Consider the following 72,089-nt stretch of genomic DNA (forward strand, 5'->3'; position numbering starts at 1 on the left):
GTAAGCAAATTGACCAATCAGAACTCAGCAATGCCTTGTAGGCCTAAACTGATCCCACACAGAAGAAATGCCAATTTTTGGAGCCTGATATCTGTAAAAGTTCCCGATACCAGAACTTTTAAACAAACAAAAACGATCAGTTGGAAAGGTGAATGATTCCCTCATAGTTATTAGCTAATAAAAAGATGTTCATGACTATCATAATTGCAAAACATCTTGGAGAACGTAAGATGATGAGTTAGGCTGGAAATGGAAACAGGTTATATATTTAAAAAGGCAAAAATGAGTAACTTTGGGAAAAGGTGACATGTTTTATTGTGTAGCTCTCATTTAGGGTTCAAAAGCTACCTCTAGAGTTTTTCTCAGAACTAGCAGGAAGAGGCTTATCATTTCAGGGCACCTGGGTGGCTCAGTTGGTTAAATATCTGTCTTCAGCTCAGGTCATGATCTCATGGTTCATGAGTTTGAGCCTGGCATTGGGCTCTCTGCTCTCTGCACAGAGCCAGCTTTGGATCCTGTCTCCCACTCTCTCTGTCCCTCCCCTTCCTCTCAAAAATAAATAAATAAACTTAAAAAAAAAGAGAGGGGGGTTTATTATTTCCTTTCCAGAGTTCCCTAGCTGAACATGTAATAGACTTGACACCCACAGGTTATAGAAGCTCTCCTCACTTAAAGGTCTGAAGACAGTCTTTGTGATCCACCTGGGCGGGGGGGTGGTCTCAAAATCAGCATTTCGTCTCAGTTAATGTGTTGTGTGAGGATTGAGGGGGGGGGTACAAGTGAGTGAGGGGCAGAGAGAGAGAGAGAGAGAGAGAGAGAAGCTTGGCTCATCCAAAGCCGGTCTTGTGCTCACCCAATGTGGGAATTGAACTCACAAATTGTGAGATCATGACCTGAGTCAAAGTCAGATGCTTAACAACTGAACCAACCAGACACCTTAGGTTGTGCCTTCTTAAAGAAGATATTGAAAAACAAAAGCTGAAAAGATAATCTCATTCATTATTAGGCTCTACAATCAGCTGGATTACACTTTGTATTCCTAAGTTTGTAAGTGTGATCTCTAAATACACCACTTAGTTTTATTCCACGAATTCTTGTCGATCTTCACCAGCACCATGATCTCAGTCCAGCACAGGTCCAGCTGGCAAATGCCACTGTTTCAAGGAGATGAACGCATTGTCTAAAGAAATTGTGGGTGGAACCATGTGCATCATTTACATGTGTCCAGCTAAATGTGAGTCAGTGAAACCATCTTGAGATATAGAGGGAAGAATGTATTATTACCTAAGTAAATGGACTGTCTTGAAATAAAAACACAATTTGAAGAATAAATGTGTTTCTCCATTGCTAGCGATTTCCCTGCAAATATTTTTAATGTACACAATTATCTATAAGAATGGACAGAATGGGATCACAACATTCTAGATAGTCTAAAAACCATTTCTCTTTGACTTTGGAATACAATGTTCACCTGCACAGCCCCATCTTCCCTATTATATTTTCCCAAACCTGCACTTACTAGAGAAAGTCATTGGGCGGCAATGGGCATAAACCTTTATGTCAATTTGCATCTATTACTTTCCTCTGGATATTTTTTCTAGTCTCTTCATCTTTTCTTCCCCCCATGCATAAATCAGGCAGAAACTCAGACCATTAAATTTCCTGGAATTGAGTGCAGCTTAGAACCAGAGAAAGGCATTCATTTCTTTACATGGCTCTTTCCCCTTATTAGGGGAACACTTGGAAGACCAACATCATGATTATTCATCTTCGTATTCCCAAAATGTAGTAGGTCCACAATTAATGTGTATTCAATGAATTAAGTACAAAATATGTAACAACCTATTAAAATATTTTGCCAGTCAATTCTACAATTTTTTAAATGGTGGGCTTAGCATAATGTGTTCCATGGCTCTGGGCAAGCAGGTAAGTGGCTATTTACAAGGCAGATTTATATATAATTGGGAATAATGTATTCTAATGATTTGAATTGATTTGGTTAGTCTAATTTAGATGAGAGACACTCAGTCCATTCGTGTTATTTATTTCCTTGGTGGTAATAAATGAGATTCCTTCTAAAACCTTGTTGATGGCAATTTGTGTGTCAGAGGAACAGTTGGAGCCTTTCACATTGGCAACAATGGTTTAGGGGCAAACAATAGGACCCTTAAAAACCCATCTAATCCAGCTTTATTGTTTCATAAACAGTGAGACTCTTGATTTTCTTTGTCAGGATGGGACGACACGAAAGGATATAAAAAGAGCAGAGAGAGGACCAAGGGGCTTAACGAGCTTTGGGTCTTTGACATAATGTAAATAATAAAATTGATATGTTGAGAAACCGCTTTCCTTCTAATCTCTTTCTCACTTTTGTTTTCGGAAACATGTAGTGCATAGAACAAGATCAATGACAAAAGTAAAAATTCTTAATTACTTTGTGAAGAGCAAGACTGGAACAATGACATAATGTCATAACCAATTTGTAGAAACAGGAAGAAGGCTATTTTACTAATGCAGGAAAAATAGGGTGGCAGACTATGCCAAAATTAGCAAGTTTAGTGAACCGAAAGCCAAAGGTGGTTCACAGTTAAAAGCTCTTATTTGGGAACACAAAAATTAAATTCCAGGTCAAAGAGTTTTAAATGTTCATCAGGGAAATACAATTCAAAACCACACTGAGATACCACCTCACGTCGGTCAGAGTGGCTAAAATGAACAAATCAGGAAACTCTAGATGCTGGCGAGGATGTGGAGAAACAGGCACCCTCCTACACTGTTGGTGAGAATGTAAACTGGTGCAGCCCCTCTGGAAAACAGTGTGGAGGTTCCTCAAATAATTAACAATAGAACTTCCCTATTACCCAGCAGTAGCACTGCTACGAATTTACCCATGGATACAGGAGTTCTGATGCATGGGGGCACAAGTACCCCAATGTTCATAGCAGCACTCTCAACAATTGCCAAAACATGGAAAGAGCCTAAGTGTTCATCAACTAATGAATGGATCAAGAAGATGTGGTTTATCTATACAATGGAATACTACATGGCAATGAGAAAGAATGAAACCTAGCCATTTGTAGCTAACATGGATGGAACTTGAGGGTGTTATGCTGAGCAAAATAAGTCAGGAAGAGAAGGACAGATACCATATGTTTGCACATATGTGGATTAGGAGGAACATAACGGAGGACCATGGGGAAGAAGAAGGGGAAAAATAGTTGGGGAAAGGGAGGGAGGCAAACCATGAGAGACTCTTGCATACTGAGAACAAACTGAGGGCTGATAGGGGTGGGGGAGAGGGGAAGGGGGTGGTGGGCATGGGGGAGGGCACTTGTTGGGATGAGCACTGGGTTTTATATGGAAACCAACTTGACAATAAACTATTTTTTAAAAAAAGTTCTAAATGTTCATGTTGAGTACAACTCTTTGAATTAGGCTTGGTTCATATATGAACAGCCAGTGACAATGTTTACTCAAAATTAAGCAATTTTCTAATTTTTTTGACAGTGTATTAACAGATCAAAAAGGTATCTTGAATCTGCGAGCTGGATTTTAGATTTTAAGAGTTAAACAAATCCTTCATGAATTCAAATAGAGCTGTGACCTAGGAATCTGGAAAGCTGAGTTCAAGTCTTGTCTTACATATCTTCATAGTAATTGCTCAATATCTTTTCCCTCAAATGACTCCTTTGCCAAAATGAGATAAGAACGCATGGATATTATGCAGACAAACAAGATAACATATGAGAAAGTACAGCTCCAACCTTTTGGGAGAAATCCATCATCAGAATAAAAGGGGTTGTTATTTTTATTATGTCAGAATCAGCTAGAGTCTGCATCCAGTTCTCGCCATCCAGCAAAACATGGATTTGGAAATAAAGAAGAGCCACTTGATAATTAAAATTTCTAGAAGTAGATATTACTAAGGAAGATTAAAGGAACTGGTATTATTTATCCCATTAGAGAAATGGTGGAAGGAGATTGAAATAATGGTTTAGGATGAGAGCAGTGGGACTAAAAGGAGAAGTAACACCTGAAAACTTGATAGAATTGCAAGTCGTAGGTCTCTACCCTAGACCTACAGAGTCAGAAACTCCAGGGAGGGGGCCAAGCAATCTGTGGTTCAACAGTTCTTCGAGATGATTCTGATACACATTGCAGTGTAAATACCGTTTAGAGAACAGGAGTAGTAGTCTCAAAGAGAGTAATGAATATGAGTGATGGTAGCCATTGGAACAGAAAAGAAGGGATGAGTGGATCCTTCCCCTGGTCAAAGCTATCAAATAGTGATAGATGAAAATAAGGAAGTAACTCGGGGGAAAGATAGCACAAGAAACGGTTCAGAGAGGGCTCCTTTCTTTTCTTTCTTTCTCTTTTTTTCTTTCAAGAAAAGTTCAGACCCCTGACAATTACATGTGATAGTATTTTCAGATTAAATTGAACATAAGTTTATTCAAAGATAGAGTCCCAAGAGAATAGTAGTATGAGAAATAAAGCCACATACACACACCAAACTCAAGTAGTACTGATTCTTAAATAGTCCATAATTAGTGGAAAAAGCCATAAGTTTTTAGAAAATCAGTTTGAGAGAGAGACAGAAATGGCAACAAAAAAAACCCAGGAAAGATAAAGACAAAGAGAAGAGAGATGGAAGAGGAAGGAATGGGAAAAGAAAAAAGGAAACAGTGAAAGAAAATGGAGTACAGAGAAAGGATTGCCAGTCTCAGCACAGAAGGCATGAGAAAAAGAATGAAGAGGACTTTCAATGTTTCTGGATAACATTACCATCCGATAGCACAGTACACGGGAGCCTTGCTAGGATTTCTGTCCTCTGGGGCCAGATTGTGGAACTGCTTTATCATGAATTTTAATTCATGTTAACGCTTTGAATTGAGTTGAAATGCCTTGTTATGGATCTTTAGGCACGTTGGTAACCAAACTCCTGAATAAGTACCAGACAGTACTCCCCTTATATAATTCCCTCTTGTCTTACAGAGAATTGTTACTATAATAAGAAACCAAGCATTTTTTGTCACAGTTACTTTTACTTTATTATGTGGAATACATAAGCGCAAAGATGAATTGACATATTTATATCTTTATATACTATGGACAAAAGATTTCCAACTCCTTTTACCTGAAAGCTCGTCTCTTAAGAAAGGTTATTTACCAACCCAGAGAGCAAGAAAGAAGAAAATCCAATTATTTAAAACATGCATCACCACATGCATTAGTGAGCTCAATTTTTCACATATGAAATGTCTCTCTTTTGACTACCTGATGCAAAATATTGATCCCAAATCAACCTTCCCTTTCCCTTTCATCATTTTTCTAGATAGCTACTTCCCAGCATCAGTAGATGTTAAGAAAAAAGTGTAAATGTAATAATGTAAATATGAGACCAAACAAAAAAATGTTTAAAGTGTGCCAGATTAACTCCACTTCTGTCTTTGACACTTATTAGACTGGTAGTTTTGGGAGATGACATTTGGGATCCTAACTTCCACAGGTCACTCAACAAGGCTTCCTGAGATCTCCTTTGGGGAAGTTTGAGTCAAATATGTGAGTAAGATGGCTTTCAGAGAAATATCTAACATAGCAGATATCTTAATTGAGATTAAAAAAAAGATACTAGGAGACAGAATAATGGGCTGAATCTAAGGATGAGAAAAATGGTGTTTGACAGCGGCATGTACAAAATAGACATAAGTGTTTTAATAGAGAGTAAAATGATATGGGTCAACACTGCTAAATGGTTGCCAGGAAGATTAATATGAAGTTTTATTCAGAGAGATCTAGTACTTGGGGAAAAAATCCTTTTTTAAAAAGTGATCACCACATTTTGCTCTCCACTGGTCAGTGCATGTCTAGAAAATTGCATCCAATTCTGTCTTTATAAGGTGGATAGACAAACGGATGTGGAGACTAACAAGAATGATGAAGATATTTGAAATAATGCCATGGGAAAGCTAATAGAAGGTGCTAGGGCCATGTAGCCTGGGGAAAAGGAGATTCTAGAAAGAACAGGATTTTGGGGCACCTGGGTGGCTCAGGTGGTTAAACATCCAGCTTCGGCTGAGATCATGATCTTGCATTTCATGAGTTTGAGCCCCGCATCAAGCTCTGTGCTGACAACTCAGAGCCTGGAGTCTGCTTTGGATTCTGTGTCTCCCTCTTTCTCTGCCTCTTCCCTACTCTCTCTCTGTCTTTGTCTCAAAAATAAATAAACATTAAAAAATTAGAAAGCACTTGATTTCTTACTTTAGGAATCTGTAGAAGAAGATACCTGGAAGAATCAGGTAGAAGAGAACCGGATTCACAGTTTATGATCCATGGGCCCAAGAAGGATGGAAGAGCATCCTGTGGTTCCATGTAAAAAAAAAAAAAAAAAGTACCTAAATGATCTGAGTTGTCCAAAGGTGGAATTGCTGATCCACAAAGTAGTCCATTACAGACTAGCAGAGATAATTTAAGCAAAAGATGGACTAGAAGGTCCTTATAGCTTCTTTATCATTGAAAGTATATAGAGCTCAATTCCAAAAGGAAATTTGGCCAAAGAAAACATCAAAAGTGCATCGTATAAAACCATATTACTTTTTAAATAACATGTGCATCCCTGCTCTTCTCTGTTAACCTGGGTAGTTAAAAGCCAGTGGAATGTAATCTTGATTGCCTGGTGCTGGTGGCCAAGGGGATTTGCATCCCTAGGTCCCACAGGACTGTGGCAGTCAGAGAGATGGTTCTTGACAGAATGCCATCCCCAGGTACTGTGCAGACAGCAGACTAAAGTGGACCACCCCTCTCTCCCCTCAGTCTTTCTGTAAAGGAGACCTCTGGAACTATTAAAAATAAAATGGGCTCCTGGACAAACACAAAGTTTTGAGAGACAACAAAGAGCCGGGCAGGGTTGAACAACAAGGCTTACCTCCTACACAAGGCCACTCCTTCAAGAATGGGAGCTGGTTGTTTCATTTATGGCAGAGAAACCAGTATGGAGAGTCAAGCAAAATAAAGAAATAGAAATGTGTTCTAAATGAAAGAACAAGATAAAACTGCAGGAAAAAAAATGAAATGGAGATAAGTAATTTACCTGATAAAGAGTTCAAAGTATTGGTCATAAAAATGCCCACTGAGCTGAGGGGAAGAAGGGATGAATGCAATGAAAACTTCAACAAGAGATGAAAAATATAAAGACAGATCAAATAGAAGTTACAGAGCTGAAAATACAATAACTGAACTGACTCGAGGGTGTTTAACCATATAATGGACATAGCAGAAAAAAGAATCAGTCAACTCAAAGACAAGACAGTGGGATTCATCCAATCAGAGCAGCAAAAAGAAAAAAGAATGAAAAACAGTGAAGAGAGTTTAAGGGGCCAATGGGACAACATCAAATGGACTAAGATTCACATTAGAGGGGTCCCAGAGGAGAAGAGAGGAAGAAAGGGACAGAAATCATGTTTGAAGAAATAATAGCTAAAAAGGTCCCTAAGTTCGAGAGGAAACCAACATCCAGGTCCAAGAATCCCAGAGAGTTCCAAATAAGATGAAACCAAAGGGTCCCTCACCAAGACACATTATAATTACAGTAACAAAAGTTAAAGAGGAAGAGAGAATATTAAAAGTAGAAAGGACTTCTCAGGCAGAGAAGGACAAATATCATATGTTTGCACGTATAGGAGGATTAGGAGGAACTTGACAGAGGAACAAGGGGGAGAAGAAGGGCGGAAATGGTGGGGGAAAGGGAGAGAGGCAAACCATGAGAGACTCTTGAATGCTGACAAAAACTGAAGACTGATATATGTGGGGGGGAGGGAGGATGGGCATGGAGGAGGGCACTTGTGGGGATGAGCACTGGGTGTTATATGGAAACCAACTTGACAATAAACTATTTGTAAAAAAAAAAAAAAAAAAAGTAGAAAGGACTTCTTAAAACATTTTGCCACATTTATTTCCAAGATTTTTGAAAGCAAGAACAAGTACAACTACCATATTTCTCATTTTATAGAAGAGCTAACTCATCTCCAGATATTTTAAAGGAAATAATTATTGATTGAGTTAGATCTAGAACAGGGACCCTTATTCTGATTTCACAGCTCGTGAGTTCGAGCCCCACAACGGACTCTGTACTGACTTCTCAGAGCCTGGAGTCTGCTTGGGATTCTGTGTCTCCCTCTCTCTCTGCCCCTCCCCCACTTGCACTCTGTTTCTCTCTCTCTTAAAAATAAATGTTAAAAAAAAAAAGAAGCTAAACACTGATCAGATTTACCTAATGTCAGAAAATAACCCTGGTCCTTTGGCAACTAATAACCCAAGGTATATAATCCGAAGTTTGAGAGAAGCCTCACACAAGAGTTTTGTGATATGCTAACTTAAGTAACTGAGGGAATTAGGTGCAAAGGGAAAAACCAGAGCTGAATTTTAGCCTTGTATCCCATGTGATTCTTTACTAGTCTGGAATAATCTGAGAAGTCTCATCCTTGAAGAACCCTCCTCTCCAGGCAAATACCTATATAGGGATTCCCAATATGCTGAGACCCCCTCTACTATCATTATAGCTCTGCCACATTGTAAAATTCAGGGGGCTCTGTCAAACCAGGATAATAAATCTCTCAAAGTGTTGAAACAGTCAGTGATCAATGTATGTAGGGGATAAGTTATAGACAATAATACTAATCATGCCCCCCTCACAATCTTTTTCAGGACTTGTTTGCCTCAAGTCTTAGAATTGTGGAATGTCAAGTGACTTTAAAATGTGATTGAGCCTCCTGAATGGAGAGACAGTGACCTGGAGAAAAATAGGCATAAGATGATGATTTAACATTCCACATTTTGCGGGCGATATAGTGTCACCCTCGTGGTTAACAGATGCCCACATTCCTGGATCAATTAAGTACAGCACCCTCTCCCTACAGCTTCCTTTATGAAAAGCGAACGTACTAACAGAATGTTGATAATAGCAAGAATTTTGCTAAATACCCATCTTTTATTTTTAAGAATATCCCTATTTAAAATGTCGGAACCTAAAAATATACACAAACCAAATGTTGATACACTTCAGGACTTGCATGTTATGATTTCCTCATTGCATCTGGTAACTGCATGCTATTAGCTACACTTGGTATGACTCGATACAGCTTGACATATTCTGGAATTTATTAAAATGTAAATGACAAAGCAGAAAAGAATGTTCAGACAATTGGATTACTCCATTGACTGAATGTTCCAATACTGTATCTATTTTTGTCAAAGCAATGGCGGCTCCTGCTGTGGACTGCTGAATGGAATATTCCATTGCAGGGCACGGGGAGAACTTGCATAAAAGAAATTGAAACCGAATCATCGAATGTTTAATTCACCTCTCCAAAAGCAACAGATTGCCAATACTTCCTAAAAGAAATTACGATCATTTGGACCCATAATTATTGGAAGATTATCATTCACAGCTATGTATTCAGTATCTATTATTAGATCTGTAACTTCATTCATGAAAACAATGATACATTTGCTTGTTTTTGCTCTTGGCCTTGGCTTGTTTTGGTTATGAACATTATGTGAGGAGCAAGAATATATGTGATATGGCGGTCAATATGCACAATCCAAGAGAGACGTTTTCCTGGGAACTGTTATTATTTATTCCAGAGAAGAGAAGCCTGGGAGGTAGATATCTTTAAGGACTTGAAGGGATTGAGTTGAGAGAGAGAATGGAGACAGCTGTTCTCTCTCTCCACAGGGAACAACAGAAAATGGGATTAAACTATAGCGTGAGGGATTTGTGATCGAAATAAAACAGAATTTCCCAACTGTGGAGGCTCTCAAACACTGAAATATGTTTCAAAGGACATATGTGAACATGAGTGTTATTTTGACGCCCTTAAAAAATGGAAAGGCACATTGTTCACTATGTGGTCTTACACGGATGAAGAGTGGACTCTGATTCCTGTGGACTCTTGATCTAGGAGCTGAATCTAAAAATGGGATGTGGCGGTGGCTTAAGAAGGGTAACTTTTGTTTTTAAATTTTAATGTTTTTATTTATTTCTGAAAGAGAGAGAGAGAGACAGCATGAGCAGGGGACGGTCAGGGACAGAGGGAGACACAGAATCCAAAGAGACTCCAGGCTCTGAGCTAGCTGTCAGCACAGAGCCCGACGAGGGGCTCGAACCCACAAACCGTGAGATCATGACCTGAGCTGAAGTCGGATGCTTAACTGACTGAGCCACCCAGGCGCCCCAATTTTTTTTTTTTAATGGTACTTATTTCTCAAAGTCAGCTTTTCTCATGGGGACAGACTGGAAATTTTTACCTGTGCTGTGAAACGTTAAACTCAATGGAATGTCCTGTAACAAGGTGGGTGGAGACAGAGAATGTGGGAGCACAATGCACTCTATTTTTCTCCTCCTCCTACCATTTTTGCTAGTAAGTAGTTCAAGTTTAAAGGCAAAATGTCCTTCCTAGTTACATGTGGAGTTGTAAGACTGGGTATGGCCCCTGGGAACCTGAACTCTCTCTTTACAATTATATATGGAATGTTGTGTGTTTTCCCTAAAAAAGATGTTGTGCTCTAACAAAACAAATCCATGGGGCTGACTTTTGATTAGTGGAAGACTGTGAGTACATGGGATTCAAACTGGCCGAAATTCAATTCTTGCTTTAAAAAATCATGACCACAGTGGATGTCGGTTGTCTCTTGACTTGAAGATAATTATAATTTCTGATTCCCTGAGACATCTCAGTGGATCAGAAAGAGTATGGTGTTAGAGTCAGAAACCTGAGGTCAGATCGTATCTAAGTCATGAACTGGCTGTTTGAGCTGGACAACTTAGTGACTCCTAAGTACCAGCTTATATTCTGAGGAATAAAAGGTAGAATGTAGATATGTTAGACAGAAGACTTTAAAGTTTCCTTTTTTGATTTGAATAGGCTATCAATTATCAATACTGAAAACTTTTAATCTCCAAGCTCACTCCAAGATTATGTCCTGATGAATTAATAGTTCTCAACTTGGTTGCATGTAACAGTCACCCGGGAGGCTTTAAGAAAATCTTAAACTGCTGCCCCACACCAGTTAAATCAGAACCTTTTGGGGAAAGACCCCCGGTATCGTTATTCTTTAAACTCCACAGGTCGTTACAGTATGCAGTCAATCAATGTTGAGAACTCCTGCTTTGGGTACAAGGCAGGGAGAGGAATTGAAGTAACATTAATGTTTCACTATGAGCACAGGGATTGTGTCTGTCTTGTCACTTTCTTGTATACCCAGGACCTAACAAAATGTCTTGGACATAGTAGTTGCTCAGGAAATGATCAACATTTTTAGTGCACATTGGCCAATCTCTAAGAGAAATGGGGCTTATCAAATCTGGTATCTACTTTGATCGTTTTCACTTTGATCTTATTCACTGAATAGGAACTCAGTTCTTTACTAATGGTTGCCAGTGTAAACAATGAAGGGAAGTGAAATAGCGGGTAATCCCATTGCACTGCTACAATTCAACTATCCTTGAGATGAAAGTGAGGAACTCATCTATCACCACATCCTCTTGAAAAGAGGCCTTCTGGAATCTAAAGACATGTCTCTTACATGACTCTACACATCTAGGTGGAAATGAATAAAACAAAATGTCTAAGAATCCAGATGCATCATTCATTCATTCAGCAGGTATTTATGAAGTACTTACATTGCACCACATACTAGGATAGCCCATTGTCAACTTTCTCAATGAGGGTTTTATGTTACAATGAAACCTTTATTATTCTGGGCATCTTAATATGTCATGAATTAATTTCCTTTGTATGCATATAGTATCGTTTTAGTTAGATATCATTCTTAGGAAAACTGGGAAAAAAATAGTTACTCAATTTTTTGCTCTGTGATTCAGGTGAATTTTAAACAAATCCAAGTTTATTTTTTTAATGTTTATTTGTGTATGTGTGTGTGTGAGAGAGAGAGACAAAGAGAGACAGATAGAGATAGAAAGAGAGGAGGGAGGAGGGGCAGAGAGAGAGAGGGAGACATAGAATCTGAAGCAGGCTACAGGCCCTGAGCTGTCAGCACAGAGCCTGACATGGGGCTGCAACTCACAAACCGTGATATCATGACCTGAGCCAAAGTCGGATGTTTAACTGACTGAGCCACCCAGGTGCCCCTCACCAAATACAAGTTTAAAAAGGCTGCAAGTCTAGGGGCTGAAATGACAAGCAAAACCCATTACTTGTCTTTCAGAACTGTATTGTCCAATAGAATTTTATCAGTGATAGAATTGTGCTATATGTGCAGCTCAGCAGGGGAGTCACTTGTCATATCTGACTATTGAGCACTTGAGAGACGGCCAGTGCAACTGAGAAACTGAATTTTTAATTTTCTTCAATATTACTTGATTTAAATTGATGTAGTCACATGTGGCAAGTGGCTATCGTATCCAGCTAAGGTCCAACAAGGCAGGTCTAGAATTTTACATTCAAATGGAGGAGACTGGCACATAAATGATCATAATCTGGGTGATAAGTGCTAATATGAAGTGAGCACAGAATACTATGAAAGCTTCTATATGAGGAAACTCATCTTGTGTAGGGGTAGTGAATGACGGTGGAAACTTCCAAGAAGAAATGACTTCCAGAACGAGACCAGAAGGACAAGAGATGGATCTGGAAAGGGTATCAGAAAGAGTACTAAGCAGAGGTTTAGGTGTGTGAGAAAGCCCAGAAGATAAAGAGAACATTAAGAAATGGCAAAGTGGTATGGCAAGAACCTAGAACAGCAGTGGGAAACAGTCCCTCAATGAGTCCAGAGAGGAATGTTTGGACCAGGATCTAGGATATGAAGGGTTTTAGGTATCACACTATTCCAAGGGCAATGGGAAATCAGTGAAAAGTATGGAACTGTGGAATGATATGACCATATCTGTGGTTTAGAGAGAGTTCCCTGGTGGCTGCTTGATGGTATGGAGGGAAACACTGGAGGAATGCTGCCGTAGTCCAGGTGAGAAATGATGGCTGTCTTAACTACAGCTGCACAGAAGATGAAGAGAAGCAGATGTATTTGAAAACACAAGAAGGGAAAATGTAAATGTCTTTCCTGACTGATTGGTCATGACAGTTGAAAGGAGGAAAAGACAAGGGCCACACCTTGCTTTCTGACCTGGGTAGATGACAGTGCTATTTACTGAAAGGCAATATGGGATTGTTAGCAATGGTCTCTGAATTTACGTTTTCCCTTCACTTCAGGTTAATTGCTCCTCGTGGATCCTGAAACTAGCTTTGATATACACTAGTGGAAACAAGCAAATTATGAGAGCATGCTCTTCCAAGAAATCAACACAAGTTCACAGTTGATGCAACATTGCTTTTATTTGGGGATTCAAGGGCATACGACAAAGTCTCAGAAAATGTAACAGTCACATTTTGTGCTTGACTACTCATTTAATGAGAACTGTGCAAGATATGGCCAATAGTCATCATTTTGAAAGCAGATTGGCCTGAGCCACAAGGAGGTCTAGGTCTGACAATGCCAGATTTTGAAGTGGAAATTTACAATAGTCACATATTCAGGTGCTTCCAAATATCTCGATGTTTGTCTGTAAGTAGACACAGATTTAACTGACACTTTCAAGACAGAATTGCATCTTGGAACTGTGTTATCCAGCTGACCACTTTATTAATCATTACTAAATGCCAACTAAACACGAAAGAGCTGGTAAAAAAGAGCGAGATTTCCTCACTTTTAGCTTTTTATGGCTGAAGTATTCTTGAGTCAGTACCTGGATAAGTGAGGATTAGAATAGCAAATAACCATTGATATTTTCAAAAACATAAGGACTATTGAAACAGCCGTGTGTAAACATTCATGCAGAAGCACTAACAAATACATACTGTGCATAAAATTGGGTAAGGAAATGCTCATTAGAAGATCTGATTTGTTTAGGTGAGCCAAGAATTCCAAATAACCTAAGAATATCATTGAAGACATTGTACATGTGATTTGAGCCATTACGTGTTCTTCAGGGATGGACCATGACAATGGTCTATCTGTGTCAGAAGATGTTAGTTCATAACTGGCTATTTCTCACATTGAGGTGGGAAGCCAAAAAGGTGCAAATTTGAAACAATCTGTTAGGTGTACTGCTCCCTGATCACCAGAGATAATGCTTTCCTTGATCAGATTCAAGTTCCGACTTCACTTAGGCAGGGTGGAGTAGTTCAAGAGCCTCTGAGAAGAGACTGGACAGCCTGATTTCTGGACCTAGCTCTGCCACATTCAAATGTATGAGTTCTTTATAAGTCACTCCAACTTTGATTTGTCCTCTGTAGAAATGCATATTGCAACAGATGACCTTAGAGTTCCCCCTCTTTTTATTAATTCTCAAGAATTTCAGATTTCATGCAGAATAAGGTGAACAATTTCCTCAACATCTGGCAAAACAAACAAACAAACAAACAAACAAAAAAACAAAGAAAAGCCTAAAATGCTGATAAGCTCTATTCCCCAATTCCATCAGTTTTCTCCCATGAAAAAGTTTTCCGATCATTCTACCCTGAATGCCCCTGATCTCGTCTGATCATTCTAATGTAATGTAAGCAGAAAATTGAAAAATTTGAGGAGATAACTGAAGGTCATAGCTATTTGTTTACCATAAAAAAACTATTGGGGAATACAGAAGTGGTGATATTGCAACACTGATCACAATATTGTGACTATGTTATCATGAGATTTACAATCACAATTCTTGAATGTGAATCCTGAGCATGGCAGTTGCAAGTTACTTAATCTCATTAAATGTTAGCTTCAAAACAGGGATAATAATACTTATTTTGCAGGGCTTTTCTGAGTTGCAGGCTTAAGTGAGTTCATATGTAAAATGCTTAACATACAGTTAAGAGCTCGATGAATACTAACTATTATTAACTTCAAGAAAAATCATAAGTTCTCATATTACCACCAGTCACTCCCACTTGCTTTGGTGGAAAATAAGATGATAATTCTAGATGAAACCCAAGGTGGGAGAGGGGATGTGTGTGTGAAGTCCTTACCATATATGCTGGCATTGAGTGTCAACCAGACATGTATACTCATAATTCTCTATATTCACCACATAGATTCCCTCCTCCATGGCTGTGCTCACAACATTACATTCATTTAAAGGAATCTATTCTCTCATTCCTTTCCATTCATCTAAATCTTTAATGCCTCTCCTTTTTTTTTTTTTTTTTTTGTAAGTAGACTCTATGCCCCACGTGAGACTTGAACTCACAATGTTGAGATTAACAGTCTCATGCCCTACCAACTGAGCCAACCAGGTGTCCCTAATTCTTACTATCCTTTAAGATTCATCTTGTATTTTCCTCCTTTGGGAACTTTCTTCCCTAAATAGGTCAGGCTTGCCCAGATTATGGTGACCTCCTCTAAACTCTTTAGCTTTGTTGTGATCTTAACATCCATGGACCTGATTTGCTCCTATCTTTTCAAAAGTTTATGTATCCCTGTCTAATTAAATTTAAACTCTTTAGAGGCAGTGACCATGTCTCAGCAAACCTATCTTGCTTGATTAAAAGAATGGTTGACTAGTTGGTGTCGGGTGTGATAATGTCCATTATTTTATCCTTCCGATTGCCTCTGACTACTCTGGTATTTCAAAAGTACTTTATGTTCCCTTAGGTCACTCTTAAGATCAAACTGTGTGTGGCTAAAAACTGATGTTCTTATAGCACTAATTTTGCTCCTTACCACATGAACACATGCATGCAATGTTCTGTTGTAAAAAAAAACTGATGCATTAATAAGCATACTTATCCTGGGAAAATATTTTAGAAATGAATGTCACACTGAATTTAAATACAAACAGAGGAATACACATGAGGAAGGGACAGTCCTTGGCTCTTTAGAAATCTAGATGTCACTGTTAAAATTTTTCTGTTTCTTGGAAGGATTGCCTCCTGTTCTGAGAGTTCTATTGCGTGTAACTGCGCCATTTGGGGTGTGTTGCTTAGCAGGGAAGGTGTCCAGGTGATCTCTCTCTTTGTTTCAACTCCATTGTTGGCTTGAGCGTCCATCAGTGCAGCTGTGTCTCTGAAGTTTTTGTCCTTTCACTGGGGAGACCTTCCTGGGGGGGAGGGAGGGTAAAGGGGCTATAGGACCAGCTGAAAGGAACATCGACACGACTAAAAAAATAATAGAACATGTCACAGAAAGTTATCACATTGACTCTTTGATAAAAATAAGTAAACGTAATTATACTTGGGGGCCAAACTATTTCTAACTCCATGCGAAATGCTGCGTCACCAGAAAGACGTGGCACTTCCTCACTCTTCACGTCGCTCAAGGATCAGTCAAGCAACAGCATTGCTTGAGCATGTGAGCATCCCACGCTAATCACTAGGGGAGAAAAAGCTCCGTAAGAAAAGCTTCAGGGTTATCCAACAGGCAACTTACTGAAATAGGACACGTAGGAAAACAACAAAAGAACACAGGACATTGAGGACAAATTCAAATCAATCTAAAGACTAGAGGCAAAATAAAATAATTGGGGATACAGAAGTGCTTAGCAACGCAGGGGTGAATGAAGTCACTGGAATTGTTAGGAGCTAATGTCAGTTTCTTGTATTTGTCTTTGTATTTCTAGTGTCTGGCTCAGAGCATGACACATGGTGCCCACTGAAAGAAAGAAGGAAAGGAAAAACAAAAGAGAGGGAGGAAGGGAGAGATTGAAGAAGGAAGAAGGGAGGGAGGAAGGGAAGAAAGAAGGATGAAAAGAAGGAAGGGAGGGAGGGAGGAAGGAAGGGAGAGAAGAAAGAATGGAGGTGGAGGGAGGGAGAGAAAGGAAGGAAGGAAGGAAGGAAGGGAGAGAGAAAAAAAGAAAGAAAAAGAAAGAAAGAAAGAAAGAAAGAAAGAAAGAAAGAAAGAAAGAAAGAAAGAAAGAAAGAAAGAAAGAAAGGGAGAAAGTTTTCTGAAATGTCCCAGTTGTGGAGGGACAGAGTGTGCGGGAGGAAAAGTAGTGTGCAAGCTCATGCAAAGACTGGAAGCTAGGAAGAGCAGGCTTGCTTAATTCAAGGAGAGATTATACATTTGGAGTGGCTTCAGAAAATAGGGTAAGGCAATTTTCAGGAGGTTTTGAACATGTTAAGATTTAATTTGGGAAACTTGGCATCTTAATGTGACTTTGTGGGTTTTGAAGGGAATATTAACATGATTCAGAGGAATTGAATGGAAAGGGAAACGTGAAACTCAAAGCTGTCAACCCAAAGAGGTAAAACAAAACCAGGCTCTAAGAAATTAAATGAAGGCAGAAGGACCAAAGAATATGGTCTTAAAATAGAAAGGCAGGTGCTTGTCTGGGTTTCTTCATGTTAATGGTGAAGGACATGGACTTAGAAGTCAGATCAAGAATTTCCTTCTCCCACCGTGTAGCTTTTTTCATTCTTCAGCTGTTCCTCTTTTTTGTCTCTGCCCTTCTCGAAAATGAACTTCAGACTTAACTGTTTTAGCAGCAAGGCAAAAGATGTTAGTAAATAAAGCACCTGGAGGTGGAATCAAATATAACTTTAAAGGACATCTGTCGGTAAAAACAGACTCCGGATTCCGGGGTCTTCTTCTGTTTCTACACTCTAGAGCAACTTCAAAAATTCTTAAGATTGTAAAAACATTTAGAGACCAACTCATCCAACCGACTCATTTTGCAGATAAGGATATTTGGGAAGAGCTGTATTAATGTTTCTTGTATTCTGCAAAAGTTGTTATGAATGAAATATGCTTTGCAGGTGGATTTTAATTTACTGAAACCCTTTATTGTCATCCTTTTCATGACAACAGAGCAGTGAAGATACATAATGAGTTAGGCACAGCAAAAGAGTTATACCAGCACATACCACTGATATACTGCCACATATCTGCCCTAAACACTTTGGATACATTGGAGGTGGGTCTTTCGATAGCAGGTGTGATAATTTTTTCTCTGAAACCTAAAATACAACCCTGTATGACATATTGTTAACAGGTGTTTTTCTGTTCTTTTAAAAAATTTTTTTAATGTTTTATTTATTTCTGAGAGAGACAGCTTGAGCAGGGGAAAGTCAGAGAGAGAGGGAGACACAGAATCTGAAGGAGGATCCAGGCTCTGAGCTAGCTGTCAGCACAGAGCCTGACATGGGGCTCGAACCCACAAACTGTGAGATCATGACCTGAGCCGAAGTAGGACGCCCAACCAACTGAGCCACCTAGGCGCCCCAGTGTTTTTCTGTTCCGATCAAGCATGCAACAACTGATCTTGGATGAGTAACTGAAAATATATCTTGCAGAATTCTATGTTTTAGAACTCAATATTCTGTGAACATAGTTTGGGAAGGGGGTTGCTAAGCACAGGTGTGTAAGACTCATGTGTGAATACATTAAAATGCTACTGGAGTAAGGAAGGACGCGCTTCGCACAATTTTAGGGGGTGGCCAGTCATGGAAAGTCCTTGTATATTTGAGCAAATGAAAAGTAAAATAATGCATTGCTTTGCTTTTGCATAGATACAATACAGCCTGTGTAAAATGCCTCCTTTAGGATGTGGGCCCCATTATTAAAATGAGTTTTGAGGAGACAACAGTATATAAATGTGAGCCACCACATTCTTGTGTCTATTATGAGTCAAATGTTTAACAAATCAGCCTTCTTTAGGATCTCTGCCTACTTAATTGGAATGAGTGGTATCTTGTATCATCTCAAATGAACCTCCTTTGGAATCCTTTTTGTCTCCCAAACATATAAGCATAAATTGGGCCCTTTACAGAGCCTTGCTCGGGGTCCCTCTGTGATCTGATGGTAATGATTCTCCAAATTTGCTCAAGAACATCTTCACCTACTGAGTGTAGACCAAGTACCAAGCGCCAGGCTGACCAATCAGCGCACTGTCGCACTGCCTGGGTTTTTCCTTAATAGCTAGATCTTCAGGGGTCAGCTCCTTGGTGGGGAGGGGGTCTTCAGTCCAATGAAACACCGTGTTGAGACACCGAAAGGGAAGTTGATGTTAATGCATAAATGACCTAAGGCAGAGTTTTAGTTATTCATCACGTGCCATGCAAAATGGAGTAAAAATGGAAAAGAAGTTATTATCGTTACGATTTTGGTTACTTGGATTCCATCAAAAATTACTATCTCTGCCTAACGCCATTTCCCTGGCAGTTTATCTCATCCCAGTAAAGGAAATGGATTTCTTACGAATAAGATTTACTCTTCTAATAGTTTCCATTCACTTCGCAAATTATCCCAAGTCTGGATAAAGAGTAAATCAGGAAAGAGTAGCAAATATTTCTCAACTAGCTCCAATGTCCACAATGATAACCCTCTTAGAGACCATTATCTTCCAATATCAAGGTCATACACAGCCATTCATTCTTGCATGGGGACACAGACCATGGAGTCCTTTTACTCTTATATTAATTAGCAAGAATATTTTTTAAAGCTGATTTTAAGAACTTTCTACTCAGAAGCCATTTCAAATGATGACAAATGCCCAAGGGGGGTGGGGATCTCAAGTAGGCAACATGTAAAGCCACACACAACTATACGCACATTAGTATAATTACACATTGCAAATTATATCGGATGTATCTAATATCTAATTTTTTGAAAGCTGACTCCACTTGAGATTTCAATAACAGCATCAACATCTTGCAGGTGGCTCCTTCTCCATAGTACCCAGAGGGAATTATTTCTCTAATGTGCTTACAACCCTCAAGTAAAAGCTGAAGCTCTCCCTAAAAGGACCAATAAACAATGAAACTGGGAATATTACTTTGATAGATTAAGCAAGGGAGGGGCGAGATTCCACCAAATATAACATTCAGCATGGTTATTTATTTATCCTCTGCTTTCTGTGCATAGGATCGTTATTTGCTTCAAGCAAGAAGAAACCAACGTAAACACAATCCTCATTAGAAAATGTGGGGGATGCTTCCCATGTATATCCGGAAACAATGATATAAAAAGCTAAGGGGTTGATAATCTTTTAGAACACCTAATAGAAGAAAAGTATGATATTGAATGGCAGATTCTATCTTTGATTGAAAACAGAGGGCCCTATGTTAAATTCTGCTCTTCTAGAACATGATTAATTTGTCCAAAAAAAAAAAAAAAAATGGGTGCCAGATCAAAGCTCCATTTTGAGTAACAGGCTTTTGTCCTCATCTTTCTGTTTAAATCAATCAGTTATCAAATAACCAAATATATATTTGTGATCTTGGAGAATGGAGCATATTATTCAAGTTGATTGGATCCATTTTCTTGATTCCTCCTTAAATATCTTTCTGCTAATTAGTCAGGGTTACTATTGAATTATTTAATTATCTGCACTTTTGTGCAATGAAATATGTTGTCATATCACATACTTTATCATGCTGCTGTTCACACTTAATGATGCCTCTATAGTTAGCAGTTTCCTTTGTTCTGCTCAGTAAGTGGTTTTAGAAAGGGGGTGAGCCGGGAAGGAGGAGCCTGGGGGTTTGTAAAATAAAATCATACATTCCTGGTGCACATGCAAAACTTTATGCATTTACATGAATCTCTTTTTAGAAATTAAGTTGCAATTCCATTTGGAATAAGCTAAGAGGCACATGTCGGTGACTTCAAATGCAACCAGAATGGTATTACTATACCTTGGATATCTCTCTGGTGCATTTCCACTGCAGTGCAATGGTAAAACGATTTAATTTTTTTTTTTTTAATCAGCAAGGAATGTCTTTAACAAGGAAGAAGTAAATTATGATAATTACTCTGAATGGTCGGATCCTTGAGCATTACTAATTAGCATTTATTGCCTGGATTATAGAACAATACATGTGAAACCGAACTGCGATTGCTCTTTTGCATTGAAGAACTGAAAAAGGCGATGGAGCAAAAAAAGGCAGTATCACCAGGGCTATAGTCTGGTAGTTTCCATCCCCTTGACAAGTGGGCAAAATTCCTTACTTTGGAAATAAGCAAACGTGGCCCTCAATATTTATGCCCCATTCATTTTTTTGTGTCGGGCACATATTTACATATGATATCATAGTTATGAGAGACAAATGAAAGGAGAAACATTTTGGCCATGATGTCATTCGGGGACAGTTTTATCCATTGTGAGAGTTTAACAATAAAGAGCGCAAAACTCGCCATTTCAGAAAATATACATTTTGCTGTAGAAATTCTGACTTAAAAAGCAAACAAAGAACTCAGTTCTCAGTGAATACAATTTTACGTCCACCTCCCTACTTTCTCTTAGGAGAACTACACTTCCAAAGAATTGAGAGGAGGCAATGGGCGTTGTGGCCACAAGACCCTTTTCTCCCCCACCCCCCCGCCGCATCACAAATTTATAATAAAATAGATTCTGAAATTAGAAATAAATGAGATATTAATCAACGGAGCAACACCAGTTATGTAAATAAATGCCACTCAAATAATTTAGCCACTGAAGTTTCCCAATAACCCAGTAGGTAGAAGAGAAAGGGAGGAAAATTAAGCACCCATCACCCCCCACACTGTAGTATCGGGGGTTCCTCCACACCCCAGTACCAGGAATGAAGAGCAAAGGACGCGTGGAAAATATAAAGCCAGTACTAAATACAGTCACTAGTCTTCACAATACCTTCCATGGATTCCCTCCCCTGATCCCTTTGAGTTTGAAAGGATAAGTTTGACTAAATCTGTGAGGAGATTAAACAGGCTGGTGATAAAAATTAATTCTGCTGAATGAGCAAATGCATTTGGATGGCAGAGATGCAAATAAGATAATACTTTTCTTTTCCTTTGACATACCAAGCGGATTACTTTAGAATGTTAAATTTGATTTTATTAGAATATATTAGCAGTGTTTTAATTAATACCAATCAAACATTTTCTTTCCCTGGGGCTTGATGTGTTCCTAACGCTTTCTAAATCATCTGGTATTTATCCATCAATGCCCCCCACCACCAAATTACCAAAGCCCTTTGTTACATTCTTCATCATTTCACTGTATTCAACAGCAAACTATGAACTGTTTACCTAAAGGTGTTTTGCTCATAAAATTAGTTCCCAGGTGCAGAATTTAAAATGAGTCTTGTTTGTTTGTACAGTTGATTTTTTTTAAGGTAAAATCAGAGACTCAAAAATAAACGTCTTGTGTGTTTTTCTTTTGGGGAAAAACACTGCAAAAGGAGTTTGGGCTGGTTCGTATTACTTGGCTTTCTTCTCAGTAGAGCTTCCTAAAGCTGTTAAATTTCCAACTGCCTTGGTGTTGAGCTGGCACTTCTTTGGAAACAGAGGCAAAAAAAAAAAAAAAAAAAAAAGGGAGGAGGGGGAGAATCTAGTTAAAAATATGGTGAACCAGTACGCCCTGTGAACTGAATTGTAACTGTGTGTTCCAACGAGGTGTTGCATAGCATTTTACTCATTATCCGCTCCTTTTCTCTCCAGCTTCCTGTCCTTCTGTGTCCGAAAGCTCCACTTCACTTCTTTTTCTTTTCTTCCCGCAATGCAAACCGCACCCCCCACCCCCAGCAATTCCCCGCCTTATTTTTTTTTTATCTGCCAAGCTGGATTTGCACTTTTAAAGATCAGTATCAATAATGCCCTGCTTGTTTCGGTTGCACTCCCCCTTTAAAAGACAGCTCTCTCTAATTGATGCGTCTGGACTAGTCTAGACTGGTAGTGATTGAACCAACCACCAATTATGTTATTCATTTCACTGAACTTCGCTGATGGGCTCGGTGAGGAAGAACGGGTGTTGAGAAACCTGCCCTTACACTCGAGCAGTCCCCTGCTGAAATTCAAAATCCTGTGTGTCCTTGTGCACTGCTAAGTGCCCGTGTGATCAGTTGTGATGGCAACCTCGGGGTATGAGCAATCCACTTGAAAACATGTGAAAAAAAAAAAAAACCCAAAAGAGAGCCGTGGAATACAAACTGTATCACTTGTATTAAATTACTATCCTGTTCCCATTTAAAATCACAGAAGAATTATATCCAGCATGCTTTTATTGGCCCCTGTGTCCATCTTCATAGAATTAACTACAGATAGATTTTGACTTAGCAAAGCACCAAATGTTTTGCAAATATCTGATATGCATCATATGGTAATACAGATCCATAAGCTAAATAGAACCCTTTCCGTAATTTCCAAATACCTATGCATATACACCAGCTTAAGATGGGGAAAAAATCATTAATCCATTGTGCAGAAACCGAAAGGTGACTTGAAAATCAAATAACTCTTTTTCTCTGAAGCCCCATCAGGCTACTCAAGGCTGGAAAGTAATATTTAAATAGCACAACTACAGGAGAGGTTGCAACAAAAGATGTGGTACAATTGTTGCACGCTTCATTTTCTCGATTCAGTTTTCGGATACAAAATGGTTTCTTGACTATGATTTGGAGTCAATGACTGAAATTGCAAGAAACCTTTTTAACCCCCACCCCCATCCCCACACACACAGAGGAAAAGAACAGTTTCCTTAACCTTCGACTACACGTATAAAATGAGGTTATAGCCAATACAGACTCTTAAAAAGAAGAGAGCATTTGAAATCAGGGCTGATTAAGGTATTTTCCATAAATAGTAGAAGACAAATGTTGGCCCAAGAATACTAAAACTGTTTAAATACAATTGTCTGTTGGACTTTTTCACAACAAAGGAAAGGTAAATTACTGTTTCTCTTCTTGAACTATGAGATAGATTTAAATCACTAAAAGGATTCTGTCACAGAAAGTTACGTTTTCTAAAAACTACAGATGAGGTAATCCTAACAAATTACCTCAAGCGAAGATTATTTTTAAATATACAGTTTGGTGCTATAAGTAACTTTGTTGGATTGCATTTAAATCCTCATAAATTTTTTCTCAACCGTTGATTACTCCTGAAAGATACAATAATTGCATATGTGTGCATGCTGCTATTTCTTTGCTTTTATATATTCAGAAAATATATTTCCAAGCCCTGTTACTTTTAAACTCACGGCGTATAACATTTTAAAACACACGCCAGGCAAGGAGGCTCTGCCTCTCGTCTTATTTTTTAAAATCTTGCAAAGTAACACAAATGTGATCTTCACGAATACCATCGATTTTGTCATCTGTGTAGAGTAGCAAGGGTCAAAATTTTAGCCTATTAACTGTTTTAGCCCAAACTATTGGTTCGCCCCTATCTGTGTGTGTTCCCTGTTTAGCTGTACATATGATACATACGTGTGAGGACTGAGTGTATACCATGTCCACATGCCCATTTTAATTGGACATGATTTTAAGCTTAACTGTTGAGTTTCAAAGTTGGAGGCACGGGGCATGCTGGGACTTCAGCTGATATGTTCTGAGGTCAAGCACCAGGTACTGAGCTGTTCTTGTTACGCTCGGTTAGTACTGTGTGTTGCTCTCAAGAAACAGACCACGGTAGAGATGAGTTCCACAAGCCTCGGGCACCAGTAACATACATACATACGCACTGCAGCCAACATGCTCTTCTAACAGAAGAGATACCTCCTTTACCAGAAATCCCGGAGCTTCTGCTTTCTGCTCACCTGACCCCATCTAACAATGAAAACCTCGGAGCTGCGCTCCATCACTTCAGACAAACTTTTTTTTTTGTTTTTGCTTGAAAGAAAAAAGTTCCACCCAATTTCCAGGACGTACAGGCACCACTCGCAGCTCCCAAGAGCCTAACCCGTGGATTTAAACGGTAAACATCACAAGTTAGGGTCTCAGGGATTGAGAGGAGCGCAGGAAATTGTTCTTTCTTGAGACAAAGCAAAGCAAAACAAGAACGAGAGGCGGATTCGGTTCCAGGTTCATGACTAAAAGGCCACAAACAGGTGGCAGGGTACCCCCTCACTCTCGAAGTTTCCTTCGGTCACAAAATTGAGATCCCATGTAAATATGATCTATTCATCTGCACACACTCACTCTCTGTGGACACATATACGTACCTGAACATACAATCGTGAGCATATCAGAGAAAAAAACGTCTTTGAGGCTTTGGGCAATATAGTCTTAGGCCAAAGGAAAAGAATATGCACGGACCCAGAAATGCCCATGTTTTTAAAACCAAGGTCTAAAAGAAGGATTGAATGTCCTTTCAAAGCTGTAACGTACAACTAGCACAGATGACTGTTAAGAAAGCAGGAGGCATCTCCTTCCCCCTGGGCGAGCATACCGCATGCAAAATCATAGAAAATCGGGTTTTCAGAGGGAGAATACCAAGAAACAGGGCTTGGAGGCCGTGGAAGTATAAATACGAATAGCGTTTTAAACTCACCCATTGGAAGCGGAGCAGGGCTGCAGCCTCCTGTAACACCATTCCTAGCAAGGGGGGTAAATGGGCGCTCGCAGTGCGCTAGCCTGGGCGAGGTGTTTCAACAGAGGACCGACACGGGGCGGGGAGGGAGGCGGGGGCAGGAAGCGATACACCAAATCTAGAGACTGTAACTCTGTAGCTCATGCTTTGACGAGGGAGGGGGGAAAAGGCAATTTGGTGGAATTGGAGGGAGGGACTGGGACTGATCAAATTTTCAAAATATTCAGTGAAAAAAAAACGTTTTTAATTTTTTTTTAAAGAATGGGAAACCTCCCCAGAGCTGCTTTAAAATTTTTTTTTCTTCCTTCTTTCTTTAGCGTGCACTTTGCCAGTCCTGCAAACGGGGCCTCCTCTGCATCAGCTGCTTGGCAGAGGCCAAGGCCAAATCACCCAGAGCCAGCACCAGGCTGTCATTTGGGAGGCGAGGTGGGGAAGGGGTGGGTGCAGGCTGGGGAGAGTCGGGTCTCCCCCGCCCCACTCCCGGCTGCCGCCAAGGAACGTTTGGAGCCTCTTGCCAATATTTCAGAGGAATCAGAGGCAGTTTCCTTCCATTTTCCCAGAAGCTACCGGTTCTGTACCTGAGAGACAGTCGCTTATCCCCATCTGCCTGGAAACAGTTTTCCCCAAGCCAGGAGCTCCTGTACCGCCTCCAAAATGAAAGGAAAGGGAGGGGAAGTGGGTGGGAAGATGACTCTTTTAAAATTTTTTTTTCCTCCTTGTCTTTCTCCCTTTCTTTCTCTTTCTTTCCTTCCCTTCCTTCCTTCCTTCCTTCCTTCCTTCCTTCCTTCCTTCCTTTCTTCCTTTTCTTTCTTTCTTTCCTTCCTTCCTTTTTTTCCTTCTTTTATTCCAGCCTAAGCAAGGTAGATGGCTGGCTAGTCAAAGAAAATGACAAAGCAACCCCCGCCAAGGAAGACACTGGAGGGGCCTCAGGCGCTTAGTAAAAATGCTAAATATTTAGTATATGTTTCCATATGCAACTAGAAACCGTTAAAGCTCCAGGCTTTTCCTTCTTCTCCCCCCTCCTCTTCCAAAATAGAATCATACCAGCAAGACAGCTAAACGATGCCTCTTTCCCCTGTGTACAGGGTCTACTCAGCACCCCTCACCCCCCATCTCCAAGACAACTTTTTTTTCTCACCTCCATAGGTTCTTCTCAGGCACAGTCCTCCATTCAGTTCAGGGTCTCTCCTTTTTCTCCCACTTTCCTTTTCCTCTCAGAAAGGCTAGTCCGTCATCAACCTACCTTGCTTCTCCCTCTCTGTCTCAACCTCTCTCTCCCTTTTTCTTTTACTATTAAAAAATAATAATAATAATAATAATAATGGCCCTTTCGACATAGCAGCATGAAGTGGCTGCCTTTGAGAAAGCACATTTAATCTTTGCTAGCTCCCCTAGGCTTCGGTGAAGAAGGAGAAAGCAAGAAAAAAAAAAGGGAGAGAGAAAAAAAGATTGTAAGGGAGGCTGCTGACGGACAGCAAGCATCAGGCACAAATCAGCGACAAGTTGAATTTTCCTAGACCACACTGCCCCCTTTCTTCTCAGCTCTCTCCCTGGGCTCCTGGAAAGCCCGAGTGTCTGGTTACAGGGGCTCCTTTTGCCAACCATGGTGCAGATTCCTCGCATGCCTGCTTAAATCTCTGGCAGAATAAGGAATCAATATCCCCCCTCTAATCACCGTTAGCTCGTCTAAGGCTTCCCTCCTTTTCTGAGAATCCACTTGGCTCTCCCCGAAGCTCCCCCGCCCTGCCAGACTCCTCCATACAAAGCTTGCGATCCTGTCATTTCTCACTTCCTTCCATATCTTGGAGACAAGCCTCCCTTCTAAGATCCTCTTAAGCTCACTCCCTCTCTCTGCTGCAGTGTCTCATCCCTGACTCGCAGCCCCGGATGCACTAAAGGCATCTCCCTGACTACTAATGAGACCAAAATTACACCAGCAGGTCAGGGGGAAGGCCAGACACTGTATTATACAAATACAGAAAAATCCTCAGCCTGCTAGACCCTGAGATCAGGTATCACGTTTTCTAGAAGGGGTAAAAGAAGGGGATGGAGGGAGAGAAAGGAGTGAAGAGGAGACCATAGCGCATTTCTCAGCCTAATTGTTCCACATCCCATGGGCATTTAAAACACCTATGTGTGTATGCATGCAGGAGGGGTATTCTGTGAATCTTGCTGAGTTTTCTTTATGGACAAAAGTCAAAGTGCCCAAATACTTCTTTGCAGTTGGCATTTAGAGGGATACAAGAGCAGTGATTTGAAATCTCTGTTTAAAATACGCACCCTATTCAGGCAGAAGATGACTACAATGCTAAAAAAAAAATCTCTTTCCTTTTAGTGTCAGGTTTTACTCCTTGACTATCTTTGCCATATGTACTAATTTACCACTTGGATTTTGAAATGGACTCATTGCTCACTGTCATTCATCCTACCCCTTTACTTCTATTGCATATGTGTTCCTTCTTTCCGAAGTATTTCTCCTTCAACGTCCATCAGATACATGCACACTTTACTGATCAGCCTACAGCCCCTTGGTAATGATAAGTAATAATTCAGATGATTAAAAAAAAGTGGCAGAAGATAAAAATGAAAGACATCCTGAGTTGAGTAAGGGAGTGTCTCCCATCATTTCTGGTGGCACGCATTCTCAAAGCTCGCCTACACGTCGATCCTGGAAAGCAGGTAGCTCCTGAAAATCGGGGTCTCTACCTATCTACACACACAGTGGGTATATTGCCAGCTCCACCCAATTTTCCTGGCTAGGATTGCACAGACAACAGGCAGTGCTGCGTTAAATATAAGGCCGGGTTCTGTAAATAGCAAGGAAAGGAGGGAGATATCTGAGGACAAAGGTTTCCTCCAAGTTGGTGTTTTTTAAAGGTGGCTTCTTTGTGCTCAACGCAGACATTGTGCTTTGTCTCTCACTGTGAGACCTGCAGAAATGCAGCTGGATGCCAAGGAAAAGCAGAAATGAGGAGACCCAGAGAGAAGAAGAAGGGAAAGGAGAAGGGAGGAGAGGAAGGGAAGGGAGGGAGGAAGGGAAGAGGAGGGGAGGGGAAGGGGGAACAAATAGAGGCAAAAAAAAAAAAAAAAGACAGACTTAAAATCATAATGTTGGATTTCCTTTAATACTTTTTTTTCTTTTTTTCTTTTTGTCATTATTGGGAAGGAGAAAGAGATGGTTGGCAAGCTTGGTGACTGGGTTAGAATCTTTTTCAGATTTGGCTAATAGTGTGTTTGCACTAGACTGATGAGAAAAAAAGAGACATGCTAGAATAATCATAAAGGGTGGAGCTGTCAAAAAAAAAATGTTTGACTCACTGGGTCCCTCCCTGTAACGCCAAAATGAATCATTCCTAACCAGAATCGTCAATTGTCTTAGTGTGCTTGCATATGAAGGCCAGATTATGGGAATCATGTCAGTTCACTCATCTTCAGAAAGGAAAGGTAAACAGAGAATGAAATTTCTTGAGACTCCTCTAAACCTCTCTATATTTGAAACCACAGTTCAGCGCGATTTTTCACATGCTGAGCTAACCTGCCTGTCTGTACTCAGTCTGCTTACAAAAGATCTACAAATCTATGAGTTATGAAAGTTTTTCTATGAACACATCATTTTCTCTATACAACTCAGCGATGCCTTTGGAGGATACTTATTTCAAGCAGTTAACACCTGACCCCAATTTCTGTGGGTAATTAGTGAGCTAGATAACCACACAAAGTGGGTAATTATTTAGTACCCAAGGGTACGCTAGAAGTGGGTAGTGGTTTTGATAACAAAAGCACATCTCTAATTATTGTATCTGTGATGGGTGTTTTAAAAATACCGGTTACTATATCAAGTGAACCATGATAAATAAGTGAACTGTTTTGCTGTCCTTAGCATATACAGATGTGTATTCCATCATGGTTAATAATATTTACCTCTCTTATATGGAGTGTTGTGAAGATTAATTAGTTAACATCTGTAAGACTCGCAGAGATGAAATGTGCTGGAGAGTTTCTAAATACCGTGTTATTATTGTTATTACTATCTTGGCTAATAATCCCGGGATGAGAGAAGCTTAGGGAGTAGATTCAATAGCCTGGTCTCTGTCTCGGTTCGGAAAATATTCTCAGATAACAAATGTAATGAGTTTGTTTATAGGGAGTGGTCTCCTACCTAGCCAGTCTATCACAGGCAGTAATAGAAAAGAAAGGTAAATGCCATTTCACTGACAGCTGCTGGCTCAGGAAGGATGCGAGGAGCCAGGATAAGAGATGCAGAGAGGGAGGAGCAGAGGGAAGAAGTCAGGGATGGACCTGGAAGGAAGCTGAATCAGCCCGACCACACCCTCCTTCCAAAGTCCTTGTATCCTTCCCTTTGATGAGCTGTGAATATGCGCAAAAATCCTCAAAGAAGACATTCGAGCAAGTGCCAGTGCCTGGCAAATTCATCCTAATTACAATCAATCAGCCAGATATATAGCATTTATTCTGGAGAAGAACAATCAGTACAAATTACTTGAACAAACGCAGATACATATTAAAATATTACAGTGTTGAGAATAGGCACGCACAAATCAGCTTCAGATATTTTTAACCCAAGATAAGAACGCCAATGGAGAAACCCTTTCTAATCAGATTGCTTTTCTCAATCATCCCCCCAAGATGGGAAGGGGGATATTATTTACTTCGGCTGAGAAAGAAAGAAAAGAAAAAGAAACGAAAGGAGAGGTGGGGGGGAAGAAAAGAAATCCTTATGCTTTCAGGGGCCTTAATGCTGGAGAGAGTGACCAAGCCTTGAAAACAAACAGCAACACACAGAAACTTACTGCTTCCTTCTCTGTAAATGTCCATCTCCTTGAGCCGGCTGTCTGGGGTCTGGTCAAAGCAGGACAGACAGAGGCCTCTGAAATCCAAATTTTCTAGTAGGGCTCACCACATTTTTTTCTTTCAAAGCAAGGTTGTCCCCAGGATTAACCGTAGGAGTCTGGGAGATGTGAGGCACTGGGGAAGGATGAAGGGACATATGTAGAAGGATCATATTCAGCCCCGTTTAGGGTATCTAGAGAATAGGGAAGAAGAAGGGACCCTATAAGTCAGCCAACAGGTACCAGGGCCCAAACCTCTGCCAGAGGACCGCCTCCAGGACACGTGTTTATGCTGTGATTGGAGGCCAGTGGTGTGATGAGCGCATTTTAAGAGTTTGGGAACCCAGGGAAAATTTCTCCAAGAGCCACTCCAGCCAGGCTTCTGACCTGAAGCCCAGGATTCAGCACCTCCTCCCTGAGCTCAAACTACAAAGGCTGACTGGCATTCCCCAGCCCGCCCAGCTCCTTTCAAACCCACAGACTGTGCCAGACTGGCCCCACCTCCCACTGCAGCAAATTCTGTAGCCCCGCTTCAAGCTGTGCTGTAAGGAGCCAGATTTCCGTTTTAATTGTCCTACCTGGCCTTCCCTTCTGCCACTGCCCCTGGCTCTTGGCTCCTGGCACCATTTCAAAGGCCCAACCAACTGCCTTCCCTCCCCCATTGTCATTCGAAACACCTCTAGTTCTTCCCTCCCCCAATTTTTACATGTAGAATGTTCTCCCTCATTTTTGGCCCCCACCATTCCCTTTCTTGGGTCTCTCACATTCTCTTGTTTGACATTTTTTTTTGGCCATGTCAAAATATAGTTGTATCTCCTGTTAAGGAACAAAAACCCAAACCCAAAGTCCCCTACTAACATCTTCCCCACCCAGCCCCCCCGCCCCCATATTAACATATCTGACAATCCAGTTCAGATCAGGGCATTTCCCAAAAGCTCACCTAAAAAAAAGCTGAAGCAGGTAGAGAACAGGTGTGTGTGTTTGCGTGCATATGTGTGTGTGTGTACTGATCTAACTATATGAATGCAAGGAAAGGGCCTGATGGACATGTGGGGAAGGAAGCACAGAAGAAAGGGATCTGGTATATTTGTGGGTATTTAAGATAAAAGCAACAGAAGCAAATTATTCCAAGAACTTCCAGAACTCCTTATGTGTGTCTTTCTATGCATATGGATGTAAACATATACACATATAGGGTCTGTCTCAAGCCTCCACACGTCACAGTATCTTAAGATGATCTGATGACCTGAAAAGGTTATTTACCATACCGTGAACAGTCATGAGCAGGGCCCACGTTGTTTTGCAACTAAAGACTGAATCTGAAAGCCTTCTGGGACTGATTGGAAGAGGAAAATAAATCCCATAAGACACCTACCCTCCCCCCATCCTTGTCTGGGCTTAGAAGCTAAGGATTTCGATAACACTTTTCTCTGTTGCCACCATGACTTTAAATTAAGCTCGTCCTTGCCATCCATCCCTCAAAGCATTTGTGCTCTTAACCTTACTACTAAGGTATTTATTGCTTTAATGTTGCAGTTCTGTTCTCTCTTACTCCTCTACTAGCTGCCCTTGAGTTCTTCGATGTGACAGACACCTACAGATAAATACTATCTCATTTTGTTTTCCAAAGTCATCATCAGTGTTTTAGAAGGTTTGCAATAGTTGGAACTGCCCAACTCTGAGCACAGTGCTGGGATTTGAACCAGGTTTAACTCCATAAGCCCGTCTTTCCTTTACATCATTGTGTTGACTCTTGTCTCCGTGAAAATGACACTTTCCACAGTTCATCCTCTCAAACTAGTCTGATTTGATCATGACCTGAGCTGAAGTCAGATGTCTCACCGACTGAGCCACCCAGGCATGCCTATAGCAGAAGTTTTTACTAAATGTTTACACTGATGTGGCTTTGTAACTTTCTGAGTGATTGGAGTTCATGTCTAAATAACCCTTGGAAGAATGCTTAGTAAAATACCACATAAATGTGGCATTTAATAAAGGGTGAATTGCAACCTTATTTCCTAAGACCATACTCTGGTTGAAATCCCACTTACAGCCACCTTTAGTTGTGTTGCCGAAAAATAGCAAATTGGTCTGCTTAATTCATTCTAAATGTTCTGAAGTCATGCTGTTTCTGTTTGAGAGCCAAACAGATTCTGTCTGAAATCTCACTGATCTGTGGATTAGGAGGTAATATCAAGTGATAAAGTGTCCGGGATGATGTGACTGTGAAGGACTATTCTGGGATACATGCAGGGAGGGAGAGCTCTTGCACTTTAAAGTGTGTGGGTAAGTCCAGATCTGAGATAAGCAAGCCAGCCTGGATGCCCTCATTTCAGAAAAAGAGGTTGAGAAGCTAGAAATGGTTCATGACCATATGACCGAAAGGCTCCAGAGTTTCATAATATGTATTCTGAAAAAAAGGTTACACAAGCCCTTATTTGTCTAAGGAAAGAATACTGAAGTGTGTAGAAGTGGTATCCTTGGAGGCTAAACTTCTATCCTAGATTTCATCTGGGCAATTCCTGTCCTTGACTAGGGGAGGGCAGGGAGAACCTGGAACTGCTCGGTCTGTCTTTTGACAGGCACTGGTGCCCATTCAGAGTTTTGACACCACTCAAGTTTCTAAGGATGCATCTTTGGTGGCTGGTGGTGACTCTCAAGAGACAGCTGGATGCATACCCATAGTCCCCCTACTCCAGCCCATAAACTCTAAACATACTTTAGATGGGAACTATCTAAATTCCTTCAGCAAGAGTCCCTCATGAATTGATGGAAAGATATTCCCAGGAAGGAGAGGAGAGGAAACTTCCCTTCTCATTGATCAGCAAAACCATTTTCCTGAAGCAATGAGACTTCGAGCCAGTAGGGAGTAGTGTTTGGTACCAGCAGCCTGTAGCTCCAGTGGTCTCCAAAGGAGGCATTTGGCAGATTCTACCCCACATCCGTAAGAGTTCCAAGTGTTAGGCTAAGTAATGTCAGGCTAAAGACTTGAGTGTGTACCTAGTTTAAAAAAATTATTTTGCTTTCCTTAGCCTTTTAGGATATTAGGGGAAATCAATGGTGAGAGAAGTCTTCAGTATATATATTTAATAATATTTTTTGATATGAATATACAAACTAATTCTGTTGCCTCCTTATGCCTCATTGGGTGGGCGTCAGAAGACTATTCTTGGCTCTAGATTAACTAGATACAAGGACTACAGCTTATCTGATAGGCCCATGTTGTCAGTGAAACTCTCTGGAAGGTACTCCATGGCCCACTGCTCTGGGGTCTGACTTTGTCAATTTGTAAGTAGTACATTTCAATAGCCTTTTGGGTGTAGGCGGATAAAAGAGAGAAGCTTTCACTCCCATGTAATAAATGGGTAAATGGAAAGTGAGAAATACAGAAAATCAAGGCCTTTCTAAAGGATGAGATCCCTATTACCTGTGCACTAAGAGGATTGAAACTGATATTATAAAAAAGCATTATTCTTGGCTGATGCAGATCATCTAAGAGCCAAGTTCTATTTTGGTCTAGGTTCTCTGCCATTCAGTCATTAGGTTCAGGCTGGCAAGCAAAGAGGCATATTTCTGTCCCTGAAACTTTTGAAGATGAGATTGCCAGGCCAAGTGTCCAGAGATGAGAGGAGCCCAAAGATATAGGCCAGGGGCTTGGGCTGTAGTTATTTGTCTATATTTTAGAAACAGCTAAACAGCTAGAAAGATGTGAGGGGAAGGAGAGAGGTGGGAGGAGGGGAAGGCTTTGGAAGCCAATAGTGTTCACATCTTAAATCCAGTCTTATTTATGCCATAGTTCTTAGAGACATCTTTGCTGACCAAATTAATGCTCCTTAAAAGATCAGTCCCCTTTTATAGTATTCACTATCACTAGATCTCTGCGTACTTTCCAATATAAAGGAGAGAGGTATCCAAGGCAATGGCCCAACATGAAACAGAAATTGGGTTACAATTCAGACTTCAAGGTTTCCAAACTCCTAAGACTGTATCTCACCTTTTCATTAACGGAAATAGTCAAGACACACTCCTTCTTCTCTTTTATACTTCTTAGGCTCTTCAGATTAAAAAGAACAAAAATTTTTTTTGGCTAGTTAGGTTCTAAAGGTTTAGGAGAAGGACAGAGAGAAGCAAATATCCTAATATCATTCTTCCCTTTTCGTAGCTGGGAACTGAGGCAAGTAGTGGCTAAATACTTTTCCCAAGAAGGTTGTGGTAGCACCAAGAATAGAATCTAGGTCTCCCAGCCCAGATATTATGAGGAAGAATGGGCCAATGTGCGTGAACTGCCTAGAGTTCATTCAGAGTGAGTTTGTGTGAATCCAAAATATTGTTAGTAATAATCATACCCTGTGCCTCCTGGTTTATTTAAAATGACAGCGCAGTAAGGACGAACTTCAAAAAGATACGATTACATTTACTTGAGCATTTATGAAATAGATGAGTTTCAAAAGCACTGAGTGTGCAGAATTAATAACATTAAAAGAACACAGAAACATTGTTTGAGACACATCTGGAGGGGGGTGCTGAGGTGCCGTAGCAGTACCAGAATTCCTGCTAAGAGTCAAACGGAGACAGATGAATAGGGAGAACTCTGGGGAGAAACCGAGGAATATTCTAAAGGTGGAAACTACCACCTCAGAGATTTACAATATGGCGTACTCCACATTCATCGGAGAGTCTCTCCATGCTGCAAATAGCAATGACAGGAAGACCACAGGGAACTACGTCAAGAGGAAGCCAGGCTAGCCTTCTGGGGTCTGACGCTTTGCCCTTCAGGAATGTTGGACCACACACTCTCCAATCCAGGTGGGGACAGGGTAAACCAACTGGAGTTTGCGACCAACCCGCCCTCCCAAAGGAAAGGACGTTAGGTGAACTTTCTGGCATTCTCAAGTCTTCAAAGGTTCACCGTGATATTTTGACGAACTACCCCAAGTCTGGAAAATTGTTCAGTTTATGGGCCCATGGGTCTCTTAGCTCTGTGTGATACTTAACACTCACTGCATGAAGAAGTGCTGACTTCGATTTTACTATGGTTAGCGCTGTACCTGCTGAATGATAGGTGTTTCACAAATTATTGTTCTGTTTGTACTCTTCTGAGAATTGAATATAATCTAGGGTCATAGTGTTATGTAACACAGACCAATCAACTGATTTTGCATAGGCAAGCAATCTTTAATTGATGATTTTCCTCTCCTACCAGGTGCTCAATTGCTCAAAATCCAGGTCTTAAAATTGATCAAAAAGTGAGAAAATCTCTAAGGTAAGGAACGAGGAGAAGAACTTTGAAAATAAAACAAACACACAAGATCTGGCTTATGCTCTGTTAACAGAGCTTTGGGTGTTTCTAGTAAACACCTAGGTGTCAACTTGTCAATGTCTTTTTAAAAACAAAGTAAATAAAGAAAACTTTCAAAAATTAAAGTTGGAGAAAAAATGACTGGTCAACAATATCTTCTTCCCCCAACAAACCTACATATGTGTATGTCTCTGGGCCCAGAGGACTTTCTTTCTGTAGCCCAGGAGTAGTTGATTGAAGTATCAGGAAACCAGCTTTGTTCAGCAGACTAATGGAGAAATGAGAATATCTAAGACAGGGGAGGACAGGAGGTAAAGGAAAAATCCTACATGCTACTTCTCTTTTGTTGAAAACAAGGCAGAGATAGTTCTGGGAAATACCATTGTCTAAAATTAACTTCTTTGCCCTGATAAGGAAGGAGAGGAGAGAGTAAAGGCAATTATCACCAGATCTACCAACTTCTTGGACTTCTTCAGATGATCCCAGTCTCTCCTTCCTCGCTTCCCCCCACTCCCCAGAATATCTCGTATGAGCACATCTCATGCAGGACATATTACACTGTGATTGTAAGTAAGAGACTGTGAGATCCATTTCTGTATCTCCAGCCCACTGCCCATGACTGGTACACAGTAAACTCTCAGTAAATGTTGAATAAAAACTGTGGAAAGTCAACTTAAAGATAAAATTTAAGAGAGAGATAAAATTTAAAAAGATAAAATTAAAAGATAAAATTGCAAGATAAAGTGCAAATGCAATCATGTCCAAAATAAACATGGAAAAGTAGGAATTCAATTAGATCCAGATTCTAGGCTAGGTCTTATGGGAAAGGAAGGGACAAAGAAGAGGCTCTGGCAGCCATGAATCTATCCTCCATGAGGATGCTGATGCCATGTTGGTCAGGTTATGTACAGAGAGAATATTGCCATGGGGAAAGCCAAAGGTTGGCATATCCTGGTCTGGTCTGCTTATTTGAACTTCAGGTACTGTTTATAATTACAGTGGTCTCAAGACACATGATCCAATGGAAAAAATATAGAACTGAAAGTTAACAAGACATGGATTCTCCACTTAATTCTGTCACAGCATGGATGAATGGATAAAAAAGATATGGTACATATATAGCATAAATTTAGTACCATTTTTATAAAGGGAGTATAATTTTTTATACTCCATTGTATAAATGGAGTACTACTCAGCAATCAAAAAGAATTAAACCTTGCCATTTGCAACCACGTGGATGGAACTAGAGGGTATTATGATAAGTAAAATTAGTCAGTCAGAGAAAGACAAATATCACATGACTTCACTCATATGAAGAATTTAAGATACAAAACAGATGAACATAGGGAAGGGAAGCAAAAATAATATAAAAACAAAGAGGGGGACAAAACATAAGAGACTCTTAAATATAGAGAACAAACAGAGAGTTGTTGGAGGGCTTGTGGGAGGGAGGATGGGCTAAAAGGGTGAAGGGCATTAAGGAATCTATTCCTGAAATCACTGTTGCACCATCTGCTAACTAACTTGGATGTAAATTTAAAAAGGTAAAAAAAAAATCCTGTCATAGCAATCTTGGACAAGACACTTTTCCTCTCAGATCATAAGCCTCCTCCTCGACTATAAAAGAGAGGATAAGACTAGATGAAGTTTTAAATTCCCTCCAGGAAAATTCTAGAGCTGTAAAGTCTCTCTCTTTGTCTAGATTCCATTTTCTTACAAAAGTATTTTCTTAACAGTTATGATACAGATGGAATTTGGCTTTTGAAAACTAATAGAGCATCTTAGCTGATGTTAAAAACAATATAGAATCTGAACATCCAAAATGAAAGAAGAAAAACATGAAGAGGCTCAGAATGGCGGAATTAATCATAGCAGATTATAAAAAGGAGATCCCCATTTAATGGTCTCCAAAATCTCGTGAGCACTGAGTGGATCAAAGAAGTTTTGACAAGATTCTTGGGAAATAAGGAAGATGCAAGAATTATCCATCCCATTTCATACAAAGGGAAACTGACATCCAGAAAGGAAAGGAAATTCACTCAAGATCACACTCAATTATGTTTCCCGAATCTGTTCAGAAAGAACCCACAACTGCTTCCAGTGACCATGAGAATGTGGTGCTATGGCCCAGTGTAACTGGGTAGTGTCCTGGTCAACCTGGCTTTCAAAATCTCCGCTGAAATCATAGCTGCTATAGCACTGATTGCTAGAGAAAGTGACCATGTGAATAACCCAGGAAGACTCTTTAGAAGCTTCTCCATGGTCAAAGACATTTCCGCTGACTTTAGGTCAGAAAATCTGGTATCCATCCCTTCCATATGCCAACTTAAACTTTTGTACATCAAGTTCCTTCTTTGGGAGTCAAAGAACTTACTAGAGAAACTCATCAAGTGTAAAACGATCCTAGGTCAACATACTGAAACTACTGTTAGAGGAGTTTTTGGCCGATATCTACTAATTATCTAAAGCAATTATTTTTATGTACTTTTTAAATGTGTGTGTATATAACATACACTGTTCATATATGTTAAAATGTATATAATAGTATATATGTATATATGTATATAAACTATTATATGTCTATATGTACATATATGTATATTATATATATCTCCTTGAGTCTAGCTGGAGACTACACTCAAAATCAACTCCTGCTCTCTCCTCGGACTTGATATATAGCCAAGCAGGCCATTCTCGATTAACACAGCTCCCTCCTGGGAAAAGTCACAGAATAACTTTATTGATTTCCCTTTACCCTTCTCCACATTTCTCTGCTGAAATGTTGTCTTAACTCTTAAACGTAAAAGCAAAAGGAAAAGAAAATTAAAACAAAGAGATACACTTCCTTTAGGACCATGTTGATTCCCTTATATTATTTTCGATTTTCTAAAAATATTTTTAAAAAAGAAAAAAAAACAGGGTGCTTGTAAAGACAAAGGAAAATGATACGCTCTCCAAGGTTTTGTGCAACAGATTTCTTTACATTGAAACCTGTGTTTTGCACACAATGCTGGACTCCGTACTATATAAACCACTTCTCCGCGCTCTCTTGTGACTTGGCTAGCCGTCTTTGAAAACTGCCAAGACTTTCTGGCGAACAATCCCTCCAATGTTTCCAGGAGCCTACCCAGTGCATAGGAATATAGGGAATGTTTCTTTCTTATCAGATTTTCCTACCTCAAAAGATTCCCAACAAGATTAAGTATTTTACATGCAGAAAATTCTTTTGGAGTTTCTCAGATGGCAGCTTTAGAGAGGTCAAAAAACGAGGCTCTCTAGGCAGGCTTTCTGCTTGTACCTCTCATGATGACCGGGAAAGATTCACCCAGAGCCTCACTCTTGTTCTCCTCTGGCTTCAGAAGTGCCCTGTGCCCTTGATTCTGACTGTAGGACCGGGGTGGGGTCAGGATAGTGGAAGAAAGAGAAGGGAGACTCTGGAGTGCCTTAAAGGAAAAGCTCTAACAAAACGCAATTTGCATTTTCGTCACTCTCCCCTCCCCCCCCCCCAATTCCACAGATTTAGCTCTACTTACTCTAAGGCCTGAGTTCATAAAAGCCTAATAGAATTTCTATTTCTTTAGGTTCTCTTCTCCATCACCCCCAGCTTTCCCTGCAAAGGGAAGGAAAAGGATGGACTTATTTACAACACAATCGCGATCTGATTCTTCCCCCATGTTAAGCAAATAAAGATGGCTCATGAATGAATGGATTGTGTTATTTAAAGCTGAAAGCGCATGTGAGCGCATCACCCCTCAGAAACAAGCTTAAGTAAAGTACAGGAAGGAAATGAAAGGTTTGCCAGTAAACAAGGTTACAGTGATGCACACTGTTGGGTACAATTTAGTAGAGCAATTATTAACAACACGACAAGTATCTGCCTCCAGTGTACAAATAAAAGGCATGCAAAACCACAAAAGGATAGTGCTGTGCTATGCCATACTGAGGTTTAATCACAGAGTTTTTGTTTTGTTTTGTTAACAAAATGCCATTCCCCCCATTAACTTGGAAACTTGGTTTTCATTAAATGCCATTTTACTTTTTACTGGAAAAGTTTATCTTTTCTTTTTCATTCTGTGTCTCTGCACCATGTGAATCAGACAGTGATCTGGAAGCATTATGGGTAAAAGTGGTAGAAAAGCATATGAAAAATTGGGTCATCTTGTTGAAATCAAGTTCACTTCTGTGTAGGAGAGCAGGAAGAATGGGGGGAATCTGTCCTAATATTTTGCTGTCTCTGTCTCAATTTATTCCTTTCATAGGGCTTCAGCAGGGGGAATTATGTAGCAATGCAATTTGCATCCTGGTTAAATAGGAAGGCCTCTGGAGTACATTTCCAAGAAGGATCCCCCTCAAGGTGAAGGAGCCAAGATTGTAAGAGGAAACACTGTATTCTTGGGCAATATAGGCTCTTTGTTGAAACTGGCAACTGAGGGGGCACCTGGGTGACTCAGTTGGTTGAGTGTCTGACTTCGGCTTAGGTCATGATCTTGCAGTTTGTGGGTTCGAGCCCCGCATCGGGCTCTGTGCTGACAGCTAACTCAGAGCCTGGAGCCTGTTTCAGATTCTGTGTCTCCCTCTTTCTCTGACCCTTTTCCACTTGCACTCTGTCTCTCTCTATCAAAAATAAATAAACACACAAGAAAGAAAGAAAGAAGGAAACTGGCAACAGTGTTCCTGGCAACTGTGTTCCTGTTGTAGACAAGAGGGCTCCTTCTGGCTCTGGATAAATGGAACAATGGCCAGAAGCTCGGCCTATCCAGACAGTACAAAGTACGCTCCCAGTGTCCAAGATCTAATAGAAAGGTCTCTCCTGGCTTCATGGCTTCCAGGGGTTTATGTATTCATTCCAACTTCTTCTAACCTGCCTTCACAGAGAATAGGATTTGATCTAGGTTTGCGTGAATAAACATTTCTAATTAACGTGAAGTCTCGACGATGTCCTTCTCTCAACACGTTGGCTGCTCAGACTGCATAGAAGCTGTATCTTCTACCTAAAAGTAACAAGCCTTTCTGTGTTGATCTCTGACATCTAAAAGGCAGGGATACTTTTTTTAGAATTTTTCCCCCCAGATGTGAACACACCTGGGAGTACTTGCTTCATTTCTTAGTCAGCAAGAACCTAGAGCTGTGGATGCCTGGGGGAGTCATTCCAACTGAGATTAGAATTTCAAGAGAGAGAACATTTATCCGGCTCCCTTGTCGGGTGCTTACAATGCATGAAAGTACCAATCGCCCCATGGTAGACTATAGGGAATGATCAGTGTGAATTAAGTCATCTCCTCAATGATGTATTGCAAATAATTTCCCTGGTGAAATAGCAAGTTCCTGACCATGGTACTATATACAAATAAATAGACAAATGTTGTTGTGTTGTTGTTGTTGTTGTTTTCAACATTGGGAAGACCTCAGAAATATATTGTTTCAACTGATAGGCTGGAATCATTGAAAAACTTGCCTCCCCTTCCTAGTTCTTTGGCTGAAATGTATTAGGAAAATGGTGCATTAGTCATTATTTCTAATTGGGAAAAAGCCTGATTATCATAGAGAATCCTGGTTAGGTGATTTGAGGAGTACTATTGTGTTGAGGAGTAGAGACTTAAGGTAGAAGGTTTTAGCAGCAGCAGCAGCAGCAGAGAAGCTATGTGATTGGATCTGGTGTTTCATATATCTTGTATCAGAGCAAAAGGAGAAAGAATGTGCTTTGTACAAATTAACCCATAGGCCCTTCTAAACAGAACCAATATGGAACACACACACAGGTAAGATCTTCTATAAGGAAATATACTCTCCTTTCACAACAAGCCATGAACATTGCTTGTGTTATCCTGGCCAGGCTTCCTGTTTGCCCTTAAGACATTTGGGTAGGAACTCAGGAAACAACGATGCCCCCAGTTAGCCACATTCAGGATGGTAGCATCTGTTATCATCAAAATAATGGTAGGCCTGTAAACAAAGGGGGATGAGTGGTGGGGAGACAATGGGGAGTTATGCCACACACTTTGAGATAAGCCCGTTGGGCATCTCCTTTGCAACTTCTGTATATTTCACGCTATATGCAGAATCAATATTCAGGGAATACTTGGGCATTTTTCTAAACTTACAGTGATTCCAACACTCAATTGGACCAGGGCGGGGGTGCATGGAGGTGGGGGTGGTGGCATAGAATATTCTACTCTGGCAAAATTTAATGGTAAACTGGGAAGAATCCATCAAGTGCCTTGTAGAAAATCAAATGGGCAAAAGTAAAATTGAAACCAATAAGAAATAATGGAATCATTCAGGCTTGGATCTGAAGCCCAGATCTAATTAATAACTTAATAGCCACTTAATAATTCTGTGGACTTGGGCAAAGTACTTAACTTTTTGGAACCTCAGATTCCTGGCTTGTAAAATTGGGGACAATAATATTTTCTATGCCTATTTATTTCAAGGTTAAATGAGATAAGGAATATAAATTGTTCATCACAATGTATGGCCTATAGTAAGCACTCAACAATGTCAGTTTCCTTAGTTCTCTCCCTTTATTAAGGCATCTTTCTCAATTTCCATTTAACCTCTTTCTGTGTTTATAGAACACTGATTTTCTATACTGTTCAGCAAGTCTACTTAATTTAATAGTCCAATTTTGATTAAAAATCAGTGAGGGAAGGGACGCCTGGGTGGCTCAGTCGGTTACATTTCTGACTTCAGATCAGGACATAATCTCATGGCTTGTGAGGTCAAGCCTTTCATTGGGCTCTGTGCTGACAGCTTAGACCCTGGAGCCTGCTTTGGATTCTGTGTCTCCCTCTCTCTCTTCCCCTACCCTGCTCCTGCTCTGTTTCTCTCTCCTTCAAAAATAAATAAACATTAAGATGGGGTGCCTGGGTGGCTCAGTTGTTTAAGCATCTGACTTCAGCTCAGGTCATGATCTCACAGTTCCTGGGTTCCAGCCCCATGTCGAGCTCTGTGCTGACAGCTCAGTGATGATAGCTAGCTCAGAGCCTGGAGCCTGCTTCAGAGTCTGTGTCTCCCTCTCTCTCTGACCCTCCCCTCCTCACACTGTCTCTCTCTCTCTCAAAAATAAATAAAACATTAAAAATAAATAGATAAATAAACATTAAGAAAAAAATTTTTTAAATGAGTGAGTCAGGGTTCCATGTTCTTCTATTTTTTGCAAAGGTTTTGTAAGATTAGTGTTATTTAAGAGGTTAATTATTCTAAATATATGACATAGAAGGAATACAAACATTGAATAATACTTGACATTTTTGCAAAACATGCTCATAATCATAAGTCAGAATAAAGTCAGAGGAAGTCGGAAACATGCATGTGTAACTATAAATTAGACAATAAGTGGAACAGGGTGATGAAACATTGGTGGTGGATGGTATCTGTTATGTGCCAAGCACCATATAAGACAGCAGAGACTCAGAGATAAATAGGATGCAATCCTTAAACTTTAAGGCCCTTCACTTAGCATAAGAAGAGATATATGGGCAAACAACTGCATAGAAAAGTGTAAAGTACAAATGCTACCAGATAAAGTAATGGCACAAAGACTGCAATCACTTCTGTTGGAAGGGTCAGGGAAAGTTTCAAGAGGAGAAGATATCTAGGGTAGAGACAGAAAAATAATGAGGTCAGAACCTCGATAAAATGGACAAATTCCTTAAAAGATACAACTTACTAAACTGACACAGATGAAACAGAAAATCTAAATGGCCTTGTATCTCTCAGAGCAATTAAATTCATTATCTAAACTTTCCCACAGAGAAAATTCCAGTTCCACATGGTATGATTGGTGATTCCTATCAAATACTCAAAGGTTTGTAATCTTACAAAACTTTCCAGAAAATAGAACAGGAAACACTCCCCTTATTCCTTTTTTAAAATAAAAATTGGACAGGGGCGCTTGGGTGGCTTAGTCGGTTAAGCGTCCGATTTTCGCTCAGGTCATGATCTCGCGGTTCGTGGGTTCGAGCCCCGCGTCGGGCTCTGTGCTGACTGCCAGCTCGGAGCCTGGAGCCTGTTTCAGTCTGTGACTCCCTCTCACTCTGACCCTCCCCTGCTCACGCTGTCTCTCTCTCTCCTAGAAATAAATAAAACATTTAAAAATAAAATAAAATAAAATAAAAATTGGACATATAAATTAAAAGACAATCATAGACCAATATCCCTCATAAACATAAATGCAAAAATCCTTAAAAAATTTTTAATAAATCCAATCTTGCAACATATAAAGAACATTGTCTCCCATTAAGATTTATTCCAGAAACATAAGATTGATTTGTATATAATAATCAAGGTAATTCATCATATTAGTAGGTTATATGGGAAAAAGCATATCATTATTTCAATAGATGCAGAAAAATCAGTTGATAAAATTCATATTCTTTTTTTTTATTTAAAAAAACCTTTCCTATTAGGAATAAAAAAGTAATTTTTTCAATCTGATAATAGGCATTCTATAAAAACTTATTGTAAATAAAATCCTAAATGCTTAATTATAGAATTAATTCCCCATAATATTGGGAAAAAGACCGCTCTTATTCCTTCTAGTCACCATTTCACTGGACATCTTAGTAATTGCAATAAAGCAAGAAAAACAAAAGGCATAACTAGAAAAAGTAAAATTGTCTTAGTTGGTAACTGGTGTAACTATTTGTAACTGGTGTGCTTGTTTATGTAGAAAATCCTAAAATAATCTATATAACAATAGCCAGAACTAATAATTGCATTTAGCAAAATCATAAGATACAGGATTAACATATCCAAGTCAATTATATTTTTAGATACTAGCAGCAAATCGTTAGAAATGAAGAATTTTAAGCCATTTATAGTAGTGTCATAAAACACATAATAATAAGGAGGAAATGTTCTAAAATATGCATAGAGTGAGTTCGATTGGGAGTCCCAAAACATAGGTCTACCTGGAACCTCAGAATGTGACCTTTTTTGGAGAAAGGTCTTTAAAGACATAATTAAGGTAAAGATCTTGAAAACATCCTACAATAGGCTGTTCCCTAAGTCCAATGACAGAGTCTGTAGACAAAAAAGGAGACAACACTGAGTCCTAGAAGAAGACCATGTGAAAACATAGGTAGACAAGTTGGCTGAGGAATGCCTAGCAAACTCCAGGCAAAGGACAGATTCTCCCTTTAAGAGTCCAGAAGCAGGGTGCCTGGGTGGCTCAGTTTGTTAAGCATCTGACTTTGGCTCAGGTCATGATCTTATGGTTCATGAGTTCAAGCCCTGCATCGGGCTCTGTGCTGAAACTAATCAATTCACTGATAAGAAGGAACAAACTATTTACACATGTAACAGCATGGTGAGTCTCAAAATCTTTATACTGAATGAAAAAAGCCAGACACAAAAGAGTATATACGATATTGATTCCATTTCTATAAAATTGTAGAAATTGCCAGCTAATCTACAGAGACAAAAAGCAGATTGGAGTGTGCCCAGGGCCAGGGTGAGAAGAAGACAGGGTGAGAGGAAGATACAAAGGGACACACGGAAACTTTTGGAAGTGATGAAGATGTTCTGTATTTTGATTGTCATGACTGTGTGGTGGATGTGAGTTTGTCAAAACGCACCAATTGTATATTTTAAATGGATACAATTTGTTGCATGTAAATTATATCTCAATAAATTTGCTGAACATACGGATAGCAGCTAGAGAGGGGGGAAGACAGGGCATGCAGAGAGAAGAGGAACAAAGGCACGGAATACATCTATGCCTTATCTCGGGAAATAGTTTACAAATTCCCTCCAGGCAGCAAACCTGTCTTGTATTTCATCTACGGTCCTATTGGTGTCCAGAAATAAGGAGGGTAACGATGCTTCTGAGTTGCATGGAATTATTCAGTATATACTCACAGGTAGTTGTTTAGAGAGTGCTAGATCTACTACTGGAAGACTAAGTAGAAATCTTAATCTTTATCCTGCTAAGACCCACGGAAGTCACTTTCTCTCTCAAAGCCTAATGAAAGTCACAATATCCTTGCAATACAGTTGTTGCAAAGGTTGAAATACCTATGACAGTTCCTAATAATATTTCAGTACTTGCTACATATCCATGACAAAGAGTGGGGCTTCCAAACATATTTGTTGATTGACATCCCAACTGTTATTTGGTTGTTCATATATTCAAGTCTCTTATTGTCTGTATACTTGTTTTCCATGTCAAATAATTTTCCCAATCACAGACAAACTTTTATGTCACTTTGGTCAATGAAGTACTCCAGAAATTAAGAGTTGATTTTATCTATCTATCTATCTATCTATCTATCTAAATTTTTTTACACTTATTCATTTTTGAGAAACAGAGAGAGACAGTGGGTGAGTGGGAGAGGGGCAGAGAGAGAGGGAAACTCAGAATCTGAAGCAGGCTCCAGGCTCTGAGCTGTCAGCACAGAGCCCAATGTGGGGCTCGAACTCACGAACTGTGAGATCATGACCTGAGCTGAAGTCAGATGCTTAAACGACTGAGACACCCAGGTGTCCCTATTTATTTATTTGTTTATTTATAGGAGAGAGGGGGTGCAAGTGAGTGAGGGGCAGAGAGAGGGAGAGAAAGAAAATCCCACGAGGGGCACAGAGAAAGGGAAAAAGAGAGAGGGAGAGAGAAGCAAGGCTCATCTGGAGTAGGGTTCAAGCTCACCCCATGCAGGGCTTGAACTCATGAACCATGAGGTCATGACCTAAGCTTAAGTTGGATGCTGAACCAACTGAGCCACCCAGGCCCCCCTAGAGTTTATTATAATATTAGGTTGGGCAGGATACAATTACCAAGGTAAATGCATTCCTCAAAGAAAAATCACAAAAAGCATCCCACAATAGAAGTGACTTGGGGATGTTGCATTGTTTCTAGAATTTCTAAGCCATTGCTTTCGAGTGCTGCCATCAATGGAGAGCAAACTATTGTCTAAACAAAAAGCAAACACACAAAAGATAAACAAGTCTTGGGTAAATGTGGTCGCAGTGTGAAGATTTCAAGGAGAAAGGAGAATAATAGGTACAGCGAGGGCATATGATTAAAGGAAATCAAGGCAGAAGGAGGCTCCTCAACTCAGTTGCTTAGAAGAGGAAAATTGCTAGGAGATTGTCTTTAAGAAGTAACCAGACTCTTTTAGGAAGGGGAATATGGGGATCCTTTTCCCCCAAAATAAAATGGATAATATACTCACACTTTCAAAGGCTGATTGATTCATAAGACCATTTGATAGAAATGGCAAATGATAGAGGAGAACAGTTCTACTCATTGAGAAATTCTGGGATTGAAGACCTCAGATGAGCCTCGCTTCTCCAGGTTCTGTTGTACACTCTTCATGACATACAGGGAGACGTGGGTTGCGTTTTAATACATTTTTGTTGGTAAACAAATTTCATTCTTTGAAATTTTTTTTTAATGTTTATTTTTTAGAGCAAACCAGAGCACAAGTGGGGGAGGGGCAGAGAGATGGGAGACACAGAATACGAAGCAAGCTCCTCCAAGCTGTCAGCACAGAGCCCCACAGGGAGCTCGAAGTCACCGGGCTTGAACCCATGAACCTCCCATGAACCTCGAGATCATGACCTGAGCCAAAGGTGGACACTAAATTGACTGAGCCACCCAAGTGCCCCACAAATTTCATTCTTTTAGTTTAGGGGTGAGCAAACTACAGGCTCTGAGCCAAATCCATCCTGCTTCTTGTTGTACTGGAATGTGCTTGCTCCCAATTGTTACTCTTGTATGGCTGCTTTTTCACTATAGTGAAAAATGGCGGAATTCCACAATGGCAGAATTGAGTAGTTGCAACACAGACCCTGTGGCCAACAAAGCCTAAAATATTTACTCTCTGGCCCTTTCTCAATAAAGTTTGATGGCCTCCTGTTCTGGATCGTGCAAAGTTAGATACAGATCCTGGACTATCTGCATCGATGTTGTGTCAAGAATAGGGGAGCTGTTCTAAAGAGATCTTTCGAAAGTTTTTTCTTCTCTAGGTGTTAGTGGAATCCTATTTAAAAGTGAATTATCCCTTTTCTGAAACCATTTTGCTAAACTTACGAAAAAGGTTGCAATATTTGAAAAGCCTTTTCATCCTTTCATAAGTTTATGGATGAAATTGTGCAATGGACTCAGAAAGAGAAGTTCAGTTTCAGGGTGCCACTTAAAAAGAACCAACTATGAGGCAATCTGTGTTTCTCTGTTGTCTCATTGAGGGACAGGGTTTATCTCTGGACTTCTATCTGGGCCATGACTAAATTCTGAGGCCCTAGAACCACCTGTGCCAGCAAACAACATAAAACTGAACAGAGAGGACACCATTCCCAAGACTGAGGTTCAGTTTTGCCTGTTAACATCTCCCCGTTTATACCTGGCCTTTAGAATCTGAGACTCTGTTTGTTTCCACTTGTTCCTCTTCTGTAAATTACTCCTCTATACTTGAACCTTAGTCTGCCATCAGCAAACCCTTTCTGCTTATTTGAACTTCTGGTCCTGTTCCTTCCAGACAGCACTGGCCTCATGCTATCCATATCTCGGTGTGACCCTGGGTCTTTAGTCCTCTCTGGGTACCAGTTCAACCATGTATAAAATGGGAATGCTGTGTTTTAAGCTCTCTGCACAGATATACTAAAGATAAGTAAAAAGGCCTCTAATGGAAATACAAACGCTATTCTAAGTCACAAGCATAATAGATTCTTTCTCTTTTGTTAAAGACATCCTTTTTAAGAAAGTTTATTTATCTATTGAGAAAGAGAGAAAAAGAGAGATAATGGTAAGCAGGGGAGGGGCAGAGAGAGAGAGAGAGAGAGAGAGAGAATTCCAAGCAGACTTGTGCTTTTAGCACAGAGCCCACTGAGGGCTTGAGCTCATGAACTGTCATATCATGACCTGAGCCAAAATCAAGAGTTGGATGCTTCCCCGACTGAGCCACCCAGATGCCCCCAAGGTTGTCTTCATATTGATATGACTAAAGTCAATCTAAATGATAGTTGTCATCAAACTATTTCTGTATCAGTTTAAAATAGGCAATCTAGGGGTGCTTGGGCGGCTCAGTCAGTTAAGTGTCTGGCTCTTGGTTTTAGCTCATGATCTCACAGTTCGTGAGTTCGAGCCCCACTTCAGGCTCCATGCTGATGGTGCAGAGCCTGCTTGAGATTCTCTCACTCTCTTTGTCCCTCCATGCCTTGTGTGTTCTGTCTCTCTCTCTTAAAAATAGATAAACTTAAAAAATAGCCAATTTAGAAATTATCATAAATTTTAAACTTAAATACTTTTCCTCCAAAAAGTATGAGAAGAAAGAATACAGTCATATGTTCATTTTCAGAAAAACCTAAAATAATAAAGAAAGAAAAGAATGCGACACATCACCTGACATATGCAAAGCCCACCTAAGTACTTAATTTTTTTATATGTTTATTTATTTTTGATAAGGAGAGAGAGAGAGACAGAGCACAAATTGGGGATGGGCAGAGAGCAACGGAGACAGAATCTGAAGCAGGCTCCAGGATCCAAGTGGTCTAACGAAGCCTGATGCAGGGTTTGAACTCACAGACTATGAGATCATGACCTGAGCCAAAGTCAGACGCTAAACCACCTGAGCCACCCAGGCACCCCCAGCTAGGTACTTATGAAGACTCATAAATAAACTTCAAACACTTAACACAAAACCTGAAGCTCTGAGCTAATCATGGTATTTCTTAATCTTTCAATAATAAAATATAACTGTGATTTTCAAAGTGACTGTTTCCCTTTTCTGTGTCCACCCTAGGGCTGTGTGTTTAGCATACTCTTCAGTCCTTGGCTCTCAGAGCACTGTTCCATGATTACTGGGGACAATACTTTTCAGAAGCACTGAAAACGACGGCATTCCCATTGGTGAATGACCACCACTTTACTCTGGCTTAATAAAACAGCCACCAAGGGACACCTGGGTGGCTCAGAAGGCTAACCTTCCGACTTCGGCTCAGGTCATGATCTCATGGTTTGTGGGTTCGAGCCCCACATTGGGCTCTGTGCTGACAGCTAGCTCAGAGCCTGAAACCTGCTTCAGATTCTGTATCTCCCTCTCTCTCTGACCCTCCCCTGCTCACGCTGTCTCTCTCTCTCAGAAACAAATAAAAACATTAAAAAATTTTTAAGAAATGGCCACCAGTAAAATTGACAAAATGGTGTGTGTATACGCATATATTTGGAGAAAGACACCCAATATGGGAGTGTAATATTTATCTTTATTTGTATAATTCCATGGTAAGCTAAATTTTCCTTGCATCTTCTTGATTACAGAAAAGTTTATCCTTTCTCCACTTTCCAGACATGACACTTTGCTTTCCATCCCTCAAACACATGCTAACTTGTGACCTAATAATCTATACTGCACATAGAGCACTCTGCTCCCCAGTCCTGAGGTCAGTATTTCGTCAACCACTACCTCCTGGCACCCATCCTGGAAGACAGCAGTGAGCCAACCACACACTTTTGGACACTCGTATAGCAAGCTGAATGTCTCCATGATACATTATGCCTTGATTTTAGAACCCCCTTGGAATGATGTAGTGACTCATTTCACTTCTAGTGTGCCACCATCTTGGATTACTGTTTCCCTAGATCTGACTATGTTTCAGAGAAATGAGCTGCAGGTGACCCAGGGGAGCAGTTGGAAGGGCAAAAACAAAAGAACAGGAGGGGCAACTGCCAACCATCAATACTAAGATGACTAGAAAGCAAAAAAACAAAGAAAGACTTTATGAGAGTGTAGACTTCAACAATGGCCCACTCTACTAAGGGATGACCCTAAGCCACCAAGTGGGTTAGAGGCAGAAAACTGCTTTAAAAGACTAAGAAGGTAGGAGTGTTGTGAGGCTCAGATAGGTAAGTTTTTATTCTTTTTAAAAATTTTTTTAATGTTTTATTTATTTCTGAGAGAGAGAGAGAGAGACAGGATGAGCAGGGGAGGGTCAGAGAGAGAGGGAGATACAGAATCTGAAGCAGGCTCCAGGCTCTGAGCTGTCAGCACAGAGCCCGATGCAGGGCTCGGGCCCATGAACCGTGAGATCATGACCTGAGCAGAGGTCGGATGCTTAACCGACTGAGCCACCCAGGCACCCCAGTAAGCTTTTATTCTTATAAAAATGTACTTACATGGAAGACATTGTTCCTTGATAAAATAGAATAGCTGAGAAATTGCAGATATAATTGAAGAGGGGCTCATTTAGCGCTTTTATGTGGCCATCTTATATTTTTTTTCTCTCTTGCTCTTGCCGGTAGGGTCTCCAGAGAGGGCAAGCCTATGTGACTTTGGCCCCATGCATAAGCACAGTCAGGTGCTTAATGAATGAGCAAGAGCTTAATAACAGGGTCTTCTCTAAGGGTTGATTAATGGGACTTCAAGTTAATATGATTTCCTTCTCTCTTTGCACTTTTATTTTAGTGGTTGTAGAGAGATGACAAATTGAGCGTTCATTGAAAGAAAAAAAGTAGAGTGTTCTATTTGGAAGTAGGTAGATAGCTTTGTTAGAATATTTGCTGATGGTTAAAGAATAGGATTTCGAGGATTTTGTTCCTGGGACTCATTCTATGATGAGGATATCATCTATGTTAGCACACTTCCATTTCCAAGATTTTCATAACCACGTTTACCATTTGTAACATATTAAGAGGATCTGCAAAATTAAGGGATCCTTGATTTAATCAGAAATGGAATTTGTTACTTTTGCAACCATCCACCTCTGAGCCAGAAAATCAAGGGGACTTGACAGCTACTGTGGTCCTATGCTTCTGCCACACCTCAAAGGAAGCATTCCACAGAAACCCTTCTCTCCATCCTAGAGGATGACGACTCTATAGTCTTAGCTTCCCGTCTGAAATATACTTGTCTCTCGTCTGCACTAAGTCAAACAAAAACAGGAAAACCAACCTCCTCCTATACAGGATTCTCCTTACAAGTTCTCTCTCTGTTTTTTTTTTCCAGCCATCATTCTTCCAGACTGAAAATACGAAAGTTAATCTTCGATTTGCCCCTGCTTCCCCCTCCCCAAACCCATTTTTACAAAAGATACAAAGTCTATTGCTCTTCTGTGACCGTGTGCCTTTTATCTGTTCCTTCCTCTCAACTTTTCACTATTGTCTTTGATGAAGTTTTTTGCCCCCTCACTTTCAGGATAACTCCAGCGGTCTCCCTATTGGCCTCCCTCTCTCCAGCTTCTTTCCCCTCCAGTCCATCCGCAGCTCCATTAACAGAATATATACAGATATACTTGGCGTTAAATTCTGCCTTTATTTTGTCATTCCCTAACCCGCGGTCTTCATTGACAACTTATGCCATCTCATATCTGTAAGACCATGCACGTAAGAAAACCCCACAAGTAGCCTAACACTAAAGAATTATTGTCCTTAGCAAGAACAACTCTTCCTGGCTTTTAGGAAGTGACATAATATAACCCATCTTCCTTGAAGTGTAACCTGATTTGAAACTGCTGACCAACATGCTACCTTGGGCTCTAGTTGGGTCAGGCTCGACGCTGTCAATGAGCATTGACCTTTATCATGCACTCCCTGCAGAGGGAGACACGGAGGCTGCCTGACAGTATAGGTGGGAACTTTATATATGGTGAAATGACCAGATACACATGGTTTGCTCATGAGCTATGTTCTTGACCCTGTCTTGTTTATTTGATTAAATCCTTGGATGAAAAAAGATTATATTCTTATCAAATCTTCAGATATTAAAAGTGAGAGCAAATAAAAGCTATGCCAGCCAACAAAATCAAAGTTCAAAGAGAACTCTGACTAGAGGTCAAAATGAAGAGCACCAAATATGAGAGAAATAAATAGGTTTTGAATGCTAGGTTCAAAACTCCAACTGAATGGGGTGGGGGAGACCTCACATAACAATTCTTTTAAAATATTCCCAGAAGAAGAGATCAGCATAAGGGTGAGGATGTGAGGAACAGGGTACAGGGGAATGGATTATTTTTAAGGGAAGTATGGACCAAGCCAACACACTGAGTTCTGAAGGATCTAAAAGCCATATATAGTATGTAGATTTATTCATGTTTCTCTTAAAAAGAGGACATTAAGAAGGGATGTTATGTCTTTTCCTTTAGGACTATACTTAAAAAAACAGGGAGTAGGGGGTACTTGGGTGGCACAGTTTGTTAAGTGTCTGGCTTCGGCTCAGGTCATGACCTTCTGGTTTGTGGGTTCAAGCCCAACACTGGGCTCTGTGCTGACAACTCGGAACCTGGAGTCTGCTTTAGATTCTGTGTCTCCCTCTCTTTTTGCTCCTCCCCCACTGGCACTCTGTCTTTCTCTCTCTCTCAAAAAGGAATAAACAAATAAACATTTTTAAAAAGGGAGTAGAATTATTCCCTGCAGCAACAGAAGGAAGACCTAGACCCACCGGAAGAATAAGATGTATTGATAAGTTAACTTCAATGACTAAAAGTTCAAGTGCAGACACAGTGACATCAAGACAGGAGCTTTTTCTTTTCTTTTTATTCTTAGAGTGTGCAGAGTCTAGACAACATGAAGTTTATCATTTTTTTTTCAAATGTTTATTTATTTCTGAGAGAGAGAGAGAGACAGCATGAACAGCGGAGGGACAGAGAGAGGGAGACACAGAATCCGAAGTAGGCTCCAGGCTCTGAGCCCGATGTGGGGCTCAAACTCGTGAACTGTGAGATCATGACCTGAGCCGAAGTTGGCTACCCAACCGACTGAGCCACCCAGGTGCCCCCTAGTTTGTCGGTTTTTAACCTCTAAGGTGCAGTATTACTCCCTCCCACATGCATAACACACTGTGCTCACCCACCTCTCTATGACACTGATAATATATGCTTTCCACTCAGATATCTCTGTCTTGTCCTTCTCACTAGACTGGGAACTCCTTGAAGGTAGGAATTGTGTTTTTTATCTATATAGTTCTGGGTTCTAACACAGTTTCCAGGGAACTAAGGTACATGATGTATTTCACTGAATTTCCTGAATTATTCATTTCTGCCTAGGAAAGTCCTCTTGCCCTTCAAAGCCGGGCATGAGTTGCCACTTTCTATAAGATGCCTCCCCTACTCCTCCAGCTTTTTATTCTGTGCCATACTATTTGCCATAATGTAGTTCTCCATTTCTTTCCTTGTAGAGTGCTGTTTAGTGAGTGCCCTACCTATCTCCCCAACTAGATGTCAGCTCCCAGTGAACAAAAAGATACCATTTAAAAATTAAGCCACATACTTATCACTGCGCTCAGCACTGAATGATTATTGATAATTGCTAGTGGAATACAACATACTCTAAAAAACTGTAACATTAAAAAAAGTCTTATTACAAAGAGAAATATAGTAACAAAGAGAAAAATAGTAACTTCATAGTGGAAAAATATGGCAGACACTACCTTAACCAAGTGATCAAAATTAACATCACTAGGAAGACTAGTGAGACATCACTGGCTCTGCTATGATGTCATCATCTCTTCTGTGGACTTCTTGCCAAAAAGTAACCACAGTCTAATTATCAGAAGACATCCCATAAGTCCAAACTGAGGGACAGTCTACAAAATACCTGACCAGTGGTAATCATTAAAAATATCTGGGTCATGGAAGAAAAAGAAAGACTGAACAACTCTCACTAAAGGAAAGAGACTGAGGAAACATGACACTAAATGCAGGGTGGACTCTGGACCAGGAAAGGGGCATTAAAGGCAAAAGTTGAGAAATTCTAATAAAGTCTATGGATAAGTTAGTAGTATTATAACAATGTCGATCTCTGAGTTTTGATAATTATACTATGGTTATAAGCAATGTTAACATTAGGGAAATTTAGATGAAACACTGTACTTTTTTGTAAGTTGTCTATTAAGTCTAAAATTCCTTTGAAATGAAACATTTAAATAAATCATATTTTGGTTTTCATCAACCAATTAACAAGAGAATAGCGTCTATGAAAAGCTTGTACAATTTGAGGAGGCAATGGTCATTAGTGATAAAGAATTTGAGTGGGGATCTAACCAACTAAAACACCTGCCTTTAACCCAAACAAGGTACAGTTGATTCTCTTTATTTGCAGTAGTTCTGTCTATAGAGTTGCCACAAACACTGAATTCATGAAGAATGAAGAATTGCTCCCAGGGGAAATACAAGGAGTGTTTCCTGCAAGCTTCCGGTCATGTTTTCATCAACCGGTCAATACATAACCTTGATTTATGTGTGTTTCTGTTTAAAGACACCTATTTAATATATATTTTGTTGATTCATTAACATTGAACTCCCAGACAACAGCTATAACTCATGCCTGAATGAAGCTTATCTAACACATGTATTTTCTCCAAAAGGCACATGATAGCTTTTTGTGCTTAGAAACTAGATAGCACTACAGCATTACACTTGGGGGCCATTTTAAACAGTGATTTCATTAACAAAAGTGCAAAAATGGGGAAAATGTGGCACTAAATAGATCTCAAAAAGGACACTGTATGAGAGCTGAGACAAGGAGGCAGAACGTGACCTTGTTTGACCTCAGCTTGGAATGTGTGAATGGAGCAACATACATTTTCAATGCTCTGTGCGTGTCTGCCAGTGACCACAAAAAGGCATTGCTAGTATTAATTTGGGTCTACAAATAAATACATTTTAGTGAGTTGGCAAACATGAAAATATGGAATTCATAAATGAGCATTCACTGTACTCTAAAACACATCCAGTGATTGTGAACTTATGTACTTTTGCTTTAAATGAAAAAGAGAATAAGTATAATAGTTGCATTTGAAGTGGCAAATTGAATTCTTGAAAAATCAGAAGGTAACTAAGGATTCTTCAATAATCAGAGCCCAGCAGAAAGAATGGGGTTTCTTCACTAAGACCTGCCTAGTTTTAGCATCACAATTTTCTTAGAGATGGGAGATAGTTCATGAAAATTTCTCTCTGAATTTCCACTCTGTTTGGGGATGTTTTAATTCTATAATTTAGTTCTGTATCATCTTATCATCTTTCCCTCCATGCTGTCTGAGGGCTTTCTAGTGGGCTGACCTCATCAAGCCTAATGATATTTATCTTCTTTCATTTCTGTGACTGTGGTCAACAGTAACATGGCCATAACCTGAACTTCGTCATCATCTGGAAAAGCTCCACCTTCTGGAAATCTCTTACTTATTACATATCCACTCCTCCAATAGAATTGGACGTATTCAATTTCTACTTGTTTTTTTTCAATTTTTTAAAAAAATTTATTTCTGAGAGAGAGAGAGAGAGAGAGAGAGCATGAGCAGGGGAGTGTTAGAGAGAGAGGGAGATACAAAATCTGAAACAGACTCCAGGCTCTGAGCTAGCTGTCAACACAGAGCCTGATGCAGGGATCAAACCCACGAACTGTGAGATCATTACCTGAGCCAAAGTCGGGGGCTTAATTGACTGAGCCACCCAGACTCCACTCAATTTCTATTTGTGATATAAGAAGCCCACAAATTCTTTCAGATCTCCTCAGTTAATCACTCTCTTCTAGCTGCACTTCAACTTCTATTTAGTCAATAACATTTGTGAAGACATTTCAATGATGCTTTCACTAGAATCCCAGGATCTTTATCTTCTGATCTTTTATATATTTTCATTTTCCAAACTCTGATCTTCAGTATCATCATGTGTTTCCTGTTTCTCTCCCTGGTCTGCCAAATACTGCTGTAAAACTGCACAAGACCATATTGTTTAAATCCAAAGTAAATTAATTTACTTAATCAACCTTTGGCAAGTATTTGTCATCCTTATTCTTATTTATCTACTGTTGAATCCCAACTGCACATACAAGATATACCAAATATTCCCTCCTCTCTACACACGTTGCCCACACACTAGTTCAGATGGATACAGGGATCACCTGAGTCTATCGTAATAAGTTCTTAACTAGTCTCCCCATATCCTGTCCACTTTATATGCTAATTAATCATCTTAAAGTGGGCAGCTAATCAACCTACCTGATCCCCATAGCTACCTGGCAAAATTCTAAACACCTTTACATGGCATTCAACTCCTTCTATGAACTGATTTCAGATTACTTGTAAAGTCTTTTCTTCCTTCTACTATGTCTAAGCCCAAATGGACTATTTCCATTCCCAAATAGGTCCCACATCTTGCCAATTAAACCCCTTCTTCACGTTTTTCCATCAGGAATAGTTTGTCCCTAATCTCTGTTCCTCAAGCCCCTGCATAAGAGACTTATCTTCCATGAAGCCTCCTCTGATTCTATGATTGGAAATATCCTCTTCCTCTGACTCACTGCAGCATTTCAGAACTGTATTTAATATATTTATATTTGTGAAGTAATTATTTTATTCTCTTCACTACATTTAAAGATCATTGAGGGCAGAAAACATCATATCTATCTTGCATTTACCACAGCACCTAACATAAATGTTCAGTAAAGCATTATTTAATAACTTAATGAATAAATTATATATTATATATATTATTTATATATATAATTTATGTATAACAGAGAAGATCGAACACATACAGCACATTGTGAATGGCCCATATTGTTAGTGTTAATTACTGATTAACTATTGACAAATTAAAACCTGAAACAGACATTTAAAAAAAGAGAACAGAAGAGAGGCAAATTAACAATTATTTGATAAAGTGAAATGAAATTGATTGGGAAAACCAATGAGTGGTTAACTATCGTAACAACTCTCTGGGCATGGCTGTACTGAGATCCTTTCAGGTAGAGAGAGGTATTTATTTCGTTCCTGGGATTCAAAAATAAATGATAACATATGAATAAAATGTATTCACTGAATTCTTAAATTGAAGAGACATTGCTAGATGCTGTTGGTATTGTGATAGTATGTCACTTAATTGGAAAGACATTTTAATTTTGGTAAGCGAAAAAGGTAACTCAGTACTTACTGTCTACTCCATTTGCACAATGAATGCTAATGAAACAAATAACCGCTCTCACTAACCACCTCCATCATAATATATATTCCTCAGCTTAAAAAAACTTCAGAAACTATAGTAGAAATGTGGCACAGTAGGAAGCTACAACAACTGTGGAAGGTTAGTAACATCAAAGCAAAGCCATTCATCATCTTCATGACCATGATGGTCTTATTTACACTCAATAAACAGTGCAGAAAAGGGTAGATTTCATCAAGGGAGATTTCCTCCCCTTTATGTTTCATCCCATGGTAGGGAAATTGCATGTGATTCCCCAGAAATAAAAATTAAGTAATAAAATGTGGTCAATTGTGTTCCGATAAGCATTAATGTCTTTCATTGGGCCTTATTCTATGTATCCATAGTTTACTGAATGCTTACATTTCTGAGAACCCCCAATATTCTAAGAAAATGTTTCAAAAGCCCAACATCAACTACATCCTACTATTAAACATATTTCAGAGTCAATCTGGTGCGCTGAAACAATAGCAGAATGAAAGAAAAAAATCTGTAGATGATACAGAATGCAACACAGAATGGAAATGGGTGTGTGTGTGTGCAAATGGTAGCTAAGTTTACCACTCCCTAAATCACGGGACTATCAAATTGTTTACTGAAAGGAAATCTGGTTCAAGTGAGCCAACACTTGTTAAGCAACTATTATGTGTCTGCTTGAGAATAAAAGGGTGATTGAAATGGCGTCTGTCCCATCAAAGAATTCACTAAAGCTCTCAGTAAAACAGACGTGTGGAGCACTCGTATAATGATATGCTAGCTGTTTGAACAAAGTGTTATGTGAGCACAAAGGAAGAGCTGCCTGAGGGAGGTGAGAGGGAAACAGAGAGAGAGAAGGTGACCTTTGAGCTAGACTTAGGAGGACACAAACAGTCCAAACAAACGCATCCTCCACCATGAACACGGCCCTCAGCAGGGATCTAAGTTTTAGGGTAATTTCAAAGCATGCGCTATGAAAGTGATGGAGATGAAAGCTAAATCATTGTAGAATGTGACGAGACACCAAACGGAGATAAGTTAGTAAAATGAGCCATGTTCTGGAGAGTGATACTCTCCCTAAAACCAAAGACTGCGGCATGAAGAATATATGCTACATTTCATGTTGAATTTATTGTGGGAAGGGACCTGAGAGACGTCTTCACTTGACACAGTGGGGGTTGGGAGTGACTTATGGAACTTGTAGCATGTACTATATAAGAGAGCCCGTAGAAAAATTGTCCTCTCTTAAGAAAATGCTTTCGTTTAAGGGTAAGCAACATAATCAACTGTGTAGTAAGTTACAGGATGTCAGAAAGTAATGCATTGTATTTATAAGGCCTTTCTCCTTCGTGCCAAACTGGAACGGACTTTCAAATGATAAATCAGGGCTGGGGAAGCTGAAAGCGCAGCGGAAGGGACTGATCGGCAAGCCCTCAGACAGAATTCCTCACTACTCCCCATTTTTATCAGAAACGATCATCATCCAGACACTTCCTCTGAAAATAAAGAATGGCCTGATGCCTATCCAGTTGGCTTAGGAACACAATTCATGGGTAATAGTAGGGTCTTGTCAGCTCTTGTCATCTGCCTTCTTATTTGGTGTCTCTTCACCACATTCTTGTCACCTGTGTATGCCCCTGTAAGCTGGGCAAGTAATCAGTGGAGAAGCTTACTTCCTCTGGAAGTAAGATCTCTTGACACTCCCTTTATTTTTTAAGGACGTCCAGTGTCATGTATGGAGATTTGATTTAAAAAAAATCAACAACAACAATAAAATCAATTGAGTGTTAGTCCTAGACAATTCAAAGTATCACCTGATGGAGAAAGCATAAAGTGTTTGTACAACACAGAGTGGGAGAAAAAAGGCTCCTTAAAAGCATTGTCTTTGCCAACACAATCCCGAGGAAACGATTGTTTTATTAAAAAATTGATTCCTCCCAATGCTTCATTTTTCTTGATAAACATAGCCCAAGGCACAAAAACACATTCTTAATAAAGTTGAAATGCACAGTGATTATGTTTTATTTATCATGCTTGTATTTTTCTGGCAATTTTTATTTTTCTATCATTCCCAACATTTTAAATTTCCCATGTGCCCGGGATAGAATGTAAAATTAAAACAACAATTAAACCAAATCTCCATTGAAGAGTTTTCTTGAGAAGTATGGCAAAGGTTTACTGATTTAACAGGACAATATGTTTATAATTTGCTGGTGGCAGAAAAATAATTCACTACTGGGGAATTCTGACATCTAAAATCTACATATTGAGATGCTGGAAGGGAACTAGAGAGAACGTCTATGATTTTAATTTACTTATCCTATTTAGAAAAAAAAAGCCACTTGAGTCATTCTGGCTCACTTTCCTTAGCATTAGTCATACTGCATTTCCTTAAGCCTGTGAATGTGTTTCTATGTAAATAAACTATGTAGTTCACTTGGGGATAAAAGTCACAGTATTTAGAGATTATAAAGACCTATTAGATCATCCGGTCTGGCCCACAAGAGATAGTCCCTAGATAGGGAATGTAACTGTTGATCTTTGCCAAGAGGCCAAGAAGAAACAGTTGGCAATAGTATTTTCCATGCTTTTTAAAAATTTTAACTTATCTAATAGTGCTTTGGTCACTTCCCAAATGGACTAGTAAAATTATCATTAAACAGTTTCACTTACCAGGGAGACACAAAGCTTAATTTATCTGAGTTGACAATGTTCCAAGTGCCTCCATTTGTTGAAGAAATGATCTTGTTTGCAAAATATGAACAGTAAGAGGCCTGCTCTTTGAACTAGTTGGCGGTTTCCTTTCAGTGAAGAGAGTCCAAAGGCAAGTTCTTCTTAACTTTTTCCTAATCTATTTTCACAAGTTTCAGAGCAAGTAGATATTAACACATGGATTTGCTCAAAGTAGGATATACATACAATAGAGTACAATATGGTACCAACTTACTCCATTACAGATCAGAGTGTTTTCCATTCCCAGTTGCTACATTACGTGAAACTGGGAGTAATTTTGAAATTCAAAGTATGGAGAGGTTTGGAATTATGGTAAAAGTCAAAGAGCAAATCAGGGGGCACCTGGGTGGCTCTGTGGGTTAAGCGTCCAACTTTGGCTCAGGTCATGATCTCACGGTTTGTGAGTTTGAGCCCCGTGTCGGGCTCTGTGCTAACTGCTCAGAGCCTGGAGCCTCTTCAGATTCTGTGTCTCCCTCTCTCTCTGCTCCTCCCCTGCTCACACTCTGTCTCTCTCTAAAAATTAAATAGAGATTAGGGGCACCTGGTGGCTCAGTCGGTTAAGTCTGACTTCATCTCAAGGTTCGTGGGTTTGAGCCCCATGTTGGGCTCTGTGCTGAAAGCCAGCTCAGAGCCTGGAGCCTGTTTCAGATTCTGTGTCTCCCTCTCTCTGACCCTCCTCTGCTCACGCTGTCTCTCTCTCTCTCAGAAATAAATAAAGCATTAAAAAGAAAGAAAGAAAGAAAGAAAGAAAGAAAGAAAGATTAAAAAATTTTAAAGGAAAAAAAAGAGCAAATTGGTAAAATGAACCCCCCAAAAATAGTGAGGATACCTATTCTGGTAACTATTCCCTTTGCCTTATATGAAATCCTATTTCAAACACATCCAAATGTTCCCTTCACCCAAATTATGTTCAGAATATTATTAATGCTACTCTTTAATATTGAAAGCCATATAAATCAATACATAAAAAATAGCACAAATAGGAAAACTACCAAATAGTAAAAGGTGAGTTGGTAATGTAAAAGGAAAATTAGACCTAAGCATTTTAACTAGAATTATTTCTCATCTACTAAACCCAAACCAACATAACCCATGATGTAAATCTTCTATTTTTATGGAGTTAGAATTTCCAGAGTGGGTTTGATAATTTGTGTCATGGGAGATTATATTATATTATAAGTGCTGTTTAAAAAATAGTGTGGTACTTGACTTCTTGAAGTCCATGTCCTAAGCCAAAGACTTACATTCCATTTAAGCCTATAACAAATTTGAGAATTTCAGGATCTCAGTAAGACCCCCCATGTGGACTGAGCATGCACTGTGAGTTAAACCCTTTGCAGGCATTGTAAAGAATTATAAAGGAGTTGTTAGATATGGTCCCTGCCCTTCCAGAGCTTACAGTATTATGGAAAAGATAAATATCTACTCCCCAATCCCTCATCTCCCACACTGGATGGAAAGTGAGTGACTAATTTCTGCTATCTAGCTTATGTTAACTTTAGCTAGAAAATCAGAGTCTACACAAGAAACGAGCATATTCAGATGGGGAAAATGAGGGAAGTTTAGCGACAGGGTTATTTGCAAAGATTGGACAGTTAAGAAAGACACTGAAGATGTGTAAGTGTCCAAGTGTTAACAGCAGGAGAAAGTCATTACTAAGTATCAGTCCGAGGGAACACGAAGGGGGAGTGGGTATCAGAAGAGCAAAAGTGTGAGAGAGCATGTGAGCGAGAGACTGAGAACTAGAGCATCAGAGTGGCCCCCATCTTTGCTAAGGAATGAAGCCAGGTCAACCCCAAGGACTGCAGGAAGACAAGGGGATTAAGTACCAGACCTCTCTCTCCACTTTCCCTGGCGTCTTCTGTTTGGTGCCTCCCCATTGGCCAAACACATGCAGAAGCAAGAGAGCCAAAGGGATTGTTGAGGCAGCTTTTGAAGACGGATCTCTGAGTGTACCAAACAGGATGAACAAAGGTGGAGGGAAGAACTGATAAGGCAGAAAACAGCCAACAGAGCTGGTTAAATTTAGAACCACACAATTTCACAGAATAATGTACGTGCTTTATTCAGAACTACATATTTTGGGAGATTGGTTAAGAGTAGGGTTTAATTTGCAACAGAATCATTTGGCACTTTTCCAAATGATGAGATCACAGTCGATATTAACTTGATTTTCCAAGTTAAGCCACAGAATGTAAATGGTAAACTCTAGTTTAACCAGCAAAGCTGCCAAACCAAGGTCTCTGATTGGTGCTTCTCCTGTCACCTGACAATACAATATAAGCTTAGCTTTACAGTTCTGGTCTTGAAGTAGAAGGCACAAGCTATGGGAGTGATTGAGATTAAAGATAAATTATAGGTAGAATGTGAGCTGAGACACGAAATAAGGTATAAATCTTAAAGGAAATATTACATTGGATGTAGAACAGTTTTACCTTTTTTTATGTCTTTATTTTATTTTGAGAGAGAGAGAGAGACAGAGAGTGAGTGGGAGAGGGACAAAGAGAGAGACAGACACAGAATCTGAAGCAGGCTCCAGGCTCCAAGCTGTCAGCACAGAACCCAACATGGAGCTTGAACACACGGACTGTGAGATCATGACCTGAGCTGAAGTCGGCCGCCCAACCGACTGAGCCACCCAGGTGCTCCAAAAACAGTTTTAGCTTCAAGCAAAATAGAACCTTTACATTTTTAAACTAATCATTTATGTCCATTATAGATGACAATTTTGTTAAAAACCATGTTGATTAACCAGAAAACTCTGCTTCTTGGTCATGAAAGGTCATAAAAAAGTTTATTCTCCCCCCCACCCAACAAAAGTTTATTTCCCATAAATTCATTTTGTACTTTTCTGTTCCGTCTTTGGGGATCTGTTCTCCTTGAATGACGCTTGATTTAATATGTGTTTTGCATATTGGTTCCAGTATTCTAGCAGCATTTCATTACTCAATAATAAAAAGCTACAAATAGATTAAAAGACTTTGAAATCTTCAGAGGCTTCAGAGCCCAGATCACGAGTGCCACACTTATGTTTTGAAGCTGCTTATTAGCAGGTGACTAGAAGCCGCATATCACTCTAACACTGTAGCCCCAATCTGCCCCAATTCAGAATTCAAGCTATGATTTGAATTCTATACATTTTATTCAAGTTTAAAAATGGCAACCGCAGAACACTTGGGGCCTTATTCATTAAACAATGAGTCATTCTGGAATTCCTTTCCCTCCTTCCTGGACTTGGTGAACTTTTAGACATGAAATTTGGCGGCTCTTGATGCAACTGAATCAACAATTAGAGTGTTAGTATTGCAATGTAGCAGCCTGGTTGGGAAACAAGTCTAAACATTTCCAGTTCAGGGTAAAAGCTGAATGCTCATACTGCTCTTTCCTTCCACCCTCCCCCCCCCAAGGCCAGTGTAGTCATTTGACAGGACCCGGGTTGTAATCACTAATGTAGACCCTCCAAATGGTTCAAAGACCAAGTATAACACAGAAAAACTGATGATGATTTGGTGCACCTAAACCGTGCAGATAACCCCTCAAATGGATTCCTGAACCAGAATATTTATTATTACAGAATAATACTCAAGAAGTGGAACATCCTAATTTTAGCTTCCAATGACAATTCATCAATTAGAAAAAACAAGTTTCTTTCTAAAGTTCTATAGATTCTCATCACAATGAAATTGTTTCTCTTTTCTTGCTTTTCTTTTTATTATCCCTGTATGAGATAATACAGGGATAATAAATGCCAGTTAAACTTATCACTGTAATCATTTTTATAATGTATGTTAGCCAGGGGCTCCTGAGTGGCTCGGTTGGGTAAGATTCTGACTCTTGATTTTGGCTCAGGTCATGATCTCACAGTTCATAAGATTGAGCCTTGCGTGGAGATCTGTGCTGACAGCTTGGAGCCTGCTTGGGATTCTCTCTCTCTGCCTCTCCTCCCACTCATGTTTCCTCTCTCTCTCTCTCTCAAAATAAAAAAGTAAACATTTAAAAATATATACATGTAAGCCAAACCATTATGCTGAACACCTTCAACTTATACAGTGGTGTATGTCAATTATATCTCAATAAAATTTGGGATACAATGTTCTATTGGAACAAGAAGTGATCTTGACTAATATTTCCATGAGGGACACTCTCAACTGAGTGGAAAATAAGACCATAAAAATATGTTTACAGATGATCTTCATATGGCCATACAAAACACACAATCTACTTTTGGGTTATTTTCAAGTGAAATCTCAGCATAATTATAACATGCTGGGTTTTTTTGCCTTGATTCCTTTTCATAAACAAATTGGGCCACAGTCTATCTAAAGCACACAACAGATAAAGGGAAGATGTACAAAGGTAGGATAGGAAAGAAAGAGGCAGCTATGGCTTCATTTGGTGACATTTTAGAAAATACCCCATAAAGCTTCTTACCCTGAATTTGTACCTTGAAAGATTAAATCTCACTCCCCCCCTGCCAGAACAGGAACTATTTACTAAAGCAATAGAAGGAAAATGGAGGAGACAGAATTTTCCACCCAGAGGAATCTCAAGCCATATCAAACAAGATGTTGTGTAAACTTCCCCCTCCTCCACCCTTCCTTAATGCACCATATAGAGAGGGCTCTCATGTTGTAAAGGTGTCATATATATTTTCTCTTCACTCAAAGCTTCCTGAATAAAGAGAGATCTATTTGTCTCCATGGTGTTTTCACCATTAACAGTATCAGAGCTGCAGGAACACAATGGGAGATGTGTTTTCCGTTAACCTCTTGACTCAGAGATGTCCTGATGCTAAACGTTATTGCATTTTGCATTAGCACAGAACAGTGGGAGTTCTGTGACTGATGTAAAAGGGTTGAGAAGGGCCACAGAAGCTCTCGTGTGCTCCATACTGCAGTTGGCGGTGGAGGATGAAGCACATAATTTTTGTTTAGAAAGAGCACAAGCAGGAACCAGGAAAGGAGGTCGGGAATTTCACATACCCCATGTCCCCCTTCTGTTCACCACTGAGATAACTTCTCCTGGAAAATTATATTCAGTGCTTTAACATACCCCACTCATAGACATTAACTAGGCAGAAATTAATTTACTTCTCTTTCTTACCCCAGTGATCTACAACCACAGAAGGACTGAGAGGATTAAAAGTCGCTGTTTTCTTAGGCTACTTTCGCCGTCACTTTAATGTGGCTTTCAGTGTTGGCTTCTTGTTGTGGCGACCATAACTGCAAGCCATTACCATGGTGCTCATGTCTCTCTGACAGCCAAGAGCCAGAACTGGGAATGTCCCCGGTCATGTGATGAAACAGAAGGATATGGAGGCTAAGAAGATTTCAGTCCCTGCCATTTAAGAGTCCTGAATGACAGTCGCAGAATTGCAGCATATTCTATCATAGAGGTATCTCAGAAATCACCTGGTTCTAGTCCATGGGTTTATATATTTGGACACTGAATGTTGGAAAGTCACATCTGAATGACGTGTGTATGGCAGAACCAGGTTTGATACATGCACTCATGTCCCTGGCTGAATTTTTACATGTGCTATTCAAAGATGCTTCTGGTGAATGGATGATCACAGCAATAAAAAAAATCTTTAGGACTATGCTCAGTGTCATAGAGTCCCTATTTCCAAGATGCAACTTTCATAGGGCTGAATCTTGGGTTCTGTGTTGGTGAAAGGAACTAATATTTTTAAAAGAAAAGCTGTGTGACTACAATTAAAGGGGATATTGTATTTATCTCAAGATGAAAGCTGTCTCCAAATCTCTTACCATCAGCTTAAAAGCCTGGACATCCTGGGATTCGGAAGCACTGGATTATGTAGAATTTTGCTACCCATGAGTGTGTCCTACATACCAACAGCATCAGTTTCATGTAACAGTTGGTTAGAAATGCAGAACTTCAGGCCTTGTCCAGACCTACGGAATTAGAACTGGTATTTTAACAAGATCTCAGGGGATTCATATTAATTAAGGTTTGATAAACACTATTTAAAGGAAGCCTTCAGTAGAACTTGGAAGTATAACTGTTAGAGAAATAGACTGTAAAGACTACCAGAGATTGGTCCTGCTCGGAATAGAAAAACAAATATTTCAGTGGGGTTAGAACTTAAGAGGGCAAGAGATGAGGGGAAAATAGTCCAATGGGAAGAATGACAAGGAGGTAGGTATTGCAATCCAAACTTGTATTAGGTATTTAGAAAACATATATTTAGTTGAATAAGAAAACTTGGATTTATTCATTTTCCCTGGGTCTCAAGAATGCTCAGCAAAGACACTGAGCCAAAGCCAGCTTTGAGAAATCTAGGGTTTTTTTATTCCAAAAACATCTTTGGATGGACATACTTACCCAGCACAAGGAGGGGATCAATGGCATCATTACATACTAGTTAAATGCCTCTATTAATACACCAAGTCAAAAAGGATTTGACGTGTGCAAATAAAGAAGTACAAATGACTTGTCTTCAGAAAAGTTTATAAACTCACTATTCTAACTGGTCAGAGTCTGCTTAAACTGTGTCAGCAAAATATTCCTTGATAGATGAAGAAGGTCAAGGCCAGCAACACATTTATGTCTTGAAGTTTATCAGCGTGCCAGAAAACAGCTGGACTCAATTACCAGATTATGAAAAAATTAAAGTAACCTTTACACCACCCATAGAACTATTATAATTTGTGGATGATATTTAAAAATGTAACATGTTGCACCTCTTTATTTTTCCTTTTCGATCCTAAAATTGATTCTCATAAGGTACTATGGTTATTTGTATTATATTACAGTGTATTTAGGACTTCTGGGACTAAGAATGATTATGAGACATAAAATTCAGTAAAGAGTTTCCCTGGGGAAAGAACACGTACTCACCAAAGCTGAAGATGAGAAGTGACTCATTTTGAAGACTATTTTACCCATCTCTTACTGCTGAAATGGACACTCAGGTGCATCTAAAGTGTCCTCCAATGTAATTTATTTTCCTTGCAATTCCCAAACCGTGTCCTACCATGGGGGCTACTGGCTGAAAATGCACAACACTATACCCTCCTGGACACCACTGTCATTCTGAAAGTAAAGGGGGTATTATGTAAATTCAGGCGGATACAACCTTATTACTAAGTCAGGAGACATTCAATCATGTGAAAGTTAGCTTCTTTTCAAAGCATGACCCCAAATACTAGTTGGCCCTTGGGTAACCATGGCTGGGTGAACCCGCTCAAGTTTATGCCACTGCAGAGACAAGATCTTATTGTCTTGTACAAGAAGATAACTTGATTAAAAAAAAAAGTTTTATAAATGTATAAACAACACTATGTAGGTCCTTATATGTCAAGTGGCTGCAGATATTTAAATATACAAACTCTTAGCCAATACAGATACAGATAACAATTGTGTTTCATATGAAACTCTTAATAAATGTTTCAAAGTCATGGCAGTATCTTCTAGAGCACAGCCAAAGGCTTTCTAAGGGATGAACGAGTGAACTAAGGAATGAAGACTACACAGGAATCTTAGAATTGCTCCCAGTTCTAGTGTAGACTCATAGGGTGGCCTAAAACTAACGCTGAGCCTTTCTTATCAAGCTGGGGTTACTTGTCCTTGAACCTCTCAGTAACGTAACAATCACCATCAATCACCAAGAAAATATCTGAGCACAGAATCAAAATGGTGACACAGGGGTCTCCTCTCTTTTTTAATGGAGCTGTGAGGTAGAGAGAGAAAAAGAGAGAGCTACAGCTAAAATGTGCAAAAACATTCTCTTTTCAAGATGTTGTATATTAAAACACCAGAAAGTAATAAAATGGATGAAATAACCTCATTAAGTACCTCTACCTTTTGGTGTTTTCTATTGAGAGTGTCTAGGTTTGGAGCAAGCCCAGCCTTGTCAACAGACTTGGATTCTAGAGCTGTTTTGCCACTCATCTATTCTGAGTAGATTGTGTGAGTTCATCCGAAGTCAGGTAAAACGTCCATCATTCATGACACTGGTTATCAGCATGAAATGACTTGAGCCTTGTTTCTGGTTTAGTCGATGGCCACATTATTACCATTCCAGTCTCTTGGCACTTTCCCACAGAAGTTGGTTGGGGCACATCTCTTTCACAGGGATCTACATAACATTCAGACAAAGACCAGCTTAGTCCCAAATCCAAAATGTGAATTCACAAACATGGTTCTTGATGTTTGGAGCTTCTAAGGATGGAGGGCACACAATCACTTTCAATTCAATTGAATCCAAGAAAGTGCAATGTGATTGCAAAAATGGTCCCAACTTGTTGTGTGTATCTGAGTTCTTGCCCTTTGCCAAGAAATTCTGTAGTGCTGCCTACTCTGGCTTCAGGCTTGGTTATGTGACTTCCTTTGCCCAATGAGGTATTAGCAAACATAAAGCAAGCAGAAGCTCCAAAAATACCTAAGCCTTTTGGGTCCTTCTTGTTCTTGCTCCTCTGCCTTTACCAGGAGAACATGCTAGGAATAACATGTCGAAATATGGGTCATGTGGAACAGAACTGAACTGCCTCAGTCATCCTAGTGACCCTGTCCTACAGCCGACAGAATGAATGAGATCAGCCAAGACTAGAAAACCTGCCCATTCTAAATCACTGACCCACAGACCCATGAGCCAAACATGTTTATTATTGTGTGTCCCTGAGGTTTTGTGTTGCTTATTATGTAACATTATTGTGGCGATGGATAACGGATCAGATGAATCCCTCAAAGTCTCACGTTTTTGGTAAAACAAAATCCAACCCAAAGAAACAGAACATGTAAACACAGCATGGGTACATGGATTAAACAACACCTCAATTCTAAAATGCCAGTAAAATAACTGCCCAATCTTACCTTTCATAGGCTTTCCTAGGGAAAAAAAAAGGCCCGGAGGAATCATGATCATTCTTGGCATGTTGTTTTGTGCAAGACCCAAGGAAAGCTAGGAGGCTGTACAGTTATCTCCCTTGATGTAATTCTAAACTATACAACCTACTACCTCAGCCTGGGCACATGCAGTCACAATGGCTGGAAAGCTACCATCGCTTAAGCAATGAAATTAGAAGTTAGTCTTATAAGTGTTCTCTGTGTTGTCACCTCTTTGGGCCATGAATAAAAGACAACACATCAAAGGCTCTGACCGTAGAGAAAATAACACAGGAGTCTTGGCTTGAGATTACTGTGCATACGAGAAGGGAGGGAATACGTAGGATTGGTCTTCTTGTTGTAATTTGCACCTGAAAATTGGGATAATGTTATATAACAGCATTTGTTCTGTTTAAGCTAATGTCCTCTGGTATCTGTTAACAGAATATAAAAGTAGACCAATGTTTAAACTTGAACAACTGGAAAAACAGTTAAGGAAACAAATGTTTCTATTGTGAAGCTGAACAACTGGAATCTCTAAAGGGTCAATATGCAAGGGGAAAGAGCTTATGCCAAAACATGCTGAAAAGTTATAGGAAACAGGTTTATGAGCAAAGCAGAGATAGACAAAGAATATAGAAGCTACGGGGAACATTCACTCAACAGTGTTTATCATCATATTACATAATTTGCATATTTATAAAGTGCCCCTCCTTCCAGAGTTGACTGGCTCAGCACGTTTTTTAAAAGAAATTCTGTCCCCAACAGTTTATTTAGCAATGTATAGACTGTAATTTTTTCTTTATAAAGGAATACAGTAAATTTCCCTGTTTGCTTTTAATTTTTAAATGGGGTCTTTCCTTTATCTTCAGTCCCAGTTTGATGCTAAGAGCAGCAGAAAGATTCTTCCAAGCTCGATGGCTTCCCATCTCCACGTGAACTCCTGTTGGATCAGGTTTTATTTCCCCATGAAGGCTGCTCTCTGGTTTGCGGATGGCCACCTTTCCTTATAGTTTAGCTAGACTCTGGGTTTTTTTTTTTTTTTCTTGCCTGGTAAAGTCTGTTCCACACAGGAGCTGGGCTCAGGCATTCTGAGATGGAGGAGTATCTAAGCACACGGGGAATAAAAGAGTAATAATTCTATGGTGCTGATTTAGAAAAAAAGATCCAAATGGTTTTATGGTTCATGTTTCATCACGCTGCTGCACTGACCTGGAAAGAGACCATTTTTCCAATTTTTCCAGCCCTGTTCCCTGAGGCCGATATCATGGAGTGGGGCTGCTTTTTTTTTGCAGGAGGCTGCCTCTCTTGGACCGGTGCTACCTGGTTTGGAGGAAAGACTGGGAAGTAGGTTTTACCAAGCAAACTCCCATTCGTTCCTTCAAGCCTCAGTTCAAAGAGTTCTTGTTGGGTCATTTATTAATTTCATACACACATTTCTAATTTAACCCTAACATCGTTGTGTTATAATTTGGGAGTCCTCTGTCTCTAGATATTCAATTATGCATATGATATAATCTTCACTGGGACACTATAAAAATATAAGTCATTTTCTTTCCTTTAATTTTGGATTTCTTTCATCGTTCTTGCACTGACCATTTGCTTGATTCTATAAACAGTGTCAAGATGTAACCTTATGAGTGGGATGCAAGACAATGGAGGGGCGAGTAATAGTTAGCCAGAGATCATAGAATAAAGACAGTATATGTTTTGATGTGCTAGAATGCTAGTATATTAGCTAAATGTATAGCTGATTGAGCCTTTAAATATCTGAAAATGGAAAAATTCATCTTTTTCTAGGGTCAAAGACAAAAAGAGGTTGCTTCTAGAATACTAATGGTTTTCAATACCCTGCTCTTTTGGTTGTGTGAATTTCCTTGTTTATTTACACTGATTTTAGCCCATTATCATGTATTAGTGCAATTATGGCTCATTACATAATTAGTGTAAATATTTGTAGGCGTGCAATAACAACATGCAATTATGATATGGAATGATGTCATAAAAAGTCTTATTGAAAGAAGGAAGTAACACATAAAATAAGTGGCATTTACAGAAAAACAGTAGTTATAGATCTTTAGGTATAGAGAATCTATTGTACTCTGTGACTTTAAAAAATATATTCCAAAGGTATTCTGAATACCCATAAACAGACTCTCAGTCTGTTGAACACTGCAATCCCTCCAAATGATGTGAGGATGAACCTGAAACAATGTTACAAGTATCTGAGATGATGGAAAAGGAGGGGCACCTCATTAGTAAACATATTCTGTATGGATTAGGTACTAGGAAGCTGGACAGCTATCATGATTAAACCATGTGATTCATTAAAGATGCATCAGTATAATTGAGATGCAACACTACAAAGGGGCTCCTGACCAAATAATCATTTTTGTGAAGTCAGGGTCATATCTTCATTGTTCCACAGACCACTGAATATAGGAAGCATTCATAAAAGTTTGTTGAATGAATGAGGGAATGAATTTCCCAATTTTTCTAGCCACATGGTTATACCAAAAGAAACAAGGTGATTTATTTTAACTTATACTTTGTTGAGCACCATGTTAGGTGTTAATAAATCTTTGGAATGTTTTAAGAGTCATTCATATTGACTTCTCTGTAAAAATTTCAGCACTATTACAGGTGTGAGAAGCTTTTAAAATCTTAATTAGAGGCTGGGTCAGTAGGAAGAGCATGCAACTTTTGATCTCAGGGTTGTGAGTTCAAGCCCCACATTGAGGGTAGAGATTACTTAAATAAATAAAACTTTAAAAAAATCTTATTTGGAGAGACTAGGGGACCTCAGATGAGGTATTTAAATACCATAGTCAGCGGACAAAGATTCACAGGGCCTAAGAAATACTACTAGGGAATTATTGGTAAGCACACTGAAAAACAAGAAATCATATTAACTTAGAATTCAAAGTTAATTCTTTTTTTTTTTTTTAATATTTTTATTTATTCCTAGGAGAGAGAGAGAGAGAGAGAGAGAGACAGCGTGAACAGGGGAGAGTCAGAGAGAGAGGGAGACACAGACTCTGAAATAGGCTCCAGGCTCTGAGCCGGCAGTCAGCACAGAGCCCGACGCGGGGCCCGAACCCACGAACCACGAGATCATGACCTAAGCGAAAGTCGGACGCTCAACCGACTAAGCCACCCAGGCGCCCCCAAAGTTAATTCTATCCCAGGCATACCAT

At 39.7% G+C, this 72,089-nt stretch overlaps 1 protein-coding gene and 1 non-coding gene across 2 annotated transcripts; both read right to left on the bottom strand.

Moving 5' to 3' along the window:
• Positions 1-15,225: 15,225 nt before the first annotated feature.
• On the bottom strand, positions 15,226-15,298 carry TRNAN-GUU. Its single transcript has one exon. It is a non-coding gene; the product is annotated as a tRNA-Asn (tRNA).
• A 24,395-nt stretch (positions 15,299-39,693) lies between these two features.
• BLID (BH3-like motif containing, cell death inducer) lies at positions 39,694-56,365 on the bottom strand. The gene is given in 4 exon segments (XM_039223622.1): positions 39,694-39,812; positions 39,815-39,849; positions 40,098-40,244; positions 56,355-56,365. Coding segments are annotated over 4 exon segments (312 nt in total).
• Positions 56,366-72,089: the final 15,724 nt, after the last annotated feature.

Source organism: Hyaena hyaena, unplaced genomic scaffold (assembly GCF_003009895.1).
Source record: "Hyaena hyaena isolate Hyena2069 unplaced genomic scaffold, ASM300989v1 scaffold_1394, whole genome shotgun sequence".
In the NCBI taxonomy this organism is placed as follows: Eukaryota; Metazoa; Chordata; class Mammalia; order Carnivora; family Hyaenidae; genus Hyaena; species Hyaena hyaena.